Source organism: Liolophura sinensis, chromosome 8 (genome assembly GCF_032854445.1).
Source record: "Liolophura sinensis isolate JHLJ2023 chromosome 8, CUHK_Ljap_v2, whole genome shotgun sequence".
NCBI classification, from domain to species: Eukaryota; Metazoa; Mollusca; class Polyplacophora; order Chitonida; family Chitonidae; genus Liolophura; species Liolophura sinensis.
Window position 1 is genome coordinate 28,415,701 of NC_088302.1, and position 64,597 is coordinate 28,480,297.

The 64,597-nt window shown below is 39.4% G+C and overlaps 4 protein-coding genes and 2 long non-coding RNA genes across 6 annotated transcripts; 3 read left to right on the top strand and 3 right to left on the bottom strand.

The window, feature by feature from the left end:
* Window positions 1-6,049: 6,049 nt before the first annotated feature.
* Window positions 6,050-9,199, top strand: LOC135472930 (uncharacterized). The gene is made up of 3 exons (XR_010444565.1): window positions 6,050-6,136; window positions 6,316-6,368; window positions 8,756-9,199. It is a non-coding gene; the product is annotated as an uncharacterized LOC135472930 (long non-coding RNA).
* Window positions 9,200-9,591: 392 nt separating this feature from the next.
* Window positions 9,592-16,838, top strand: LOC135473386 (putative polypeptide N-acetylgalactosaminyltransferase 10; the record flags this gene model as incomplete). Its single annotated transcript, XM_064753237.1, has 11 exons — window positions 9,592-9,664; window positions 10,381-10,513; window positions 11,202-11,368; window positions 11,776-11,964; window positions 12,295-12,472; window positions 13,100-13,217; window positions 13,476-13,577; window positions 14,017-14,235; window positions 14,869-14,979; window positions 15,368-15,511; window positions 16,115-16,838. Coding segments are annotated over 11 exons (1,623 nt in total), but the record flags the coding sequence as incomplete, so codon positions are not given.
* A 1,130-nt stretch (window positions 16,839-17,968) lies between these two features.
* Window positions 17,969-25,231, bottom strand: LOC135473992 (N-acetylgalactosaminyltransferase 4-like). The gene is made up of 8 exons (XM_064753969.1): window positions 24,968-25,231; window positions 24,354-24,531; window positions 23,186-23,300; window positions 21,966-22,064; window positions 21,647-21,865; window positions 20,573-20,674; window positions 19,051-19,191; window positions 17,969-18,341 (listed from the first exon to the last, which is right to left on the bottom strand). Exons 1-8 carry the CDS (start codon window positions 25,056-25,058, stop codon window positions 18,120-18,122), a joined length of 1,167 nt encoding a protein of 388 aa, XP_064610039.1. The 5' UTR covers window positions 25,059-25,231; the 3' UTR covers window positions 17,969-18,119.
* Window positions 25,232-27,013: 1,782 nt separating this feature from the next.
* LOC135474079 (uncharacterized) lies at window positions 27,014-29,084 on the bottom strand. Its single transcript, XR_010444624.1, has 3 exons — window positions 28,956-29,084; window positions 28,151-28,229; window positions 27,014-27,180 (listed from the first exon to the last, which is right to left on the bottom strand). It is a non-coding gene; the product is annotated as an uncharacterized LOC135474079 (long non-coding RNA).
* Window positions 29,085-37,910: 8,826 nt separating this feature from the next.
* LOC135472563 (mitochondrial import inner membrane translocase subunit Tim9-like) lies at window positions 37,911-42,278 on the bottom strand. The gene is made up of 3 exons (XM_064752118.1): window positions 42,103-42,278; window positions 39,563-39,658; window positions 37,911-38,310 (listed from the first exon to the last, which is right to left on the bottom strand). Exons 1-3 carry the CDS (start codon window positions 42,133-42,135, stop codon window positions 38,128-38,130), a joined length of 312 nt encoding a protein of 103 aa, XP_064608188.1. The 5' UTR covers window positions 42,136-42,278; the 3' UTR covers window positions 37,911-38,127.
* Window positions 42,279-42,328: 50 nt separating this feature from the next.
* Window positions 42,329-55,608, top strand: LOC135472562 (arfaptin-2-like). Its single transcript, XM_064752117.1, has 6 exons — window positions 42,329-42,383; window positions 46,243-46,481; window positions 47,495-47,899; window positions 49,287-49,380; window positions 50,232-50,406; window positions 51,221-55,608. The coding sequence occupies exons 2-6, from the start codon at window positions 46,250-46,252 to the stop codon at window positions 51,371-51,373; spliced, it is 1,059 nt and encodes a 352-aa protein (XP_064608187.1). The 5' UTR covers window positions 42,329-42,383; window positions 46,243-46,249; the 3' UTR covers window positions 51,374-55,608.
* Window positions 55,609-64,597: the final 8,989 nt, after the last annotated feature.

Consider the following 64,597-nt stretch of genomic DNA (forward strand, 5'->3'; position numbering starts at 1 on the left):
AGAGCATAAAATTAGTTCATGGTTGAAAACCGTCCAATGACAAACTGCTCAGCTTCATTACCTATACCTGTATAGGATTGCTTTCGTGGTTTTAACACAGTTGCTAGGGCAATGACAAGGCCTTATTGGTGCAGGTGCAGAATGTTGTACATGCCAAATTTAATATTGATCTGGTTTTCATTGTCAGTTTTAATGGCAGTGCAAAAAATTGTATCTATTGTGACTTCTCACACCACATGTCAAATTTCATAGTGAATTAAGGCTTCTTTGATACTATTTTATATCCTCATATATTTCTGTGCTGGGCACAATCATAATGTTCTCAATTTTGTATGTTATCGTTCTGAACTATCCCTGTATAGTTCATTTTTATGTTAATCACTGCGATATTTTACATGAAATCTGTACATTCTAAAAGATAAGAGCATTTTCTGAGCACATTTGTGGTACATTCGTTTTAAGATACTTGCCAAATTGAATTAGAGGGGGGCCTCCGTGGCTAAGTTGGTTAGCGCGCTAGTGCAGCACAATGACCCTGGAGTCTCTCACCAATGCGATCGCTGTGAGTTCAAGTCCAGCTCATGCTGGCTTCCTCTCCGGCCGCATGTGGGAAGGTCTGACAGCAACCTGCGGGTGTTCGTGGGTTACCCCCCGGCTCTGCCCGGTTTCCTCCAACCATAATTCTGGCCGCCATGGTATAAGTAAGATATTCTTGAGTACGGCATAAAACACCAATCAAATAAATAAATAAATTGAATTAGAGGGAGTCTATATCCTTTACAGACCCCATGCACATTGTGCTCTTCTGTGATTTCCAATTTTTATTGGCAAATTAAGGTAAAGGTATATAGTGTTTTATTCACATGCTTGTTGTAACGTTGATCACCTTTAGAGTAGATAGTGTAGTTAATACGTTGTTGAATTCTTTGTTGTTGTAAACTTTTCCTTGTTGTGTATACTTACCACATTACAACAAACTGGTGCGGTTATTTTCTGACCTGCGCTCTTATATATTCATCTCTATATCTGTATCATGTTCGTTCACGAGGATTTTGTGTCATTTATCTTCGCTTTAATGTTGTGATTTATTAACAGTCTTAGATTTATACGATTCTGTTGCAGTCGGATAGCAAGTGATTACATCGCCTTAATTTGTTTTGTTTTTTTTAAATTACTTGTACTTATCCCCTTACTGTGTTTTTCTGCTTCTCAAGCTCTAACTTTTCCTCCTGTTTCTACCCATCTTCCTATAAGCAGGCCATCAGTAGCTAATGTCATCTGTGCTCTATCGTGTCTGACAGTGTGAGCCAATGATAGACAGCGTCATCTTCAGTATTCAGTGTATCAGTGTCTTATTTCTGGTTCAAGTCCACATGTGTGTGTCTTTAGACAAGAAATCAGGAATATTTTGATGCCATGCCAAACAATGTACAGAAAAACATCAACCTAATTGGTTTTGGCAGAACCCTGGCCATAGTTGCTTAAAACTGACCGTAAAGATTTGGGATCATGTTAGCAATATTTCTAGGTACATGGGAATCATTGTTTTAATTCTTGAGGTCTTTATAAATCAAACTGATTTAGTTTTTAGAACTCTTTGACTAATGATATAGAGTTGCAGATGTGACGATTGGCACTGTTTGTTACCTGTTCATATTTGAAACTTTGATGTTGGAAGGTTACATGTATCTTGGTTAAAAAGATGATCAAAGCCAGTTCTAAAGCTTTTGATATAGACTTTAAAATCTGTATTGTAGCAATATCAATGCTTTTATGCACTTTTTCGTTATTTTCCACTATCAGAAATTCCAAATTGTTCTGATTGTGACCATTGTCTGTCTTTGACATTACCATCCAACATTCCATTGTTATTCAGTAAAGGAACATACAACTCCTATCCACCAGGAAGAGTAATGTTTTTTTCAGTGCCATGCAGTGTGGCACAGATTTATTTTCATGACGCATTGATTGTGACTTTTTAGTGAATTTTATGAACAAATTCTACTTTATACATTTGTTTTACAAGTATGATTATATTAAGCATTCCATAATTGATGTATTTTTCTACTAATTGTACATTTCAATATTCTTGAATGTTTTGAATCCTAGTTACATATCAGCAGAAGCATGGGATACACGAATTATGATAATGTGTGGTTTGAAGACCATACCAGGTACGGTGAGAGTTGACTGGTATGCCATTATGACCCTGAAGTAAGCATCAATAAATGATCCAGTTACGTATGGTATCTGGCCAGTTAACATTGTCTTGGTGTTGAATGTGTGCGTCAAAACAGGCAAACAATAACAAGGTTGGAACAGTGACTGCGCGTTCAGAGTTGTACGTGTTACACTTATAAGGTCATATTTGACATTTCCTGTGGTGTAGTAACAAGGTTAGAACAGTAAATGCCTGTTCAGAGTGTTTCATATAAGGTCGCATGTGACACTCCCTGTACTGTGGTGCTGTATGTAGCACACAAGTTCATTCTCCCAATCTTTTGAGTTTTATGTGCAACACCTGTGTTGAAATACGCAGGTTGCGAGCCTTACATAAAAATTAGAAATTCTGAAAGGGGTACAGATCCCTCTGTGTTAAAACACTGAGCCGTCAGTATCGATCAGTGAAATGCCTGACGTCATCAGTGTATGCATAGTTTAGTCTACTCAGTCTTAGTGGGGCTGGGTTGATGTATTTTATTGGAGATTAACATTGATGTAATTTTCACTTCTGCTTCGGCGGTCAATTTTATGGGCGGAGGAAAACGGAAAGCTAACAATTAATCACCGCTCTTGGCCATTTATATCTAACATTCTTCCTGACTTAAAGCTGTAGCCATGTTACATGATAATTTTTTGTATACAAATAAAGGTGCAAAGTGAGGAAAAGGATATCGTTATCTGTCGAACACACACCGGTCGATTGTGTTCCAACAATTCGTTTGACATGCTCAGACTTGTGATGCATTGTTGATTGCGTGACATACAATCACTCTTGGCATTTATATTCTTGCACACAGTTCAGATACAGCGTCCTCCTGCAGTACATGTGAAATCTTCCGCTGAAACAGTTAATGCCGATAAGGATCAAGTCAATAGCTCTTCTTAAAGTTTTGGTTGTTTAAAACTCCGCAAGAATGTACCTAGAAAAAAAGTGTTATTAAATAATACGTATTCAAACATGTACGTAATGAAAAGCAGATTGACATTCTCAAAACAAAATAAGCGAGACGCCCGATGTAGTTTACTTTGTGCGGCTGCATGGGTGGTTGCAAGCAGTTCACGGGTCGCCTTGACTGTGCATGATGGATGAGTGTGTATTTTCATCACGGACGGCTAGCTGTCGTGGATTTGTGAAGTCAGTTACAGCTTGTTTGATTGCCAAATGCCAACGTCAGCATGTTTTCTCTGCACGATAAATTACGTTAAACATCTGTCGTGTTTCCAGTTGAAGACTTCGCTTTACTGCCGACTCAAGTAGGTCACATTCAAAGTGCGTGCAGAGGATATGTCAGAGCAAGGCTCTGTTCCGTACATCTACATTTTCTCGATTAACAGATGGCACGGCAGTCCTACACACGACAACCGTTCCATCGATTAGCGTATGACATTGTGGAACTATTTACGTACAAGGATGTAGAAGTGTACTTCAATATTGTGGTTATTAAGTTTTAAATATATAGCAGAACGGGTCAACAACTATTCATCGGTGTGCTAAATGCATGTAACAGTGCCAGTGGGATCTCAGCTATAGCAGCACTATAGTATAGGCTCTCAATCGTTCCAGAACCAAATCGGCTTAACTTTCTGTTGTGTGTATACTAGTATATGGTATTGAAACAACTAAAACATCTAAAACATCCCAAGGTGAAACTGTTTGGAAGGTAAGTGTGACACTTTATCACCAGTGAATTGAGCAATTAAATATGGCGAATCAGCAAATGAGTGTCAAAACTCATAATTTTTAATAATCATTCCAAGGATGTCCGTTTTCTTGTTGACTGAAATAACAACCTGACTTTCCTGGAACGAATGTGCATGAACTGTATATAAAAACATGAAAGAGTTGTCACCCTTGAACCAGTGACTTAGACGGCAATGGTGTGTTGAATAAAACTGGATTCTAAGTATTCCCCGAAACAGACTTCGGCGAAGGTATGTTGGTATATTACTGCCCAGATGAAGACGCCGATATACCTATATGTGTTTTTTGTTTGTTTTTTTTCCCCATTGAGTTCATTGATTTAAAGAATAAGTGAGCTCCGAACATGTTCTTTTTAGAGTTGTTTTCAAGAAGGATTCAACAAAGGACGGCAGCTATAAGTATCATGATATGGAACTATACCACGTGGTTTGGTGTGGTTGTTTCTGTATAAATGTACCCATGATCTTTATGTGTCTCAGAAAATGTAAAACTAAAATTTGACGCAGCCATCTCCAAAGATCTGGAATCATTGAAACATATATACATATATGTCTGAAAATAACTCGTATGCGTAATTTTTATACATATTTTTTAGACATATTCAGTAACATAACTGAAAGATTTTTCTTTGTGGATGGGCCAAACCAGTTTATATAAATGTATATTTATCTATAACTTACTGCCTGAAAATAAAAGATTCATGAGAGAAGGCATTGCCCAACGCATTCAGCGAAAAAAAAATATGTGGGTGACTTTTTGTTATTAATGTTTTTATTGTACACATGTCAGAGTAGTTCGTCGTATGCAGAAGTAAATATTACACGGGAATACGATTAGTCAACACGACCGTGGCTCTGATATAAATATTTATGAAGAAAACAACACCCATGTCTCTTGGCCCTTAAGTACTAGGCTATATCTAATCGACCAGAAAGACCAACGTTCCTTAATATACAGTCCTGACAAAAACAGTTGACTTTCAGCTTTACAGTTTTGTCTTAATTGAGCTGAGGGCGTTAATTGGCTAGGCCGAGTGATTTTATTTTTTTATTCTGTGACTTTTTTTTGCGAATTACGCATTAAAGAGCAAAGTTTCACACAGAATTATGAAAATGACTTAATGATTTATTTATTTATTTGATTGGTTTTACGCCGTACTCAAGAATATTTCACTTATACGACGGCGGCCAGCATTATGGTGGGTGGAAACCGGGCAGAGCCCGGGGGAAACCCACGACCATCCGCAGGTTGCTGACAGGCCTTCCCACCTACGGCCGGGGAGGAAGCCAGCATGAGCTGGACTTGAACTCACAGCGACCGCATTGGTGAGAGGCTCCTGGGTCATTACGCTGCGCTAGCGCGCTAACCGACTGAGCCACGGAGGCCCCTAAAATGACTTAATGACGATAATGTTGATATAAAAGAGGTATTCAGGTTGTATCAAAATGTATCAAGTACTAATATATATTTATTGAGTTATTTATTTGATTATTTATGCCGTACTCACTTACATACGATGGCGGCTAGCATTATATGGGGAGGAAATCGGGCTGAGCCCGAGGGTAACCCACACCATCCGCAGGTTGCTGGCAGATCTTCCCACGGCCGGCCGGAGAGGAAGCCAGCATCAGCTGGACTTGAGCTCACATGGAACGCATCTGTCAATGTGGCGCTCTTTCACGCTGTAACCACCTCGGCTACGGAGGCGCCTTGGTACAACTAATCTTCACATTTTTGATGTGTGTGTGTGGGGGGGGGGGTTCCTTTTTTCCCGTGCCATTCTCTCGCGAACTAGTCCATACTTGCATTGTAAAAATATTTATTTATTTATTTGATTGCTGTTTTACGCCGTACTCAAGTATATTTCACTTATACGACGTAACCATAATAGATACAGGGTATTGATTACACGTGTAAACTCTGCAACAGATCCGCAGGATCCGTCAGCTGTCTGAACAGGCGCAGTTTAAACTCTCACTTTTGTTAGCACGCATACAGGATTAGTTTAGTTCTCAAACGTACTTTTTTTGTGCTCCCTGTCGGCTTGTTGGGCGGCCTTTTGTTATGCTCACGGCAGTCGGTGGGCTCGATCACTTCTACAAATATTTCTACCCGACGAAGAGAGTCGTGTTTATCTGTCCGTTTTTGTTTGTGTGTGTGGAGGCGTACTCGGCTGTTAGGCCTTAAGCAGGTTGAAGTTAAAACCCCATTGTGCGTATAACGGTATATTTATAACATATGAGTGTGTATTTTTTATTTATATACCGGCATATGTACATGTATATGTTTTCAAAGTTTTTATATCTCAGTCATATCTGCTAATGGTTGTACACGTGTCAAGGGCTGTAACTGGCCAACCGTATCCACCAAGCCTGTCTGCTTTGTTTCAGAAGGACGTGTCGGGCTTTTAACAGAACAACTATACAGGCCAAGTCCAGTTTAGGTGAGTACATGTGATGATATAACTGCACCACGCATCATCGCCAGGATGTAACTAACCCTTACGGCTTTACCTCGATCCGAATTAAACCTATACGTGTATTTCTAGAGAGTTTCGTTCAGCTGACACAAAGCTATACATACAACAAGTTTGTAAGTTATCAGCCCTTCGCCATCATGGCTTACAGTACACGCTACCGGTACTTTCTTCTGCAAGACTGTAGCGTTTTCACATATTGGGGTCAGCATCAGCGAAGTTAAGGTCTTTTTTCTGTTTTGGTCGCATGGCAGACGCAGCAGCGAGGAGTGCAGGCTTGGGTGGGAAGGCCTGGCTCCATATGATATACATACCACCAGAGGTCTGAAAGATACGTGTATTTGAAATGTTGACAGGCACTTCCGTCGTCAGCTGTTTTCAGTCACCCCCATGAGGTAGGCCGAGCAGGGAGAATAAGCAACGTTTACTCACGCTTAAATTTATAAGCTCGCGGTCATGCACGGTTGATTCTTATATACAGGCTGTGCGTGTAACTTGAATCTGGCATTGTTGGACTCCTGTCATGAGGCATCGAGAAAACGTCACCCTGACTGCTCCAGGTGGTGGGGTGTATATATATGCACATGTATGTATTAATAATTTCGATATCATAACTAACATTCACACTGCAGGCAAGGGTGTGAGGATTATAAGTAGGATATGCCAGAAATGCTTCATATCTTCAGTCAATGGTATTTACGTATGAGGGAGCGCCTGAAATAGTTTATATTAGAGGCGTTGGACATAGCCGCTCCTTAGTTACATGTAAAATAGGCCTACAGGCAGTTCAGGTCAGACAGACATTAGATTGACAGAACGAAAGCTGTAGTGTCGCTACATGGACTCCGACGAGGAATCAATATGATTAAACCTAACCGTCGCTTCTGAAATTGAATATGTTTGATATCAAAATATCGATAACAATTACGCCTATTGTAGGTCTATATTGGCTATGTCCTGAAGTGACTGTACCAGATACTCAGAACTTAAGCGCATCAACAGATGGTCAACATACGCACGGCATATAGCACATATGTTCATACCATCTGATGCAGTAGCAGATATAAACATACGAAGCTGGTAGAATGTTGATTTCCCCAGAAGACTGACAGTCGAGTGACACGGGCTTGTCTAATTGGTTCCACCGCTTGTAAGTGTGAAGATAATAAATTTGGTTAATAATCGCAAAACCAATTTCCAAAACAACGTTCTACTCAAACCACCAGAGATCTAAGAAAATATGTGACATATGTGTTGCCAATGGACATTCAACTGCATCCGAACCGGCCCGGATAGCACAGTTGGTAGAGCGTCGGCTTCGGGAGCGGTAGATCAAGGATCAATCATGGGTCGGGTCACACCTAAGACTTTAAAAGAGGAAGTTGTAACTTCCTCGCTGTTCAGCATGAAGGGGATAGTGCAACGACTGGTTGACCCGTATCAGTATAATGGCTCGTGCGGGGCAGCTTACTTGCCTTCGCTCATCTCAGTGAGCAGCACTAGATAAAAGAGCGGTGGAAATCCGTCCTGCAGCAAGGAGGTACATTACATACACTCTAAGGATTCCTTCGTCGTCATACGACTGAAAAATTGTTGAGCACGAAGTTAAACCCAGTGCACTCACTCACTCACTCACTCACTCGCTCGACTGCATCCGAGCCATAGCCATTGAGTACACATACTCTTGGAAATTCTTGAAACTGCCTTAAAAGTTGATTTCCTTCCAAGTCACACCGGATTTTAAAATTCTTCAGTTCTTGGTAAACCGAGAGCATCCATTGTGTGTTCGAGTTTGGTAAGACTGGAGTTTAACTGTGGCACTGAGTTTTTGTCTATTCTGTCAAACTGCCCCGGTTTGTCCAGTTAGGCAGTTTTATCCAGTTAACCACCCGCTTTGAAAAGCTTCTGTAGGTATCAAGTCGGCTTTTTTTACCATTCTGTTAATCATCCGTTTTGAAACAGTCCGCTTCAGTGCCACCGTTTGGGTATCAGGTTTGCTTTTTCACCCGCCTTTGGGCATCGTTTGGGTATCAGATCGACATTTTGTCTCGTCATTCAGCCAGTTGGATTTCTTCGTTTGACTGGGTATTAGGTTTGCCCTTCTTCCTTTTGTCAACCGCAGATCGGGTTTGTCATAGTCTGTTAACCATTCGCTTAGACACCAAGCGAGCTTCTTTGTCATTCTGTCAAGTATGCTCTTTGAATCCCTTGTTTCTATATCCATCCGGCGTTTTACCAATCTGGCGGTCACCCGTTAGGACACCCTCGTCTTGGGCATCAGGTGTGTATCCTGCACTGTCTGTCAACCACTTCGGCCTTTTCATAAACGTACGTCGTTAATCTGTCTGTTTCAGATTCGTACTATGGTGACCAGACTGACCTCACCCTCATCCAACGCAGTTATGGGTCCCTGATTGAACTGTGATTTGATCTTAAAGCTACATGTGAACTGAAGCAAGATGTCCCTCTTGTACGAGATATACAGCGTGAAGCATGTCCTCAAAAGGAAGATGAAGCGAAACAAGACAACCATCCTTCGCTATAGTATCTATCTGTTGGTGATTGGCGCTATACTGCTCTTCTGGCCATGGCCCATGGGCACAGGACGAAGATCCGAACTGGGTCGGAAAGCAGATCTTTATGGTGGGGATTACCATCTCCAGCAGGAAGCAGGAGAAATGCTGCAGGGTCAACCCCACGCTCCCGCCCGTGACCAACCCGAACAACCAGTGCTAGAGCAGAGAGAGCAGGCCGTGGTCAAGCGAGGCGGGGCACTTCGCTTCCAGAAGCGGTTAGAAGAAAAGGTAATTACTTGTTTATGTAGCCTATACTCGATTATAGTGTTTTGTGCTGTGATAAGGCCATGGATCAGAGGTATCATTATCAGGTGTGTGGAGAAACCCCATGGTATGCAGGTCGGAGCTATAGGGTTACATTCTTCCTCTCGCCCCACCATTCTGTAGGTTACCATCAACTCCTTATTCACTTGGTCACCTGTTGTTCGATGTGAAACTGTAAAAAAAAAAAAAGAGAAAACAAACAAAAATTGACCAAAAATATGGTTGCCGTGAGCTACTTTATGACTATATTATACCTATGCTGTATAAGAAATACACAAATCTGCACATGATTGTTGTCTATGACTTTAAGTTAATTGTAAATTTTCTTTCGCTTTTGTACAATTTGTCTCTGTCAGCTCGGAGATGAAGAGCTGGTTGACTGGCAGGACCACACGTTTATCAGGCTTGACAAACAGAAAAAAGGTGAGTTTTATGTCTCTATCATTGTACGAATTATTAAACTTAATGTGATGGTTTATTAAATGTATGATTACAGGATATACTCTTGAATGGTATATCTACAAGTTTATTTTACCGGCATTTCTTTGGCAAAAAGTGTCTGTGTCAAAGTCTGTGTAAAATTGCCATATTAGTACAGAGAATAAATGAGAATAAACGAGTATACGGATGTATTGACTTGCAGTTATGCAAGGCACGAGATTCAACAAGGTTACTCTGTATACCATGAACTGAAAAGTTCATTTCAATATAAAGGTCAGTATAGGTAGGATAAGTGTAGCAAATCAATGACACAAATCTGTTTCAACAGATGCAGTATTTACTTGTACAGAATCAAATATTTATATGGGTCTAAAATTTGTGAAAGTCACAAGTACAGACAAACACGACCTTGCTGCAACAATGCTAAGTTCAACACAAGCTGTTTAACGGCGTTAATACTTGATTCTATAAAAATACATGATTGCATGAAACAGCGCTAAAGCTTATAGTTTTTGCCTAAGGCTCAAGAATGTTTCATTTATTCGATGGTGGTAAGTATTTTGGGTGCATATAGAGAAAACAGGAGGAAATAGAAGTGAACAGACAGATATGGATTATTTTCATCACACGATTGTGTTTGTTAACTTTCTGCTGTTAATAATGAGTCTAGCTCTCCCTGGATTTACATTGTGTTACAGGGCCAGGGGAGAGGGGTGCACCCCTGACTGACGCCGATCGCAGCCCATCCTGTTACACAGGCTACGGTTACAACTACTGCGCTAGTGACCGCATCTCCGTAACACGTTCTGTCAACGACATTCGTCACCCAGAGTAAGTGCGTTAAAACTGCTTCGTCCAGATGGACTAAAAGTAGGACTGAAATACGTCAGCCAGAGTATGCATACGGTAAACCTCCTTAGACAGTTAGGGATAAATGTGGGACGTGCTTGTCAAACATGTACTGGAAGTGAAGTCAGGCTGAAATCTTTATACCAGTCTCATTCTGTTAGGCCTATAATATGCACAACAAATGGAATGACTAATCCAGACTAAAACTAATACCATTTGTACGCCTTTTTGAAATATACGCTGGGCCCAACATTGAAATGCGTCTGGCAGAGTAAATATGAAGCGGATATCCGCCACAGTCAAGATGAAAGGGAAATTCACAGCTATTTACGCACTGCATTTCACTTTACATCAAAACCATTTAATGACAAGGTTACATTGAATTTTGATTGTGAGCAAAACGTATAGATATCTGAGGTCATGGCCAAAACACAGGAAGACAAGTTGTGCCCAGTGTATGGAACAACCTATATATCTTCTTTATGACTGGTCACAGATGTGGTTTTAATTGACATGATCTGCTCTCTTAAGTTGAAAACATTCGGATTTCATGCATTTCTCGTCACAGACAACAATGTATAGAATGTGGAGGATCAAGGAAATGTTTGCCTTTCGAACATATAGATACGCAGTTAGCGATATATACAAATTCTGATGTGTTTCCCTGCAGGTGTGCCACGGAGAAATACTTACGAAAACTACCGACGGTCTCCGTGATTTTTCCGTTCTATAACGAGCATTTACAGACTCTTCTACGATCCGTCCATAGTATCGTTAACAGATCTCCCAAAGAGCTGCTCAAAGAAGTACTGTTGGTTGATGACACTAGTCAATATCGTAAGTCGAAAAACAAATTTAAGCTGTGTAGAAAGGAATGTCCTTTCTGGTGAATTCTTCATGTACATTCTGTCAAATTAAATCTGCCAGAATCATTATTGATAGAACATGTATGGTTAAACGAATAGGGAGAGATATTAATTGAACTATTGGTACAGATATTGAATAAGAGAAACAGATGTTTGAAAACTTTTGCACAGATGATATTTTTGTTGAAGACATCATGACGTATTGCATCAGTAGTCATCACTGAATTTCTCGCCTGCTGAATGAAGATTTTCTACAACATCCTTTTGTGTAAAACTATTGACCGCATACTGCTGTCATGAAGACTCTCCTCCTGCTAAGAAAAGGTCTGTTCCTCAGTTGTTTATAGTGGTTTGTTGTTTTTTTATTCATTTTGCCAGCCAATTTGCATGGCCCGTTAGATGAGTACATACAAAAGGAGTTCACCAAGGTGCGCGTGATTCGTGCGCAGAAGAGAGAAGGGTTAATCCGGGCCAGACTACTGGGGGCCAGGGAGGCTAAAGGGGAGGTGCTCATCTTCCTGGATTCCCATATTGAGGCCAACTACAACTGGTTACCTCCCCTGCTAGGTATGCCTCCAAAAGCATTAACAACTTTACCAAAACGTTTTTCAAATGAAGCAATGAGATATCTCATAAAACTGGACCGTTATATGTGTATTGTTTAATACTTTGTTAAAATTAAAATTTGTTGGATCAAATTATCTTCATGGGAGTGTATTAGTAAAACTGAATTATACATTATTTTAAGCTTAAAACTCCTTAAAGAGCTTAAAATTTACGTATAATAATATACATCTCGTTTGGTGTTCTTCATAATGCTGCACCGCCTGTCATTGTGCGTTGTCTTGTATATTATGCTTTTTTCCAAGTGACAGCTGATATCATCTCTCACCACAGATCCCATCGCACGTGACTGGAAGACGGTCACATGTCCAATGATCGATGTGGTCGACACCGACCATTTCGGTTACCGTCAGCAGGATTTGGGGGCGAGAGGCGCTTTCGATTGGGCATTTAATTATAAACGGTTACCAAGGTTACGGTCGGATCAGAAGACGCCCACGAAACCGTTCGAGTAAGCCTCTACTTTTATACAGAGGAAGCGTTACAACCCAAAAAATATTTGTATGAAATGAATGCGATGTTAACTATTCCAGCCTTAGGCGTGTCAGTTATCGCTAGTGGTCTGTAACGTTACAACATGTACACAATGATAATATCAAACAGGGTTAAAACATTGCTATCTGTGGATTGTCAACGACAGGTAACAATTACAACATTGCTTATCAAAATGTATGAAGATGAATTTAATAGTTTAAACTTGTCATTTTTCATTTTTTGGATTTCAACTTTCTGTATCTCATTATTCATGGTAACGGCAGTTAAGCCGGTTCGAGGGGCTCTCTAACCCAATAATTAATTTTTTCCTGTATAATAACAGACAGAACCTTTATAACGTTACCAACAACACCAAGCCTGGAACAATCTTTTTGGCCATTAATAACAACGATGGCACAGTAGGGTGGGACCGTACCATCAACCATGTCCACTTCATCATTTCACTTCATCGTAATCTTTGCTCACTACTGCGTCGTTGTCACCATATCTTCACCTTCACCATCACTTTAAACATGCTCCACCGCCCTATATTTCACTCTTGATAACCATTGCTGAAACATTGACCTATACGTTCACTCCACAGGAACCCCGTGATGGCAGGAGGTCTGTTTGCCATTCATAAAGAATGGTTCTGGAAGTTAGGTGGTTATGACCCCGGCCTGGAAGTTTGGGGAGGGGAACAGTACGAGATCTCTTTCAAGGTACTACCCTAGTTCGTACTCCACCTTGGCCCATGTCTCAGATCACGATGTGATATCCCCACAGATGGCGAGTCTGTCTCAGTCTTCTTTGTCATGTTACGGTCTCAGCAGATTTTTAATATTTCCTAGACAATAAATGTTGTACCACATTCTTTGTAAAACACCAGACATGCTTTAATATTGTAAGGAAATAGCATTAAAATCATTTCGCTCTGTAGAATATGTTTCACGTACGCATATGTTGCAATTGTCTTGCAGATCTGGCAGTGTGGCGGACGAATATTGGATGCTCCATGTTCACGAGTCGGTCACGTCTTCAAAAAGTTTAACAGTGCAGGAGGGGCCTTTAACCTGCTTAAAGTAAGTCAAGTTCATGGGTAGAGGAAATCGGAACACCGCACTAAACCACTGCATTTCGTCAGGTACCTACCGAATTTCCTGACCAAGCCATAGCTAGATTCGAACAATTCACCTCATAAAGTCTCAGCGCCAAGAGTAACGAGTGGTATGCATATTTGTGTCGTGATTTTGCAAAGTGTAATTGTTAAAATTGACTTTCTTTCTTTGTATTTATAAAGTGTATGTTTCTTTTAGAGTATCCTTGTTGACTCTGGAGAATCCTGTAATTGAAAGCTTTGCTTTAGCTTAAGCCATTGACGAAGTATAGCGTGTTCGAATCTGGCTCTCGCTGGCTTTTACCATGGCACTGAACTTTGTCTCGACACATTCCTGTTTCCTGTGTTGTCCAGGGCATCCATATTTATCTTATGATAAATGCACGAATTAATGTCTTTCACAGAATTACAAGCGAGTGGCGGAGGTGTGGATGGATGAATACAAGCCGTTCTTATACAAGGGTTTGGGTGCTGGGGGTCTAGATGTTGGGGATCTGACAGAGCAACATGCCCTCAGAGAACAGCTTCAGTGTAAACCCTTTAAGTGGTTCTTAAAGAATGTGGCCTTTGACCTGGAGAAGTACTACCCCTCAGTACCGCCACAGTCATTCGCTAAAGGACCGGTATGTACAAACACTAATTAAAGAGTTGTATAATGTGAAATCTCTCCAGGTGAATTTCCTTAAAGATAATAGGCTTAATAACTTGCAAATTTCGCAAAAGCGTGATTTCAGCGTACATGAATTCTACGCTCTCAGCACCGCCTAAACCATTCGCTGAAAGACTGGTTGGTATCGCCACAGCTATTCACTCAAAGCTGTGTCGACCCACGTGAAGAGCCTTCACCCACCCGTGAAGGGCCTTATATCCGGACGTCTCATGCCCAGGATATACTCAGCATAGTGCAGGTTTTCTCTGCACCTTGTCTGAGTTTCCTCTGGTCCTCACCTGGTTTCCTCTTCTTCTAATCTGGTTTCCTTTGATCCTCTGTTTCCTCTGATACTCGGTCTCCTCTAGTCCTCGGTTTCCTCTGGTCCGTACTTGATTTCTTTTGGTCCTCACGTGGTGTTCTCTTGTGTTCCCTTGGTTTCCTCTGGTTCAAATAGCTAAGACAAGACAACAATTTTTTTTTGGGTGGGGTGGGGGGGGGGGAGGCGGTAACAAAAAAATCCATTTTAGATTACACCTTTAGCAGGTGAATAATAACAGACTAGTTTTGAGTACAGACTAAGTACTTCGTATAATCTCCATTTCAGATCACCAGTTTAGGATGTGATAAATGTCTACAAGGTGAGAAATTCAGTATGCATCCTCAGATCCGACCATCATTAGTCAGGTGTCAGACCAACCCTGTACCGGGAAGTCAGGTAAGTGTCCGCAAATATTCGTGTGGTGTTTATTTTTGGTTACTTTGATGGTCGGTCAGTGTGTTATATAGATAATGATGGCCAACCACGCAAACTAGCTATCTGGAGTGATATTTTATTGGTTACTTGATTGATGTTTAATGCTGCTCTCAAGAATATTTCACCAATACGAAGGCCTTCAGTTTCATGGGTGGAGAAAGGCGGACTGTCTGTAATAAACCATCAGCCTATGGTCAGTAACTGAGGGAGTTTCCCACCGGAGTAATTTAGCTGTGTGTGTATGATGGATTACTAACTAAACCATCTTTAATGTACTTTTGTCTCAGCAATGTAATTTGGGTACCAAAGTGTTACCAGTTAACAATTGGTTTTGGTTTCGGTTTTGTAGCAAATGCACTTGGGCTGGAAACGTGAGATTCGGATAGCTAATGAGGATTGGGGTTGCCTTGATCTGGCAGGGCACGTGGGTGCCTCTGTGTTACTGTATGGTTGTCACAGTGCGGGGTCCACACAGCAATGGAAGTACGATCTGGTACGTAAACCTTGTTTTGGTTTATTTGACATTCAAAAGAAGAGAAAGCATGTTTTATGCATATTGGACAAAAGAAATGGCGTCGGATTTGTTATGGAATGATGGCTTAATGGAATTGAACCATATTGAATTCTATATAGTTTTGTACAATGAATTATCATTATGCAAATGAGGACTGAAAGCAAGGTTAGAAGCTAGCTGTGCCAATCTTTATTAGGTGGCTTTAATCATTCGTTATATAAATGTATAGTTCAAACAGGTATTGGCTGACGTTTAAGGCACCGATGGCCACAGCCGTGATTGTTTTTGAGTTATTTGTAATAGAAGGCATTGAACCATACGTTTACATAGTAGAATTTCAAAGAATTTGTTGCCCAAGACTGGTGATGGTGTTTCACACGCGAGCAAGAACTTGCTTTAACGGGTGATCTTGCCAATGTGCTCATCTGCATGTGATCGCCACGGTATGGCTGAAATATTGCCAGTGTGGCGTTAAGCCATAATTATTCATAATAAGGGAAGTCAGCCTCATGTCCCACACATCGTTTTCTTGTCACGTCTCTAAGTGAGATGTATGTGATGCGTTTATTTTTGGCATTGCAGGACAAAAAGCAGATTGTTCATCACGACACGCGAGCGTGTCTGGAGGTGAACTCTGACTGTCAGTTGGTACGCACCGCGCGTTGTGACGACACTTCCGCTTTTCAGCAATGGGACTTTGCCTGGAAGAATGAAACTGCCATTCGGAAGCTGTGGAATTACAGTGGATCCATCTTTGACGTCATTAGTTGACGACTTTCTCGATGTATATATTTATATATGCTTTTCAGTTTTTGTTCAAATGTAAATAAAGGGAGATTTATTCGTTGATTTCTGACACATGTAAATCCTGTGTGCAATTGTCCCTGTTGGGTTCTGATGGTCACAGTGATATGACCCTGAGGTAGCTGGACATCACAGATTGTATACACATATGTCTCTAAGTTGACAGGATCTTACAGTATATGGAGCTTGTGTTGGCGGTTTCTTTTGACAAATTTAGTTCTTCATTTTGCATTTGTTGATAACAATGCATCTATTGGTAATCAAAAGCGGAGTTTCATATGATAAATTAATAGCCATTTTCAAAGATCAGAAATGGGTAACAATTACCGTCAGTCCATCACTTTGAATTCATACGTCAGATATTCTGACTTTGCTGTTTTCATGACTCATTATACACGTCATCATGTTTGCGTCACACGCCTGCTAAGGGTACGCCTGTATACAACAGTCATCCTGGATTTTTCATGCAAGACACTGTAAATATAGATCGAAATAAATTGATTTGTTCAATAAACAGCTGTTGTTCATATCTTCATAATTCTCATATTGACTCTCAAATCAGTGGCTCATGACAGCTTTAATATTTATTTATGTATTTGATGTTTTACGCGGTACTCAAGGATATTTCACTTACACAACGGCGGCCAGCATTATGGTGGGAGGAAATCAGAGTGGCCAGGGGAATACCCACGACCACTGGCAGACCTTCCCACGTACGGCCGAGGAAGCCAGCATGTGCTGACTTGAACTCACAGCGACCGCATTGGTGAGAGGCTTCGGGGTCATTGTGCTTCGATGGCATGCTAACCACCTCGGCCACGGTGGACCCCCATGGCAAATAAAGTGTAATGCTATTGTATGGTGACGGAACTAGTCGGTATTTTTATCTCACAAAACCAAAATTTCAAATGACCTATCTGAAGCAAGACCCTCGTTGGTTCAGTTCTTAAGGCGTTGGTCTCAATGTTCAGTTTCAATTTTGACATTGTAAATTATCCTTACTTGGACAGCAATATACCGAAGTGTCATTTATATGGCGTGTTCTTATCTACCCTTGTAGCATTTGTTAGATGCTCTGTGTTGTGTGACGATTTCAATCAACGTCTCAAGTTATTACTGCGAAACCTTGTGCGTAAAGGTTATTCCATTCCAAAAGTCTTCACTCTAAGTTTTACAGTGAGTATAGTTCTCTTGTAAGTAAATATGGGCAGAGCATCCAGAATCTCTGGGACTCTGCTTCATGATTGTGTCTAATTCTGCTTAACCCAGGGCTAGGGGCAATATATTCGTGGTGTTGAACTGGACCGCCACTGATCATTTTGCCAGCCGTCAGATTATCGTGGTTTTAATGAACAGAGATTTCCAGCAGTTTTTGGCAGCACTCTAAACATAAATGCTTTTGGACGAAAATAGAATAAGCTCACATAATATTATTTTTTTAGATCGAAATCTGGTCAAAGCGAAGTCGAAGGCAAACAAATAAATGTTACCTATAGAAAAAACCCCAAATTACAAACGCATCATCTCCAGTCTTCAATCCTGGTCTCCTTATAGGCAAAGTAAATACGAATACCCCTTCAATTGTTAAGTTATCCCGTAGAAATACTGTAAGATAAAGACCTTCATACCATTCCCAACTTTATTTTGGTACAAAACAGATGGCACAGAACAACCTCGATAACCCCTCAATCTGACAATATATTACAGCAAACCCGTGCCTATGTGCATAAATATTGTAGCGTCTTTTGCCGGCTTTTATTTTAAGAATGTTTGTGACTCATTTTTAGGCCAAATGAATCTGTCTCTTCCGTTTCTGTTTCATCTCGTCGATCTCCGTTTTGTTCAGTTCAGGTTTCAACTGACTCTGGTCCTTGGCTATAAGCCACGTTCTGGACTTTTTAGGTTTGGGACGTACTTGGTTACAACTGGGAAAGTAAGCACGATCACAGCGAACTGTCGCTTCGAGGCATCTCTCGGTGTGTTCGTTCATTAATGTCTGTGTATCCTGCCCAACAGAGGAGTTAAGAATTAATACATAAATTATATAAATATACATTTCATCCGCATTTGATGCTACAGACATTCAAGGCTCGCTCAAGATTCGGAATTATCGTTATTATCACCGAAAGCTTGTCTATTATAGATGTTGACTCTTGGGCACTTGCTGCCTTATTAGTTTAAAACATTGCTCTCGTGCTGGCCGATGACCGGCCCCAGATTCATGGGATAATAGTATACAGGCCCGAATTAAGTCCTGGCACGCTCAACTGCATGCATCTTGACGCCTAGAAATGAATTTTTCATTACGTCGTTAAACACCAGTCAAATAGATCAATAAATAACGATGTGTGATAATAATATGTTGGGCTACCTGTTTCAAAGTTGACGCTAAGCCAACACATTAAGTGTTTAGTTTGTAAACACATTTGTGCGTTATAAAAGACTTAAAGAGACGTGTTTATTATAGTAAGCATATTATCGACATTTTTGACTGGAATATTTGGTTATTGAAATATCCACAACATTATTATATAAACATTTCATATAATTTTTTCACTGACCCTAAACTATACATATATATCTAAGTATTAACCAAAGTGTTTGTGAATACACGCCAGGACGTGTTTATAAGTGCAACAGAAATGTGTTTCTTTTTCCATTTACATAATAAAAACCTATTTCAGCGATTACATTATACTTAAACATTCGCTCACAGAGTTATACAGCCAGATCTGTTGCCTTTCCAGATCGGAACATGGAGAGTACACGACGCCGCCAAAGTCAGTCAACGACAGGCACTGTTTCCCGTCACTAAGCCGGATGTGGCCGTCGTTCAGCAAATGGACGTGATAATTCTTCGAACAGAAACACACAAAAACATAACTTCTCAACCATCCACTCCCGTTCATTAAAAGGAAAACAACAAATGACTCAGCCTGAGTCGCTTATTAAGTGGGATCAAAAGAAACCAAAATGGTCACGGACATTTTTTCTGACGTTCTTGGTAAGTCTATAAATTAACTCCTGAAAAGGAATTCTCACGAGGTCATGAGGTGTGCCATGTTAGAGCAACCGGAAACACGATGTCGTGTCACTGGTACCCCAGGCAAACAGGGTTCAGGTGACGTATAAGCGAGAGTACAAGCATCCTCGGGTTATAGAAATAAATCACGCCCGATTGGATTAAACTTGTCTCAATGTGCTTGATTTGTTTACTTTGAACGGCGATATTTCGGTTGTGCAACATTGCACAAATAGAAAGCTATACTTCTTAAACTTCCTGTGGGATATTTCATCGATGCATATATACATTTGCTCTAGTGTTGTCTTTTCTTTTAACCGATCCATTTTGCAGTTTCACTTGCAATAGGCAAACTGCTGAAAAACTCTTGTATATGGGTAGTTCATAATCGGTTCATGAATTTAGTACAATGAACATTAACATATACTGAAGTATTTTAAGCCGGGATTTCCTTTCCTTGTTAATTTTTCCTTTTTTATAGCTGAAAAACAACGCTGGTTTGCCGAAATCTTCATAACAGAACAATTGAGCTAAGTTGTATGATGTGTTCATCAAGGCCAGCTTACAAGTCAACCTTCAGAATTAATAAAGGTCGTACTGATTTCGTCAATCAGAAAACGTGTATGGTGTTGCTAATTTGAAGGAGAAGCTGAGATAAAACATGACACATCATAAGAAAGTTCACGGACAACTCTTTCTCAGTGTAAAACTATATTAGGCTTTTATTATTATCGAGAAAGGTGCGGTTAAACGTTCAAATTGTTCAAAAGATGAGGGTGTTATTTTATATTCTGTTATTATACACAGCGGACAGTGAAAAAAAACTGCAAAAATTCTTAAACCAACATATGCCCGATAAAGCTGTGTATATTATCAGATTACCTCTTTTATAGCTTTAGTTACATATACTTGTTGCTATTAAGTTTCACAAAAATGCAGTTTGGGGGACAAATTCCTTTATATCATTATTTACCAAAATGTGTCTCCTAAAGTGAACACGAATCTTAAACAAGTGAATCTTAAAATTTAATTGCACTTTTCTCAGTAAAGAAAAGTTTTATAATTCAGTACAGATGCAGTCTTACTGGAGTTGCCCGGTGACACTTCATTTTAACCTGTGGTCTAGATGTGTACGAGTATAGATATTTTTATAATAAAAAAACAACAACAACAACTGCAAAGTGACTTAGCCTGACGATAGAACATGAACTCACCAATGCGGTCTCAGAGTTTTTACACGATTGCAGCATGACAAGTGTAGTGTCCTGGTGAGCGAACGGCACCGAGACGCACTTCCGGCACACGTTGTTCTGTATCTGCAGTACAATCATTCATTTCGAGATTTACTTTTTATCGCCGTTTAACGAATCAAGAATTTTCCATTTATATGACGGTGTTTAGCTTTAAGCGTGGAGGAAATTGAAGTACCAGGTGTAAACCACCGACCCCCAACCGGTATCTGGAAACCTGCTCAATTAAAGTCGCAGCCGAACAAGCGAGAAATAGATTCGAACATGCGACCTAACTAGTCAAGTTAAGTTCTCGTTTTATCGGCATTACACTACCTGTGTGCTGCCTTATGTGATTCAGGAAGTGTGCAAGATCTGTGTGCGGCTGTGCGACCAAATTTGAAAGTGGGGAAAAGAAGGTGCTGTGAGACGAAATCGGAAAGTGAAAGATTGACTAAAAGTGTGCAGACGACGCAGCTGTGAGATTAAATCTGAAAAGAAACTATATAGTATACCGAAATTAATTGAACGCAGTCACTGTGATCCTCAAAGAGAACATGGGGAAAATGGAGGTATAGCAAAATGTGCCCCCTAGGACGCATATATACAGCGCGTGTATCAACAAGTGTTTTCCTTGGTTTTATGATGACGACCTACTGTTTAAAGGTATATGAACGTCAATATGAAGTGTTGATGCTGTCCAACAGTTAGTTGTCAATCCAGCTGCCTCTCCTACTTAATTGTTTAATATCGGTGGAGTTTCGAGTTCGAACTCTTTTACTGCTAAAAGTAAGAAAGTCCTATTGGACCATTTGACTTGTCAAAAATGTCTGTTTAAGAAAAAAAGTTTTATAGGGTGAACGAACGGTGGAGCCATTTGAGGAGCTGTATGTTTGTGAACATCTCTGAATCTCCGGAACCTAGTGAAACAGGCGATCGGTAAATATATGTAAAAAGTTGCCTAAGATTTTTGACAATTAGATACAAGGTATAGTTGGGCTTTTTAGTACCTTTAGCAACAAAAGATTTAAAACCTGAAACTCCCTAGTGTGCACTTACCACGCCGAGTTTGGGGGCAGGAATGTAAGGCGGAAACTGCTTCAGTAATTCAGGCATGACTTTCTCCAAGAACCACCGGAAGGGTTTACATGTCAGACTCTCCCATATGTCTAACATACTGTCCTCCGTCTCCGGCGATAGGGTTTCACCTCTGCCAATCTCGGAGAGGACAAACTTGCCATAGTCTTCGAACCACTGATGAGCAATGATTCTGTAATTCTAAAGGATAATAACTGTTTAAATGTAAAAGTAAACAATATGCATGTACATATATGGAACAAGGAAACCCGATCTGCCTTAATCCGTCTTGAGCACCCACCTGAGCGTCATGGTCAGTTACGCTGCCTCTTGGAGGTTTAGAGAAAGAGCCTATCCGTGAGCATGGAACGTTCAGAATTTTACCGCCACAAAGCCATGTCTGCAGTCAAAGAAAAACAAAATATATAAAGCTGTGATCAAATGATAATGGTTATTATATAACTATAAATGTGGTTCAATGGAATCAGTCAGATCGTACCACGTGACCGTCCTGGAGCGATATTGGATCCCGGAGAGCCGTATTTTTTTCATATTGTACGGTAGCAAAGGGACTTATCTTTATATATGAAAATCATTGGGCGGGAATGGGGAGGGGGGATAAGTCGTTGGAGTGTACTGTTGTGTTTATCGTTTGCTCTCCGCGTTTTTGTAAACACTGATGAGGAAATGTGAACGGGGGAATAAATTTCATTGTTTGTTGATATCCAAATTCCGCAAAATACTAATGCAAAGATCAAAAGCGAATTAGGAATATATCGTTTTCGCGTTATTCACACTTTTGTATCAATGCAAAAAAAAACGCAAAGTTCTGAACACGAGATCGATTGGATCGTGTGAATCAAACTGAATTTAAATTCGGTAAGGAATCTACTGATGTTGAAGACTAGTATGTTCCGCAGTACTTTTTTTTTCTATGACAGGCGTAACTTCTTCTGCTCTTGTGCTCAAAGTGACAAATACCACGAAAAACCATGAGGCGATGCTACAAGCGCTGGATACAGAGTGCATTGCCGGCAGAGAACAAGGAGGTCGAAAAGACTTCCTTTCTACTCGTCCATGTTATGTCCTAAATCCGCACTGGACTCGAAGGCGTTCACGTCCAATACGGATTTTCAACACAACACTGACTCGTGCATACCACTCCATAATGCACAAAACACTTCACAATAACCTAATATTAAATGATGACATTGTCATATGCTGGCAATTTAAATGTAGGCTAATGACAAAGCAAACACGTGCCCTGTTGTGGGATTTCAATTCCACATTCAAGTGTAAAACCAGATATGTAATTGATTAACTCTGAAAAACGTACGAGAATAAGATTCTGAAATGATTAAATTGACTGTTATAGTAATTTTAGTAACTTAATCTTATCCCGCCTATATATTATACATCTACGATTTGCATAATTTACTTGCAAGACATTAACAGTACAAGGGTCCTGTTAAGAATAAACTTAAAACTACAGCAGACGTGAGGTTTATTGGGAAAAATCACCTTCAATGACAACTCAATATCAACCCCTCTCCATTGTGGAGATAAAATCGAGGCTTCAATTTCCAGATAGTGGGTTTTGTGAATAGCAAAGGCTTTTTCTTCCAAGAGGGGTGACCTGCAAAAAAGATATATAAAAACCAATTTGGGATATTTATGTCATTTTGACGTGTTATTAATGAACTAATGGCCAGATATGTTCCAACGACATATTTTTATATCTACACTTTCCTGTTATCATAGAATTTACTTTGCCTTAAAATAAATTCTAGTTTAAAAAAGTAACTAGAAATTTTATGGAAATAATATATTGTCACGAACAGTTCTCAAACTTTAGCTCAGGGTAAGTTGAATCTTCATTAAATCAACCAATGAGGTCGGCTTTAAGAAGGACATGGTCAGGTACAATTACAACACAAAAAGGCTCAGTTTTACAGCAACGTAGGTAAGTACCTCAAATGCAAAACCATTGGTTTACCAGCACATACAAAACAATAGAATAGCACAGTTTATATCAAATATATAACACACTTATTTGTAAATATATTTATAGATAAATATATAAATATACAGTCCGCAAGGAATCAACGTCATCGACTACACAAGACTGACGGAATGTGACTTGGAACCTTTTAGTACTATACATTTTAAATGTCAAATCTTCATGAAGAGCAGTTCTTGGACATCGTCACACAGTCAAAAGGCCTGATAGATTACGAAACGTCACACCTAGCCCGTGTCACGGCGGCAAACATCAAAGCACCTACCGTCACGTTTAGACCAATTGCTGAGGTCACAGGCTTGTTGGCTAGATCACGCTTACTAGGTCAAATCAACATTACTGGTTAATACTAAATGCCACTTATAAAAATCTCATTGAACTGATGTGACCAAAAAAAAACCCCGGCTAACCCAGAGGTGGCATTCGAGTGTTATGTTTAGCACAATACGTGATCATACATATACAGGAAATGATTACTTAAATCGGGTGGTTTTTACAAAATTTTCCTATACTTGTTCAGATTCATTCTAACATGTTTTTACCCTTTATTAGTCATTATATTCAGAATATTTTCTTGGATCACAAGTTCCCACAAATAATAGCAATGACTTCGGAACCCGACATGTTTGTTTGGTGTTTATGCTCCACGTGCACATGTAAAGTACATACGTGTATGGCAGCTCCAAGACTGATTTGTCAGCCTGACTCCGCCCGAAATTTACCGGTTGGAAGCGCCAGTTAAAACCTTTCCTCTCTCCGTTCTGAATCTTTGCGGCCTGGCGAGTTTTAGTTCCAATACTGTCAATCAATGGACACGTCACGGCGTCTTTGTCCTCCACAAGAGGATCTGGAAAAGTCAGAATGAATAAGAGCCAATTCTTAAAAGAAGAAAAAGTAAGCTTCTCACACAACGAGAAACACATACATTGTGTGATAACTTCTGTGCTCTGGATCTCGTGAAAAGTCTCAAATGGAAGCCATTCACCCAATATATATACACATATTCAAGAATATTTCACTTATACGACGGAGACCAGGGGAAACCCACGACCATCCGCAGGTTGCTGACAGACCTTCCCACGTACGGCCGGAGAGGAATATATATATATATATATATATATATATATATATATATATATATATATATATATATATATATATATACATACACATATATACACGGATACATATACACCAAAGTACTATTTTTATGTAAGCTACAGTAAGCTGAATTATAATACAATTCAATTTCGAATGAGACATTATGACATTCAACTACTTACCTAGCAATGGCGGTAACCAGTTCACGTTGACTTCAAATGGCATCTGAAGAAAGACGATGACATCACCTTGAGCGTTCTGAACTCCCTTCATCCGGGCACCACGTAGTCCTTCATCTGGATCTGATCTCAGGAATATCACCTCGGGGTATTGTGACTTTATAGAGCCTTCTACACCCCTCAGACTGTCATCTGTATAGCAAGGAGAAAAGCATAACTGCGTCTCCCATGACACAACAGGGTCCAGTTTCACAAAGCGGAGTACGACATTTCTTATCCAGCATTTGTCGTATAATATTTTGTATGTCACTTTTACCCTACCATTGTACTATATGCGCGATTATCGTACATGTAAGACATCTTTGTGAAACAGGGTCCTGATTCGCAAAACGTCATCGGAGAGGAGGAGTATGAAAGAGACATGAAATCAAAGATGCTGAATGCCGCTAAAAAAACGTTCACAAAGAGGCCTGTCATCATTCATGAAACGCCATCAAACTGATTGACTATTACCACCAAAAAGTCATCAAACAGGCTGACCATCACAGGAAATGCTACCGAAGATGTTGGGCGTCACCACCGAAACGTCATCAAACAGGCTGACCATCACAGGAAATGCTACCGAAGAAAAAACGTCCTCGAAAAAGGACGTCCTCGAAAAAGTAATTATCACAGAATAGCGCCATCTAAGAAGTTGACAGTGACGGAAGAACGTCAGAAATGATGTTGATTATTACAGAAAAACGTCACCAAAAAGATGACCATCACCGAATGACCCCCAAATTGCACATACTGAGTCTGATCTGAGTGAGTGAGTGAGTGAGTGAGTGCTTTAACGTCGTAAACAATTGTGCAGTCATATGACGACGAAGGAATCCTTAGAGTGCATGTAATGTAACTCCTTGTTGCAGGACGGATTTCCACCGGTCTTTTATGTAGTGCTGCCTCACTGAGACGCCTTACCAAGGCAAGTAAGCCGCCCCGCCAGAGTCATTATACTGATACGGGTCCACCGGTCATTGCACTATCCCCTTCATGCTGAACGCCAAGCGAGGAAGTTACAACTTCCTCTTTTAAGGTTTTGACTCGACCCAGGATTGACCCTGGATCGACCGCTCCAGTCTGATTGGAAGGCTTTACAAGTATTGGACTACGTGGGCCGAATATTCTTCGTCTTGGGAGAAACACGATGGTTGCTTTCCGTTCGCCAACATTTCGACAGGTGTTTTGGCACTTTTAATCACAACTTTCATGCAAGACTCTAAACTTATACTGGTACAATGCTTTCGATTCATAAGTGTAAAAAAGTGATGAAAAAGCTGAAAGTACAAAAACTGACGCGCGTATTTCCTTGGGTGCGCTGTCTGTAAGAGTGATGTCCCTGTAAAACGCACATATTGTCGCCGTCAAGAAAAGCAGATTGGGGCAAAGCAATTTCGCAATCTGGAAAACATTTTCAATTGTAGTAAGACCACCAACTGTACTGCTTCAACTGGAATCTCAATATAATAAAATAATAAATGACCCCCATTTGCCCATTGGCTGAAAATAGTGCCCCGCATTCCTGGTCAGTTAGGAAGCCCACCGTACAGCAGCTCTGATCATTATTTTCAGCCAAGGATACCTTAGGGAGACAATTAACAGTGTAGTGAAGAACATCAAATTTCAAACAACATTTCGAATGAAATACAATTAAGAAATCATATATTTCAAAGTCAAAGTTTTATTCAAAGACAAAACCCAGTCGATTCAAATGATTAATCTGTGACTGCAATAGGTAAAAAGGTAAGGCCATTATTGGAAATAATACTGTGTGAAAGACAGTATTAAAATGGAACAAATGAGTGAAAGTGTGGATGGGTGGCATTTGAACAGAAAGTTAGTTTTCATCTTTACAGGATTTAGCGTTAACATTATGAACACGGCTGCAAGTTTTGAACTGAGAACTGAGCCAAAATGTAATGTTTGAGAAACCCAATGGAATCGAACTGGAGCCTTACACCATTCGATGTTTGTTTTTTTTTTTTTTTTGTAATGACTTACCAGTCTGTGAAGGACTAGGCATGTGTACCAGTATGGTGTCAGCTACCAGAATTCCAGGTGTTCCCTGCTGAAGACTGTGGAGACTCCAGAGGAGGGTCGAGATGTTCTCAGAGGTGAATGTCATCACGAGACTAACCCTCGGTAGATCACGTAAATACGTCATGTTCCCACAACTGCGCAGAGACGAGAAGATCGACAATAGCTTATTCACTTATTGGTGTTTGTACTAGGGAATCGGTACACAAATAAGCAAAGGTATAGCAGAAAGAAAATGACATTGGCTCACACAAAGTATAATTTTATAAAATAATTATAATTTGATATAGGCCAACGTGTGCATCAATTTATTTATTTATCTGACTGTTGTTAAAGTCCATAATACCAAGAAGTATGGGTCGAGGAAATCACAGTGCCCCTTGAAAGTGGTGAATACACAAATCCCATGTCAATGGTTAGGTTTAAATCCGTACCTCATGCTTGCAGAGCCAAAGATTATCAGGTATGCGTTGATCAAGGTCAATATACATTAAAATCCATAATCTGACTTTTGATCCCATAAGTGAAAGACAAGTGACATCAGCAAGAGCATTTCTTAATCAAAGGAGTATATGTGACAACTTGACCTAAAGATTTCTTGTATTCTTTGCAATTACTGGCACAAAAGAGCGTTCGCTCTTTGCCAACGAAGAGAACTGGTCTTGGCTCTTCTGGCGTTCACAGCTAAACACTGTTAAGAGCAGCAAGTTATACAGAAAGCCATGGTTCCGTGTACATTTGGATACATGTTGTAAACAGAGTAATACCTCAGCTGGCCAGAGGTACTAAGTTTGGTTAAAGAGAGCACAAAAACTGAAACAGCCAGTAATTTATTTATTTGTTTATTTGATTTGTGTTTTGCGCCATAGGCTAGAATATTTAATTTTTGACTTATTCGACGGCGGCCAGCATCATGGTGGGAGGAAAACGGGCAGAGCCCGGGGGAAAGAATCAGTAGTGTGCTTTATGAAGTAAATAATTATCGATGTTTCAAATAATGCAACGTACATGCACCATTATGTAAAACCTTTAAAATTATGGAGAAATACATATCGACCATGCTTAAATGGGCTAAAGGTGAAGTAGTAAAACATAGAGTATATTCACCGTTTGGGTCTGGTGTCACCAACATGTCTGCCCGTGCGGTGAACGTCTGTCCTTGGACGCGTCACCTGCTTCGGCTTACCTGTAAGAGATATAATTTATGTCATCATGCATTTAATGTATCTGTACCAAGGTTCTATTAAATTGTTTTTTTTTATTTTTGACAGAATTACAGCATTGTATTTATGACTGAAAGCATCTGGTGCGTACCTTTGTATATGTCGTGTATGTTGGCCTATATACATATAGAGATGCCAAAGTTTTTTTTTGTAAAAGAAAAGAAGGGCCTACTCGTATAGATATAGACGTTTATGTATATGGCACAAAGCATTAATGTTTCTGATTATATCAAAATGGATGTACAGCTAAAAGCACTTTACTGAGAGCCGTATTTCCGCATAACAGTTAAAAATCAATCATGGAATCTCTCGTATATGAAAAATGTTCAAAGGGTTTTTCTTATATTGCAACATATGCCTAAACATTCGGGTAGACCACTAAGCTCTCATTTAGTTACTGTACAGAACGTACATACACACACGTGTATGTCTACAGTAAATATCATAAATTAGTGTCTCATACTGGGTATGAGATTCTTCCAACAGATTGCCTTCATCGAAGCGGTAATTGGGGCCATCGTTTATTTGAAGTGGATCAAATCTCGTATTCCGTGCAATGCAGTATAAATTTATATCTGCCGTCGCATAAAAGCGGTGAAATATTCTTGAGTACGGCGTAAATATCTAATCATTTAAAAATAAACAAAAAATAAATATAAATTTATACAGGCGGGTATAAAGTAATTTACCTGAACGGTTGGAAGGCTGCACGTCAAAGCCGTGACTGTGCCAGTCTATGCGGACGGCCATCATCCAGGACTCGGTGAATATCACACCTGCCATCAACTATATTATACCATAATCCACCACTCCATAAATACATGTACTCTCTTATAAATACATATCTTCGTATAAATATCCTTTTGGGTTAAAACGTATCTTGCTCTTACACTCATCGCTTGGTTTTACAGACGAAACTGCACATTGGCTTCTCAGCATTATGGATACAGTTTCAGCGACAATATCAGTTTCACCCTCAAATATCTGCAATATTAACCAAATTCTCGCTGTGTCCCATTTAAAAATCATATGATGTTAATAAAATTTTCAGGACATTACTATTTTCACTGTTTTGACGCAATTCGGTGGTTGATGCTAGACACTCCGCTTCCTTCCACCCATGAAACTGACATGCAGCCATCGTCTACGAGGAAAATTCTCGAGTATGGCGCTAAACCACAAAAATCAATGAATCAAATATTTTCACTGAAATGAGATAGTTTTATAGATGATAAGAGAAATTCAGGTGCAGAATGACGATGTTGTATGCTCGACTAGATAAATGTTCTATTGCAACTAGCAAAATCAACATCACAACGCTCAGTGTAAGACAAAATGGAGAATTAACAACACGAGGTTTACAATTTGTTTCTTCGACGGTTCCTTTTACCATACGAACAGATGAGACGTTTGTATTGTAATCGGGACGGCCTAAAAGACGGCCTATCCTGGCGACTGACAGCCAAATGACGGTCTGTCAACTTTGTAATCTGACTGATCAACACACATGACGGTGGCGTCGTCATACTCCAGGCATATGTGTTTAGATATGTATTATCAAGCTATACATAAATAGGGCCTATAATGGATGCACTGAAACTGGAAATATTCAGGCAGACATTCAGCTGTATGACTTTTACTCTCCTCCCCCCCCCCCCCACCCCTCCATATTCCGTTGTGGTGTGTGGGTGCAGGTCTAATTTTACTATATACAGGCGGCCTACAATGTTAGATTCTAAGATTCATTCCTGAAAAGGAGAGTAATAGTGGAAAAGTCTGCAAATGACAAGCATCTCTTCCTATAAGGGCATTTCATTTAAGATAAAGTATTTACGCTAATTTACCAACAGTTATATAACACGTTATAAACCCTCCACCAACCTGAATAAACGTAGGCTTACTTCTTCATCTGCAGAGGGGCGAGGTAGATCTATGATTGGCTTTGGGGTGGAGATGATACCCACTGTGTCCCCAACAGAGCAGTAGTCCTTGAACATCCACTGGACAACCAGACTGACCAGGCACAGGTAAGTGACGAGCGCCAGTAGCCAGCACAATTTACCGTTGGGTCTACACCGCTTCCTCATGGCTCCGCCAACTCGTTCAGTTCCGTTATTGTGTCAGGGCCCATCATACACGGGGGTATGCCACACGCTATTCAACGTAGAAGCCTAGCTGTCAACAGATGTAAAGATGCTATCAGCAACTCACGTGCCATAGGCAACTTAACACACGCAATAAATGGTCGGGAGATATTTAAATCACAGGCCACTAGACCCACGGGGAAATTTTTTAATGACCAAGTGAATCATCAAACTCATATATGGTTCATATGCATTATACCCGAGCCATAGGGAAGCTATAACGGATGTTTCGATCATTATTTCAAAAGAGAGACTAACCAACAAACAATTATGCGGCGTATTAAACAGGGTTAAATGCTCAGCTCATACCTGACATATATTATTAGTCAAGCCACAATCATTCAGTTTATTAGTTAAATTAAAAGACCTCGTTATGGACGGCTTCTTCTAGTCTGGTCGCCGACAGAATAGATGCAAAATTACAATGCCGTTATAATTATACGCATAATATACATAATATAGGTGACACTGCCTGTGTGGTAATTCCGTCTTACAAAACATAATTCTGTCTTATGTAACAGCCATATCAGCGCGTGTTTGCCACGTTCGCTTTTGAATTTGAGTATAAGATCCAGTATTGGATATTTTATTTACTGTCAATAAATCAGACAGATTGGAAGTTTGATTGAAATTAAAGTACATCAGGTTTAGCTTGTTTGTTGCATCCTATAATAACTGGTCATAAGTACACCTACACATTGTCATTCGATTATGATAAGCATGGTGAAACTACTATAAAAGATCAACAAAACCTAAAGATGATCCTGTAAATTTAGCTTTTCCAACAAAAGTCATCATGAATGCGAGCGAAGCAGTGAGTGTATCAATGATGGACAGTTACATGTGGATGGCTCATGGAGTTGAGGTACGATGACTATGTAGTGAAGTGAAGAATTCTGGATGTAATGCCATGGCAACAGAAGCCAAAACAATTTAGGAATATCGCTGAACAACTTTATAGTGCTACAGTGGCAATGGTAAAAGAAAAGAGCCTTAGATGGTGCTTAGATGAAACTTTCACACTGATGTTTTCCGATCTAAATTTCTATAGCAGATGAATGCCCAGTTGAACCAACTTGCTATTGTCATGATCTCAGCTTAGTCGTCCATGATACAGCAAAATATTGCAAGCTTAATTATACTCGACCCTATGTACAAAAGTCATGAAATCTATAAAGTAAGCAAGTTTTCAATGAAGTAGGAAGGAATCCTCCTCGACCTGAAAAATGAGTATCAATTAGTCCGAAATGCCCAAGGCCGCTTGTACAAAGCGAATGTATTATGATTTGATTGTAACTACCATGGTGACACATGTTATAAACATTAATTGCCTTTATCTAAAATAAACTAATCTCTCCAATTGTAGGCCTCCAAAGAGCTTATACCCAAAGTAGGGGCACCTGTGAAGTTGACGTTACAGTGAAACTCTGCAACTACCAATGTCACCTATGAAAGATTCTTTTCAGTTCCACACTTGATTAAAATCGTTCTTCGCTGGTTCAAAGCCGATTCTGTTCAGCAGCTGTCGGTCGTGTCTGTTCATACGGAAGGCACCGATGCCCTCGATCTATCTCGTCGAGGTAACAGATTAGTTTGTTTTCCTAAAAGAGAACAGGGGCTTTGGAAACATCTTGCGGCATCTCAAAAAAAAAGAAGACTTTGAGGCACGCTCAAATCCTTTTTTGGTAAACTAATACAGATGGTTATAACATTTAAATGCCAATCACCTTCTGGAGATCAAAAAGTCACTTTAGAATTCATTGAAACCCTCACTCGCCGTTCAAAAATGGCTGAAAACTTATCCCTAGCTATCTTGGGCATAAAGCCCCGTCCAAACATCAAAATTGAAACGTGTTGAATAGTTTGGACGGGTTCCTCAACTTCGTTCAGCAACACTCCACACTATCCAACACGGTTGAATCGGAAATGTGCATGTGTATTTTTTGTCAACAAGTTGAGTGAAGTTGAGTGAAAGTAGCCAATCAGCGGGTGTGTGGAAATAACGTGACCGTCGTAAAGCACATAACCTGCGCAAATTGGCGAGAAAAGAGAGAAACTGGTCTCATGATAAGACGTCTTCTACGCCGAACAGCCATGACAAAAAGTGCAACCGATAAGCCCTGCAACACGATTCTTCCGGCTGCTCGCCATTGTGTCTCATGCATTGGAGAGAAAATATGTAGATTTCCCTCCAATTTATCGAAAAAAAAACACAGCTCAACACCGTTCAACTCACGTCAACTGTGTTGGACAAAGTTTAGCCATCTGATGTGCAGCGTGAACGGGACACTCTACTTATCTCAACAGCAATCAAGTTGCTGTTGACCTTTGTTGAGTCAACAAAAGTTGAGTGATGTTGGACAGTCTGGACGGGGCTTAACAGAGTTTCTAGAGCCTATCATCTCAGCTCACCTTATATATTAGCATAGGCAGCCCCTGATTTTCAAACCTCTGCCGTGGTCCCTGTACTTAATGCACATCGTCACATAAAGTTAAGCGTATTCATCACTGTGCTAATGCACTGTCAAAAGCAAGTGACTCGCGGCCTCAGCATAACGATCCTCTAACTATTTATGATTTTCGTGCAACAGCTTTAATTCTTGAGTCAGCTGTAGCGGCTCCCAGATATGCTCTATGAGACGGGGGATAAATCGGTATGGTGTTTAAGCACGCACTTCACAATATTGCTGCTGTTTCACATTTATTAATGCGCCATTTACGCATAACATGGTACATATACGCTACATGGTAAAAAAAAATCCCTGGTACAGATATTTATACATAATATATCAGTATACCTGGGGAGATTAACTCCAGCGTATGTACGCACTGGGCCGGTAATTCTTTACACCGCGTTTGTCGCTCAAGTGTTTAAAAGCTATCTGATGGTGATTAGTATCATGGACATGATGCTGCAGTGAGGAATCGATGTTAATATGACGAAATCTGAAAACAATACACGCATACATAGTTGACAAGTGTGATAGACAGATCAACGTACAGGAGTCTTCCTCCAAGAGTTGAACTGTTGGAATAAGGCAGTGTACCCCAATTCTTCTAAAATTTGGGAGAGATATTAGTGCTGAAAGTAGAGAATATTACATTTCTTTACCAGCCTTTTGGAAAAATAAAGACACGATTATGTTGTTCAATAGATGGTCTAACCATGTGAGAAAAAAACAAAATCAATATTCCTGCTAGAATTACATATATATTGGCTGAAATGAGCAGACCAGGTGTCCCAAATTTTAGAAGAAACAGGGTAGGCTGCATCGATTGCATTCATACTTGCGTGTGAAGCTGCGAATAGTGTGGGAAAACCGTCATCTACTCTCTTTATATGCGGTTACACATATATTCGTCCTCCACAAGTTGCATATTAATATGCTAACGTTTCAACGCCTTTTGTACTCGGGGTAACTGATGTGGCTGACAAGTTTCAACTCTTCTGTCATGTTAATCTATGGGTTTTTTTACCTTCATAATCGCATTACCTCGGTAGAGTACAGTCACCTTGAATTTTCAGACGGTGCCCCACTCTGGAAATTCGTGTAGGTTGTCAGAGACTGTAAACACGAGCAAGAGACTGTTCTCGGTCTTGAGATCCCCTTGCCCACAGCGAGTAAACACTACAGCAAATGTCAAACGATCACCCAGCTTAGCTGAACAGATGCATAGAAAGATGTAGATCTGGCTTGTTGGCGACTGCCTTCGTTGAAAATGTTTGTCTGAACTTTAGCGGTGAACATTTCTTGATATATTTAGTTGACACAAAAGCGCAAAACTGAGCATTTGACATGAATGTAAATTGGAAATTTCGACAGAAAATGTCAGAAATATAGGCGCTCTACAATAATACAGTATGCCGGCTTAGAAAACAGAAAAAAAGCTCACCATTAGTGTAACAGAGGTATTTCGGTACAACAAATTAGCAGGTCTGTTTCAAAATACAATAAATTTTCCTTCTCTGTTTAAATAATGTTCATATTTTGCAAATACTTCAGAAAAAAAGAAAGATAATACACACGGATATAGGGCCTATTACGGACCTACGTTCTCCGACCTACGATTACCAGAAAACACTATGAACAGCTAGAAGTCTAGTATCCGGTACGCGTTTAAATACCTGCCACACGATTAGTATTTGGAAGGTGTAGTATAGAATATCTACGAGTATTTACCCCCGCCTCTTGAACAAACTTGTGCATATATGGATAACCTGCGTAACATAGACCTGCAAACTGTTTAGATCCTTTTGTAAGATTGATTTACTTCAACTTGATAGTTAATTGGCTTTCAAGACACGCTATCGTACTCAAGCCGTTATACGTGGCCCATGTATTACTCTTTCGATGTGGCTAATGACTTTGCAAACCTCACATATATAATCCTCATCTGGAGATATATCAATACGCCCCATCTCTGCACAATACATAAACGTCACTTATGCACACCTTACATACATAAACGTTATCTGTGCACAATACATAAACGTCACTTGTGCACACCTAACATACATAAACGTCATTTGTGCACAATACATAAACGTCACTTGTGCACATCTTACATACATAAACGTCATCTGTGCACACGTCATACATAAACGTCACCTGTGCACACCTCGCATACATAAACGTCACCTGTGCACACCTCGCATACATACAGTACTTACCTTATAAAGCCACCTGTACCCATCCTACATAGGTCACCTCGCCTGTACTCACCTTATAAAAGTCACCTGTTCACATTTCACGTCACCTAACCAGTACCTTCCTTACAAGTCACATGTAGCCTACACATTTCACATAAGTCACCTGTACACATTTCACATAGGTCACTTCGTCTGTACTCGCCTTATAAAAGTCACCTGTACACATTTCACATAGGTCACTTCGTCTGTACTCACCTTATAAAAGTCATCTGTATACAAGTCTCCTCACCGGACATGTTGCACCAGCACATGCACATGGGCTTATGCCACACTCCGCTCACCCAAGCCTATTGTAAAGTAACACACAGACTGTAATATTCTTTGGATGCATCTCTCTCAAGTTTTGTGTTCACCACTTATGCAAAAACGTTAATATCAGTTTTTCAATGCTTAAAAAGTAATGGGCGAATCTTGGTGAAGTGAAAGATGTGTGTGGAGATAAACAAATAAGCTGCAGGCGTTATATTCTAACTTTAGCTACGGTACACAGACATAGTGCACCAAGAACTCAGCAGCCTAAGCTAGCAGGCACGCCGTTACCATCGTATCGCACATGAAGCGGAACAATTCGTCAGGCTTCGCTGCATATAGTATGTGGCAAAGCAAAATATTTCTTAAAATTTCATAGATATGTCATCTTACTCTTTCACTCTTCTGTAGCATCCCTGAAACATATATGGCTGCAGGCTTCTAGTCAACCGTACGCAAAACATCGATTAGCGCCGGTGAAATTTGCTTTTATTTTAAAATAGCCAAGTAAATTACCTTTCACAAAATATTAGCCACGTAATAAAGTTCTCGATATATATAACTTTTTACACTGTTTTCAAGTTTAACACTATATAAACATTATAAAAAATACTACACAAAAAGTACAGGTACGAGTCTAATATTAACCGATAGGTAATAATTTTAGGCATTGTTGTTAAATACACAAAATTTGAATTGATCAGCAAATATGGATATTTTTGCCACAAAATCTTCGGCATAGCCTCTTTAAATCCATCCAGTTATATTTTCGTAAGTATTTTTGATAATTGTATATGTCTGTGGAGACATAAATTGTGTCTAGTTATTCTCTAGTATGCATGGTCGCTTTCTTCCTTAACAGATGCAAATGTCGATTTAAATTACCTTTCGATTTAAATATCACAAGCTGTAAAACCTGCATGTAAAACTAAATAGGGCTGCAATATGCATAATCTTACATAATGGCCTCACATTTTTACGTTTTCCACACGTTTTTATTTAATTCACCAATACTTCCTGCCTGAAAGCCATAACGAAATGCATAACACTTGGATTCGAGCCTGAAACAAGGTACATGTATTTCATTTGACGCGTCAAAGGCCGAAAGTCTGCTTGGCGGCTGGCAAGACAAATATTTAGGGGGCCTTCGTGGCTCAGTCGCTTAGCGCACTAGCGCAGCGCTAATGACCCAGGAGTCTCTCCTGAGACCAATGCGGTCACTGTGAGTTCAAATCCAGCTCATGCTGGCTTCCTCTCCAGCCGTACGTGGGAAGGTCTGTCAGCAACGTGCGGATGGTCGTGGGTTTCCCCCGGGATCTGCCCGATTTCCTCCCACCAAAATGCTGGCCGCCGTCGTATGAGTCAAATATTCTTGAGTAGGGCATAAAACACCAATCAAATAAATAAATAAATAAATCAAGGACCAATTGACTATGGCAAGCGGAATGAGCAAGACAAAGAAATAAAACGTCAAAGTGGCTGACGGTTTTCACTTTGCCGATAAACAACTATTTCCCTGTTGATACACTGTATGACCTCGATCGAATTGTACAAATACGCATGATGTGGAAACCCTGGGCTAGTCCATATTCTTCTGTTTCCACTTGATTTGGTATGCTGTGAAATACTGTACCTTGAAAACAAGTGACAATAACTATACCCTCCAAATCTCATTTACTTCAGCCACCCACCTATATTGCAAGTCGGAGTTATCCCTCCTAGTCCCACTCTTGGATATCAAAGTACCTCGCCCTCAGAAAACAATAAATGCACATGTGGTTGGGGGATTTCTCTCGGCAATTTCTAAACTTTATATTTTCCTCTTCATGTTTTATAATGGTACTGGGAGGAGCTGTCAGTTAAAGTATTAAATCTGGAAAAATCTACATATACTTTGAATGTGTGTTTGGTAAGTACAGATGACTTACCAAGAGGGAAATGCACCAGTACATATAAAATCATGCATGTATAATTATATACATTTATAAATATTATTAAAAATTCAGGTGATGCATAGCTTTTGCTATAACTCTTTTGTGTATGATGAAGAAAGCAGAAGATGGAGTTTATTCAACAAAACAACATGTGACAGAACTATTTCCCACAAACTTTCATAACCTGGTGTGTACCGCCACATATACACCAACTCTTTCAAACTTTCTTTCACTCAAACACACGTAACTGTCAGGAGCCCAGATGAAACTCAAAGATAAATTAATTTGGTTTTCCAGCAACAAAAAAAAAACCCCCACAGAAATGAAGATTTGCATTGAACACAAAATCCGAAAAAACATGTCCTGTTTTATATAAAGGCTAATTGTTTATGTGGTATCATCATGCTACATAATCTACATGCAAGTCTCCTTATAACAGTAGGCATAAGGATATAAACATATTGAAAATCCAGTTTGAATGAAAATCCAGTTTGACATAAAATATAAAGTAGTCATGACACCACATAAGCACGCAAACCATTCTGGTGAATATTTCAGTGAATTTTCTACCCTTATTCAGGTCTTCACCTTGGTTGAAAATGAAGTGAGTCTCACGATATTGTTACATTTCACATATCTGTCTTTTCTATTCACTGATATCATACACACTTCTTCTATCAATACAAATATCAAATGTACCTGCTTTTCACACACTAGTCCAAGCTGAAACTATGAGATCATTTCAACAAACGTAAAATCCCTTAACAGATTCTCCCACAGGGATCATCTCAACTGAATAATGTCAAAGAGTTCACATCTCTGCTCATTTTTCTGCAGAATCAGTCATTGCTGTTGGAGATGCTTGGGTTATCTTCCCTTGACCTGCTAATTTCTCAGCCTCTTTTATCATGGCTTCTTGTCTGCTGGTTTGCTGTTCCATGAAAACCCGCATTAACCGCTGGTTAAACGACACATATCTGTCTGTACACAGATTAATACACCGCATCTGCAAATAGATCCAGCAGAAAAATTGGCCCCAGGTACACAAACAAATTAGTTTAGAGTAGCCTAAATAATGATCTATCACAAAATATCACTCTAGTCTGTGCATATGTTACCATTCAAAATAGGTAATAAAATTCCTAAAATTTATACAGCAAACAGCAATATAACTTTAGTATTATTTTAACACTACACATCGCACAAAACAAGTCTATATTTCATAAAAGGCAATAATTTGAGCTATTCTTTATAAATTCAGAAAATTTGATTAGATAAAACCTATTTAAGTGTTGCCCTGAAATCTGTGGTACAGTTTCTTTAATCATTCTTACTACCACGCAAAGCTCCTGATTTAATTTGATTAATATTTGTATTTGCCCTATAAGTTAAAAATCAGCTTATAAAATATTACTTTTGTGTTGAAACCTCAAGATTTTCCTTTTCTAGTAGGATATCATTCTTAAAACCAAACCTTATACATTTTTTCTAAGATAAATGGAGCTCTTAGAATCAGGCAAACTTAATGGCTAAGCCATGGTTGAAGTTTCATATGTATTTATGCTTAAGTCTTAACATAGTATTTAACTTCTTATCCAGTCATAACAAAATTTTAGGTAAAATACAGTACTTCAATTTATTCACCACAAAAAACTTGTTTTACCAGAAAATATGCTTTTTTGTGGAAACACACTGACAGAATAAAGTTCTAAACTTGTGTATCAGACTCAGACAGGGGCATGAATTCAACATATACAGGCAACGAAGGCCAATACATTTTCTAAATAAACACAAAATGTACGTGAAACAATACATGTCAATCTATACATATTCACAGATATATATATCATAATATATTCATATATCAATTATTATCTACTTAATCACAGAAATTGGATACATAAGATCGGATATTCTAAATTTGCCGAAATTGTATATATCTGTATTATTAAGTTAATTAATGAAATGGCTCTCTACAATGTATTATTAAGGATACTTTTTTTTTTAGATGATACTAGACTACCATTCTTCATTAAAACTAAACGGAGAGATACAATGATTTTTTTTCCCTAAAAAATAAACGGTTATAAAATTAGACGATTCTGGACAAAAACCATTATCTTCTGTATAAAAATTTCAACATATAAACTGTCGCCATCGTCAATAAAAATGGCAAATTACAGAGTGAGACAATGTCTGATACATGTAAACATGTCACATTTACATCTCAAAATGACTGATGTATCATCTACACTTACCTCATCTGCTGATATTTTTCGTTGGTTGAAGTTTGAGATACAGTTCATGAAGCATTGCTCTGTCAGCACATTATACAACTGAAGGAAGTCTTTGAGCTGTAAACAGTCACAACAATAAGCTTGTTCAGAAAGTGTGTATATTATAATCAAAATGAAAAGAGCTGAAAGCCCACCTCGTATTCTTACAGGCAGGTAGTATACACGTTTAAATGTCATTCCTCAAAAGGGACAGCAGCTCAAATGAGAAACAATTTTCATTCCCACTTATGCAATATGTACACTGTATTCAGTATATAAAACATTATGTTAAAAATGGAATTTACTGATGGTTGATGAATACATGTTAATGTTTAGTGTTTGGTGTTTAAAATTAGGCTATTTTCCACAGTGTGCTGTTTTGAAATTCTGACATTCTTCTTAAGGTGAGGCACAGAGTTGTCACCTAAATGTATCAATTCCCTTGCACACTGGGACCTGAAAGCTATCCCCTGATCTTGTGCCATTTCTGAATTATATGTCGATTTTTTTTTTTATCTGATTGGTGTTTTACGTCGTACTCAAGGGTATTTCACTTCTACAGTGGCGGCCAGCATTATGGTGTGAGGAAACTGTAAATTTCAGAAAAAAGCCATGGATTGATTTTCTTGTCCTTGGATCAAATATCATTAAATTAAATGAAGATGGTGCTGTAATCTGGATCTGTAACTATTTTTCAATATTGTGAAACAGGATGCAAATATAAACTATCCTCCCTTTATCTGTAATGAAGAAGATGGGTATGAAGTAAGATGATGCCTCCAAAGTGACAAAAAATTATGTTTGCTTTGCTAAACTTCATCCCCCTTGTTACCTCATGTTCCAGTCTGAGGACAGTCCAATGACCTCATACAGCTATGTGCAACACTATTGAAAAAAGTGGAATTTAACAGACAAAGCCATCACCATGCAAGTGTCAAGGGCTTTCACTGAGAAGATCTACTTAAAGTGAAAGACAGCATCTGACTAATGTTTATGTCCATGAAAAGAATATCATTCAAAGTGTCTTAAACTGGTATTAAATATTTTTTTTTAGATTTTGTTTAACCCAGTAAAGGTTTGGTGAAACTTTGACACAGCTTTATCAAGTCTCCAGCTGGGTGACATCATGTTTATTCTAGCTCTCTAACGCCGATATTTTTTAACATAGGTATTTTCAGTATTATAGTCAAAGCAGTAGCCTAGGACAGATAAAGTTGTTGATTTCGGTCATGAAGGTCCAAGTGATAAATAGATTTCTTGGAAATTGGACAAATTGGAAGGATATTTCTTCCACTGTTTGAACTGTTAATACAGTAAGCCTGCTATAGATGCATGGCTGAGGTATTCCTGGTTCAGGTCCTAGCCTCTGGAGGGGTTGTGCTGGTGATTTTGACCTCAGTTAAATGTTTATAAAATTACAATAGGATTATTTTTGTACAACTAGATTCATGCTCAATTCTGAAACAAATGGAAATAAACCTAAGCACCACTGAGGTTGATCTATGCATTGGACTATCATTCAATTTTATGCTTCAGTTTTGATGTGGTGGCTTCAAAGATGAGAGCAGCTCTGACCTAGTTATAGCCGGCGTCAGAGAAAGAACCTTGGCTTGAACACGGCGTTTCAATAACTTTACAGTATTTTATGGAAGAAAACAGCAAAAAAAAATCATCCCTTGTATGCGAGAAAGACAAAGAAACAAAATATAAATTCTTCAATTATAGTAAATTTAGAGAATAAAAAATCATATCATGAGAATTACACATAATTAATTTCAAGCATAGTCCAGTGAGATGCCGTCTTCTCATTCCCATAACCCTTCGGCATCCCTAATAATTTTTCACTGCCTCTGACATTTGTTACTTAGCAACTGCATGCTGACTAAACGCTAACATGAACAACAAAAAATGTATTTGTATAATTTGAACAACACATCTAAGTAGGCCTGGATCTACTGGGGAGATGACCTCTTTTAATAATATGTAGGATACTTTTTTGAAAAGCTTGAGAATCCTGTTTTCCACTGAAATATGTTTTAGCCTGGTGCTGTCTTGTCCTTTAACCATAAAGATGGGGCAGCAGTTTGCATTCCAGAAATGTTTCTCTTTTATTTATTTTTTCATATGTGGCATTCACAGGATGCTCACCAACCACCCAGCCTAAACTGAAAGGTGTTGGGAAGAACTACCAGCTCTTTCAACGATGGTACATACGTTAGTTCAGTAACTGTTGGAGCAGTTGTAGATAGCCTATTAGACTTTAGAACAGTATTTGGGTAAGCTTGCTGCCACACACAAAGTATATAGGCTAAGACCTTAGTAATAGAAGCTCATGTTGGTTTTTCTTTTTTTAAATTTTGAATAATCCAGCAGTAGCCCACGGCACACAGTCTGCATTTGGCTAAGTCACAGGTAAATCTTTTGAACATGTTAGACTGATACTAATGTGTGACTGATTCAATGATTGTCTTCAGACGGAGGGTGTGTAGCTTAGGCCAAAGTCTCGTACGCGCCGCACTTACATTCCTCGCATGTACATCGTCTGCAGTTTTCATATCCCCGCCGTCTGCGACTACTTCTGTGGTCAAATAACTAGCAGCGGCTATTATACCATTTCCCAAACGTCTTTCAACGTTTTGTAATTTCACGTTTGAATCCAGTCCACATGTTTTCACAGCAGACCACAATTTCCTGTCTCGTGATTTCTCGCGAGATTACGTCATATTCCTACAAGTTGTTGTCGACGCACAGACATTTGCATTGTGGACGTGTAAACGTGTTGGCGGCTACCTATCAATGTGCAGTAAGTAGAGCCACTTGTTTGGCCGTTCTGTCTCCATTCATTTTCTACTGTCGCAGATTTAGCATTTGCATGATATGTAATAGGCTTTCATGCATTGTTCATGATTCTTTTTTATAAGCGAGATGATTCAGATTTTGACAGGGGCGGACACGTCACTTGGGACTGTCCCAGCGACGACAACAGAGCGCTGTCAAGATTTGCTTACCTTTATGCTGGATTGACTTGTAGAAACATTGCCTTGACCTTTAACAAGACTGTGTTTTAGTATGTTTTCTTATAAAATGATGGTCACTCTATTCCTTGACCTTTTGCCGAGACCCTTGTCGTTTTACAGTTAGAGTATCTTCACGCAGAAGAAATAAAAGATGACCGGCAGTCACAATCTGTAACCCTGTCTGCTGTTCTAAGAGGATAGGTAGCACAGGATGGCGAGAAAGGCAGTTGCACTGTTTGAATGCTGCAAGAATACAAGTAGATCAATTAAATTTAGCCAAAGATCTCGACTGTGAACTTTTTATATGGGGTTAAACATAGATCACAGCCGAGGAGTCTTCCAGGTGATGATATTGGTATTTTAGAACAGCTATTTGAGAATCTCCACGCAACAAAAATCCGTCAAAGTGAACCAATGCATGCACTTCAAATCAAACTCCAATAAAGTATGTTCACCAAGGCAATCTCTGTTCCTCTGCCATTTATTTTCCACGTTCTGTAGCCTTTATGACCTGTAATCCAAGATAATTCACAGTTGTGACTTATCACATGCCGTTGACATCATGGCCTAATAAATAGGGTTGTTCCTTCCAGCACGTGTGGTTGACCTTTCATGACGTCACTATGTTATGATCAGCTGGTTGTTAGTTTTGGCAGACAGAAAGCCATGTGACTGGAGAGACGCGAATTTGCAAACATTGTAGTGCATTGTGACCTGCTAAATATGATCCTAATTTCGACTTCGGCTAAAATTTACAGGAGAATGGTCATGTAAAGGCAAATAGCGATTGTGACAAAATGCGTGTAAATATTTCAGCTTTCAGAATTACCGTGCTATATTTGTAGTCGGAACGAGTCTAATGTGCACGCATCAGAGTTGAATGAGGAAGGGGTCTGGAATCGGGGTCCTCCTGCCTTGCGTGATAAGGGTGGCCAGCAGTCCCAGATATAAGTGACCGTTAGGCCGAGGTCTCGGGCTAAACTAAATAAACCTTGAAGTCTGTTCTCAACAATATTTGATATTTACCTGCTTAAAGTTTAATCCTTGAACTAAAAAATCTGATCAGTCCATTCTGCTAAGCACTTACTGAAATGCAGTAGGCTTCTAAATCCGCTCTTTAATGGCAGCACATTCCTCTTTCTGGTGTGAATTGAAGAGAAGAGCACCTTTATTACAATTCTTGCAAATATAAATGCTTTCCGTGTTCTAAATTGTGTTGAAATCCAAAGAAATATTTCCGTCTCTCTCGTCAAAATCACTGGTTGATGGTTGCGGAGTGATGTAACTCTTAAATCAAGCATCAGGAAGTGAGATTTATGGTTGAATCCAGCCCCAAATGTGCCTTAAAGATGGTAAGGAGCTTTTACCGCATCTTCACACGCACATTAAAACTTCACTAGCTACAGGTTAGTTGATTATGTTGACCACTCATTTGACGTTGATTTACACTAGGGAAATTTTAATGCATGTGTAAAGATGTGGTAACTTTTTCTTACGGTTACTCTGACACATTTGGGGCTCTATTCCACCATAACTCTCACATCGCTTTGTGTCGCTCGATTTAAAGGGATACAGAGTGGATTTCTGATAGGTGGATGTGACAGATAGGCAAGTCTTGGCTAAGCTGAATTTTAGGTTTGGTACATTTATTCAAGCGTGACCAAGGCTGCAAGATTTTACCCAGGAATCCCTGTCTCCACGTTCAACCAATCAGCATCGATTTTGTATCCCTTTCAGGGGTACACCACTCCACAGTTAAGTGAAATCACGGCGAGTCAGGTATGCTAAAATATCAGAATCACTCGCTAAAAAATATGGAAATTGAACTGACAAGTCAGCTGCGAGGATCATGCAGCCAGTCTTAAATGATGTGTTTGGTGATGGTTTGATGCCAAAAAGGAGGTAGAATATGGAGGAAGGACTTTAGATACACTTGCTGCACCGTGACTGCACACAGCGATTTACAAGAGAGTCAGAGTGTAAAAGTCAGCACTTATTTTGATTCTCTGATGAGTCAGATTTGTGTGTGAGTGATTGAAAAGATCCTTTTCTCTCAGTACATATGATATGAGAAATTGAAAAGTGGGAAACCCTGCATCCAGGTTTAAATATGTTCTCACCATGATATGGCTGAAATATTGCCTACATGGCAGTAAGCAACAACCCTTCATGCGTTCAACGTCGAAACAGAATCAGGATTGTTTTGGATGGCTACAGTGAAATCAGCAAGCATACAGATTGGCTACCTAGACTTGGTCTACTTTGCTGCAAGTCAGACTGAAAGTGTCTGAAAAAAAAAAAAAAATCCAGGGTGTTTAAGCATACTTCTAACAGTGCCACTCTCTACATTCGCTTGACATCACTGACACTGCTAGACAAGCTTGCCCTTTGGAGCCTGTGCTACACATGTTGCTTTGTGCAAGGTTAGCTCCACTTCATGTGTCCTCACACAAAACCACTTTAATTTAATAAGCTTTCAAGAATACAGTTGCTTAAGATGTGGGTTAGAATAATGTTTTGCATACTTTTGAGAAAGAGAATACTGGAGTATAAAGTATTATTAAAAACAAAGGTTGAGAGTTGTGTTTTCTGCCATCACTTCCTTTTTCATCACCGGAAATCCAATGACCTCGGTGTTGTTCACGATTGCGTAAAAAAAAAAAATTGCTGGTTGTGGCAGTAATGTTAAACGAATGAAGAGAGTGGTTCATGCGCTGTAAGCAGTATGGGTGTGAATTGATAACTGGAACCTTGCATCTACATGGAGACTTTGGTATGGAAATTTCCTACACAATCGTAAGCTTTCTACGTTTCGTTTACCACGAAGAGCTGAGATTTGGAAATTATTAACATGACACAGCATGTGAACATGATCAGTTCAATGCCATGTATGTGTACTTGTATGGGAGTTGACTCCTTGTTGTTGGAACTGTCATGCGTTGTACTGATATAACAGATATCCCATAGCAGACACAAAAGGACATTTGCATGTTTACTTGTGCTTTTATTGCCTGGTCAGTGACCACACTGACAAGGCTCTAGGCACATAAGCACATGCACGTACTCATGTAGTTGTTCAATAGACAACCCTTTGCCTATTGAACTGGGGAGAGGGCAGTAGGGACACAGCTGTTACCTTTCTGACTATCGCATTGCTTTACTGTCTTCCTACTTTTAGGAAGTAACACCTACATTGAAAGGTTGTTTTAAAACGTTGCACATGATTTGCTGGTAAATTCTGACACTCATGTTATCTGAAATATGCATCTACCAATCTTTGACTGTATTCAGATGTTAGAAAAATGATGTAAAATGCACATGTGTGTGCCCAAACTGGTAGAGGAGTGGACCAATTATTTTACTCCTCAGAGGAAAGCTGAGGTTAATCCCACAGCTGTTGTGGTTGTTCTACCATATGTCAGTTTGTGAATTATGTTAGTCATGTATTGTAGGGCTTGTGGAAGTCACATTTGTGAACTACAACCTGGTTACATATACAAGCCCACACGACCTAATCAGTGGAGGGCTGTGACTGGTTGATTACGATATGCCAGGACATGCAGGCTTGTGTAAAGTACATGTGAACTGAACAGTGCCTTTCCATGATATTGTTACATCTTTGTGGTTGATTTCCATTTCTGATAGGGACACAATGGCAGATGTCAGCAATGGTCCTACAGAACCCCTAGACGATGCCACGTTTGAGAGGGACTTGAAGGAGATATTGGAGGATGCACCCAATCTCAACGATCTCAGCTCCAATGTTCAAAGCGGCAGTCCTCAGAAGATGAACAACTCTGACTTTGGAGGCTTCAACTATGGCAGTCCAGATGACCCAGAATCATCTGGAGGCCGACTAACCCACTCCTATACTGTCCCTCCAGGTATGCCCCAGTAGAATGTGCCAGCCTGTATTCATAATGCAGACTGCTTGTACATATATACGCTGTATATTGACATCTTGTCTCAAGATATAGGTAGTAACAAGGTTAAATACCTTGTTCAGGTATATGTACTTCCTTATTCTGGCTTATTCCTTATTAAAGCCTGCATGAGCTGTGAGGCATGATATTGACTTTCAATTTATATCATTTGTCAGAACTGGTAGTTTTTCTCCTGAATAACTGACGTACAAGACAAAATAGTTTAAGCTTTGTATACATGCAAACTGGATGTGTTCCCCGCCAGTTTCATAAAGGTTACTCAGTGCACATTGAGAAATTACACTAGTGAATCAATAATTTCTTTGTCAACATTCAACTTAAAAATCAATACTCCATGCGAACAGTGATCGTGTAGAGACACACCATGGCATTTCATCTATATCCATGCTTCAAGAAAGAAATGTGATGAGGTGTTACAAAGCTGTAGGGAAGGTATTTTATCAGTGGGTTATCTCCTATCGATCAGAACTTAGTATTACCTGAATGTACTGTAGATGGCAAGATACAGAAGACTGTCTTTGGGAAGATCAAAAGAGAAAAATTCTTGATTAACACCAGTCAAGTAGATACATTTTTACTTAGAGCCAGACCGGCCCGGATAGCACAGTTGAGTCATGCCTAAGACTTTAAAAGAGGAAGTTGTAACTAAGTAGAGGAATAGTGCAACGACTGGTTGACCCGTATCAGTATAATGGCTCGTGCGGGGCGGCTTACTTGCCTTCGGTAAGTCGTCTCAGTGAAGCAGCACTAAATAAAAGAGCGATGGAAATCCCTCCTGCAACAAGGAGGCACATTACACGTACATGCACCCTAAGGACTCCTTCGTCGTCATATGACTGAAAAATTGTTGAGTACGACGTTAAACCCCAAGCACTCACTCACTCACTTAGAGCCATATACAGTAGTTTTTTTTTTTCAAAAATTTATACATGTGTTTTGTTCTTTGTTTTCAGCAACGAGTAACGTGCCCCTTTCCAACAACCATCAGAATGGTGATTTTGTGCCAAAAGTTACCCACCCCAACTCCTCAAAGCTAGAGACTATAAAAGCATGGAGTATCAACACATACAAGTGCACCAGGCAGTACATCGCAGAGCGGTTCGGTAAAGGCTCGAAAACTGTGGACTTGGAGCTTGAAGCACAAATCGAGGTGCTGAGAGACACACAACGAAAGTATGCTAATATTCTGAGATTGGCACGGGCTCTTACTAGTCACTTCTACCACGTGGTTCAGACTCAACGTCAACTGAGTGAAGCTTTTATGGACCTGTCCCAGAAAGCGCCTGATCTGCAGGAAGATTTCACATATAATTCTGAAACTCAGAGGGTACTTGTAAAGAACGGAGAGACTTTATTAGGTATTGTACAGCTGTTAAATAAATAAATAAATACATAAATATCAGCGTTTTCCCACTTGTGGTATTTATCCACCTTCAGAATGTAAGAAGTTTACCCAGTTTCCATCGTTCTCAGAATCAAAAGGCAATAAATGTCTTCTGCTATTCTTTCGTGTAGTTTTACATGACGATGGAACACCTCTTACCTTCCATGAATATGCCGTATGTTACATGTAAAATTTGGCAATGTTTAAATTTGGTGGTTACTTAGTGCGCTTCTGTTTCCTCCACCCATAATATACTGGCCTAAATTTTCGTACCTCCTATTATGTTCATTATGGTGAAAAAAATATTTCAGTTAAATCAGTTCTATTATCTTAGTTATTTACATGTTGGTATATGTCATATGTTGATACATGGAGTTTGTTTTAAAATAATGTAATAAGGCCGAGTTTTGGTGTGGCACATGTAATTATGTCATTTGCTATTAATATCATTATCAGTGATATCTTAAAGAGCTACTGGTACATGGGAAGGTCTGCCTACAACTTGCGGATGGTCGTGGGTTTCCCCTGGGCTTTGCCCGGTTTCCTTCCACCATAATGCTGGCCGTCGTCATATAAGTGAAATATTCTTGAGTTCAGCGTAAAACACCAATCAAATAAATAAATAAATTGAAGAGCTACTCCATTTCCAAACCCTTGGTGAGAAAAACAGAGGGTTAAGGATAAATATCAAGACGACCTAGATAGTTTTGTAAATATCAATACCACTTCTGTAAGTTTTGAAGGATCAAGTGAAAAAGTCAACTCCATCGATAACTTCCACTTTTGCCTGATTTTACGTCAAGCAAAAACGTGTAGTTTAAACAGATACTATTCTCTCAAACATTTTTGAAATTTCAGCCTTACAGGACTGATGACATGTACATTGAATTTGTTCATTTCACATCACATTATGTTTTTGAGGACACTTCAGGTACGCCAATAATGGCCTCTATGTATCCTAAACCGGTTTTGAACCATGCCGTCAGTTTTTGCTCAGTAAGACTTCCTTCATACACTGCTAAAACCTTAATCTAGTTTCTCTTGGAGGTCAGTTAGCTCTTAATTATTTACTTGCCATCAAGTTAATATTTAAACGAATTCATAATGTGTTAGGGTAAGGGTGGTAAGGAATTATGGTGAAATTTTACAATTACTATTTTTTATGAGGTACTTGTATATATGTAAAATACATAACACATGTAATTTTGACAAGTTAATTATTTGGTACACTATCTTATCTTAGTATTGTTTATACTTGAGTATGCATTTGATTGTTACTTTATGTTGCCATATTTTGTCCTGCTTCAATATACAATATATTTTACTTCTAATATGCATGATATGAACTGTTTGCATGGCAGGAGCTCTGAACTTCTTCACCTCTTCTGTGAACACACTGGTCCATAAGACGATGGAGGATACTGTGGTGACAATCAGGAACTATGAAACTGCCAGGTAAGAGCAGAGACGAGAGGAAGGGCATCTATGAGCATTTGTGTTCAGATTATCTGTTGGTTGCTGTGCAGCAACATGACTAACAGTACATCTGCGATGTTTTTCTCCAGTGTTTTTCTACCCTAGTTTAAAAGAACTGTATCTAGAGAGGAAATGTATTTGCATCTGGGGGCCTCCGTGGCTCAGTTGGTTAGCGCGCTAGCGCAGCGTAATGACCAGGAGTCTTTCACCAATGGGGTCGTTGTGAGTTCAAGTCCAGCTCATGCTGGCTTCCTCTCCGGCTGTACGTGAGAAGGTCTGTTGGCAACCTGCGGGTGGTTGTGAGTTTCCACCCACAATAATGCTAGCCGCCGACATATAAGTCACCATAAAACACCAATCAAATAAATATTTGCATCTGGCATGGCGGAGATGGGGGGTGGTGGGGGGTCGAAGAGCAAACTTAATGATTCTTCTGTGTACATGAGAGGTGTGCCGTAATTTATTTATTTATTTATTTCATTGGTGTTTGAAGCCATACTCAAGAAGATTCACTTCACAAGATAGGACCTCGTGCCTACCAAGGTTTTTCATTTAGAAGTGGAGGTGGAGGTCAGAGTTCAGAAGTAAGGGGCTGAATTGAAAGTGATGTCACAGTTACTATTGATTTGAACAGTAAGGATATTCGAAGTAGGCGGCTACAGGAACATCAGTACATCAGTAGACAGCTGCCTGCTGCTTGCCCTTTTTGAACACCCTGCTCTCGTGTAGAACAATGGGTCCATTGTTGCGAGATCAACATTGGCAATTTGCGTGATATGAACTGTTTTTTTTTTTTTCATGTAAGTGAAAGTATTGTTTTGCTGCTGTAGATTGGAGTATGATGCGTACAGAAATGACGTAGACTCCTTACAGCTGGGACCACAGGATTCCTTCACAGCCTCCAAACTCGATGATGCCAGGAGCAGGTTTGAGGAGCACAAAACTAAATTTGATCGCCTCAGATCGGACGTTGCCGTAAAGCTCAAATTTCTGGATGAAAACAAGGTGTGTACCAGTACCAGTTTGATTGAATCACCGAATGAATCAAGAACTCATTTTCTTTCTGACGATGACAGTAACGGTATTGTTCATCATAAGGCAACTTTGGTCTGCTGTTAAGATACAGTTGGACCTCAGTGGTTCCTTTCATTGGACCCATTCACGTTCACAAAGTTTGTAAATAAAATGTTTTCTCGTTATTTATTTCATTAATCACATTGCTTGGTGGTAAAATGGTAATGGTTTTACTTTGGTGAAATTATTGATTGGTGTGGGACATGCTAGCTACTCATGTTATTCGTCTTGAATTTCTTGGATTAGGATGTGAGCTGTGGCCGAGTGGCTAAGGTGCTCGCTATTTAGTCTCTTAGACATGAAGTGCAAGTTTAAACCTGGTCTTGTCACAGAATTTGTGAATGCCCCCAATCTTCTGTTTGTGGGACCACTTTTGTGTGCTGGTTTTTACAGTTCAACATTCTTTGAAGCACTCTTGTTTTCCATCAACATGTTGTGCAAGCATGTATTGGTTTGTCACTCTTGAAGAAGTTCATCAGTAACTAGTAATTTACGCTGAGCAATTTGCTTTCCTCCTCCTGTAAAACGTACCACAATTGTATAAATGAAAAAAATTCTTCAATATGGTGTTACACAACATTCAAATAACTTATTCAGTTTCTTGGAGTGTGCCATTCTATAAATGGAATTAACGTTGAATACAAAGCAAAATATCAATTACATACACAGAACAAACATTTTCTTGTTAGTAAATAAGAAAATTCAAGTGTGCTGTTTCTAAACATTCTACTGTTGTTGTTTTCAGGTTAAGGTGATGCACAAACAGCTTCTGTTGTTCCACAATGCAGTGTCTGCCTACTTCACTGGCAATGAGTCTGCCCTGGACTCCACACTCAAGCAGTTTAATATCAAATTGAAAGCCCCTAATGCTGAGAAGCCCTCCTGGTTGGAACAGTAGAGCCTGTCCAGATCCAGTTCCTGGTGCACAGTGTGTAGTCCTCCTCAGTCCCTGCTCAGTCAGGCCTCTGGCGAGTCTAGTCCACACCCGAAGTGGTTCCTAATGTGCCCTTAGTGGCACAGGTACAAATATAACCAAGGATTCATGTTGTCCTGCCCATACCTGACACACTACTTCAGCATTGTGAAAGGAGCATGAGCCATAGAATTGAAGAGATCTGTTAATGTAATATGCTTCTGGCCTGAACAGATATATATGTACACAAGCATGACCACAAACCCTCTTCAGATGTATTTATTGTTCTAAGAGACTTCAGCTTCCTTCAAAAGCTGTAAAATTTATATACTGGTGGTCTACTGCAGTCAGTTAAATGTAAACCTTGTAGCTTGATGTATAGTGGTGCACTTGACTGAAATCCTTCTTTGCTGGTGCATTGTATGTATGACCAGTGTGTAACTTATGAGGGCATATAGGGATGAGACCTGTTATAGATGGAAATAGGTTGCTGAAAATCTGTCAGGATGGTTATATCAGCTAAAAGTATGCTTTCTGCAGAGATTGAGATCTGGAGCTACTTTCCTCGCCTCATACCTTATTGTCACAGATATAACTATAATTCCTTGAGTGTGTTATTTAATACACATGGAGATACGTACATGTATGTGTATATACGTCACCGACATTGTCCATGGATTCTATTAAAGATATATATGTACATGTGTATACATTATAATATATCGCACCAATACTTTGATCGATCTTTATCTCATTCTATGAAAATAATACAATGCGGCAATTTTATGTTCAGCGATGATTCTATTTTATTTCAAGAAACCAATTTTTTCTCTTAAAAATATTCTTGTTTTACATGTGTATTATTGTAAAAGGGAAATGCAATCTTAGTACATTTATTGTTATGTTACAATATTATTTTAAAGTGTTCAAGTTTTTCTTAAGTTTTAATGCATGTTTATTTTTCTGCATTTGTGACACCCACTGTGATCTGTCTTCATTAGCCATAGTATTCACAATACAATAACAATGTAACTTCAGTATACATGTAGATATATGCTATGAAGTTAGCGGTATGTATATTCTTGAGTTTGGAGTAAAACACCAGTCAAATAAGTCAGCTGTATGAATATCCTAAGTCTTTTAATTTTTGGGACAGATATTAATCGCACTGAAAGCAGAATATTATATTTCTTTCCCAGCTTTTTTGGAAAAGTAAAGATATGAGTATGTTGTTCATTAGATGGACGATGTGAGAAAAGAAGAAACTAAATATTCCTGCTACAATTATATGTATGCTGGCTAAAAAGAGTGCCCCCAAAATTAGAAGAAATAGGGTAAAATGAACACAATGTCGGTTTACTGGTTTGCGTTGACAGGGTATTTTATACCCCAGTGTGAAGACAAGTTCAGCCTGCAGATGGTCGTGGGTTTCCCCCGGGCTCTAACTGGTTTCCTCCTGCCTTAATGCTGGCCGCAGTCATATAAGTGAAATATTCTTGAGTACGGCATAAAACATCAATCAAATAAATAAATAAATAAAGACAAGTTTTGTCTACTTGTTCCTGGAAATCTGATTGCTTTGTATTAGTTATCATTTACTGCTTTAAGTAGTATCAAAATGGTTTAAAATGTTTTTCTGATTTCACACTCCCAGAAATCAAGAAATTTCTGACCCACCTATTGTCTTTTAGATCTTTATGAACATAAGAAGATGTGCCACTTTTCCCTAAGTGTTCTTTAATAAGAAGAACACCAGGGTCATGAACCAAGCTTGGGGATACATCGGAAGCTTAGCGTTCTTTGAATTTCATCATATTTATGTGTGATTTTCGTTTCAGTGCAGAGAATGGCATTGTCCTACTGGAAAGGGATGACTTGCAATCTAAAAGTACAATTCTAAAAATTCAAAAAAATGACTTGGAATCTAAAAGTACAATTCTAAAAGTTCAGATAATATTACAGGGTCTTTATCTCTGAATCAGATGCTCATTCTTAGAAAGCGGGTTGTGGATACATGCAAGGGTTTTACTTAAGGTGCACACCTGTGGAAACTGCATGGCGTTACATTGTTTCGTCTATTCAAGAACCTGTCATTTTGAGCCATCTACAGTATGATGTTAAACATTGTTTTGCTTCATGATGTTTCCCGCTTTTGTACCACGTTTTGTAAATTCTGTGTAGTCAGTAAAGGTATTTTAAAAGTAAACAGTTATTGTATGCAACAATAGGATGAAAATTTGTGTATAATGTAAAATGCGTATGTAACTTTTAAAGCAAGGCTTTGCTTACTCTGAAATCCACCCACAAACCTTATTGTACATGTGCATTTCTTGTGCATTCCACACTAAAATCTTGTGCGTCCTATCTTACTATCCCTTGTGATCACCACACAGTATATCATTGAATCGTTTGTTTGTGTGTATTTTTTTCCCGTTATATATGTATTTTGTTTTTTTAAAAGTAGTTGTGACCCACAATTAGAGATACAGATTCTGTCTGGATCACGCATGCATGATTCGTTTTACGCAGATCCGTCCTTTGGATATGTGTATGGAAAGATACATGTACTGTTATGAAGACTCTTTCAGTCCGACTGGTATTGGGTTTTTATCAGTTATGTTGTGGATGTTTTTTGGCTCCCCTCAAGGTTTCCCCGTCAAACGGGCACCATATACCCAAGCTTGACTTTTGCTATTATGTAAATACTTGTATTTGGAATTTCAACACCAGGCCTACTAAATGTCTAGCTTTTGTGTGTCTCCTGGATATGAATAACCATTACCTTGTCTTTTGATGTTTAGTATAGTCCTTAAGAATTTAAACAATGCATAATTGTAGCTTACAAGAGATCAGGTTAATCACAGCCTCTTCATATTGTTGTATCTATTATGTATTATCTATTCTGTTTCTAATCTTTGCTTAGCAAAGTGATCAAATGTTGAAAGATTTTCTTACTGTTTTATGAAGTGTAATATTAATGGAGGATAAATAATGGTGCATTAGAGATACATTTAACTTGGTTTCAGTAACGATTTATATGTGGAAATCAAAGGTTAGTAAGATAGAACTGTTTCCTGGGGCACAGGCATATTTGCTCTCATTTCTATTGAAATTATTCATGTTGTACACTTCACTTAGGGATTTGTCTTGCAACACAGATGTATAGTTGCTTAAACAAAAAAAATATCTTGACCGATGCCAGCAGCAGTGGCTGCTTTGCCATGGAAGTTGGCTATGGTTAAATATGTTATAAGCACTTTGTAATTTGGTGAAATGGACCCTGTTAGTAGAGAGTATGGGTCTGTTCACACTCACAATATTGGTTCATGCAACATGGTACTAGTATGAAACTCTCAAATGTAGAAGGAAAATAGTATAGATTGGTGTGCCCAGTTGGCAAGGCTGTGATTTAGCAAGGCAGGGTGACAAAGGTTAAAGCCCAAGCCAAAAATTGGTGGTATCTAAACATTGGGTAAAATACTTGTATAGATTTGCCCGACGGTTGTTAACTTTCTGACCTGCTGATGTAGGAGTTGTCAGAAAGCTTTCTATGTCAGCTATAGTCAAAAAAAAAAAATTAAAAATCAATAAGATATGATTCCTTACATTAGGAGGGAATGTAGATCATTGTTTGGCGTGAACATGAAGATAGTTAGCCGTAATGTGCGAGGAGCAAAGTAAACGAAAGGGAATGTTGATAAAGTCCATTTATTACTTTACTTTTTAATCAGAAATTCACCATGTAATTTATAGGAACACTTTTGATCTAGCAATTCGCAAAAACATTTTTTAAGTTAAACCATTTCCTCTCCACATGATGTAAATGTAGTGACTTGTAGAGCTGGGCAATATAAAATAATTGTACACCTGCCATACCATTCTGTGATTTTTATGCAGCTTTCATCAATGTCTTCTTGTGCCAGTGCATTTTATGATGTACCGAAATTAATTAATGAAATAATAAAATGGGGTTTTGGAACTCACAATCCTGAAGTCATTCGTTTTTAAACATTTCATCAAGTCTCAACTTTCAGTTGCATGCTCAATATTTATACCGCAATAGTATTCTCCTAACTCCTCCAGGCTGTACCTGGCCCACTGTAATGCCACCTGCCATCGAACAAATGAAATACTCTTGAGTATGATGTAAAGCACCAATCGGATAAAAATATATATTCCTGACTTGAAGGTGAACGTCAGTTTCCTGTACTTGTCAATCCCACTACCATCATGCCAGTGAAAAAACCTTATGCACCATTGTGGTGTAGCATTAAATAGGCAGTGGGTAATTCATTCGGTGAGCAGTAGTATTTTAAATGCAGAGTGTACACTATCATTTGTGAGAGATTACCCTCCACTGGGAGAAGAAATTACGAACTCATTGGATTATTAAAACAGCTTGTTAAAATTGAGTTTCTTATCATGTGAACACAGCATTCACACTGTGTGCACCTGGCATGATTGGGTTATATGACGGAACGTGTGCTTCAGAAAAATGAAGACTTCATCTTAGTTTACAAAGTTACCTACACAATCATTCTTAACTCCTTGTATATTCCTTGCTCTGTTGCATTTGATTGCTTTAAACAAAGCCGATTTATTAATCCTCTACCTTACATCAGAATACAGTTACTCCTGACCACATGACATGTTGTAACATAATTAGTGATATGTCCTAAACACCCCCACCAATGGATGACCAGCATTAGCCCCTTTTACTCAGATCATGATGTGGGAGCCAAGTTCTTGGTTCAGCTGAAAAAGAAAAACTCCTTGTGACCTTGACTCTACTTGAGAATATTAGGGGAGGTACATCTAACTTTCTTCACAACAAACACTAAAATGCATATATAATGATGTAAATTGATATACGTATCAAAATTTATATGATGTAATTTTGACCAAGGTCACACAAATAAAAGAGCTGATGCAATGCATATACAGACACTACAACACTATACGGTCTGGCTATTTCTGTTGTCAACTTCATATGTACAGGTGTCTGAACTTTTCCTGAACACACTACTGTGTCCCATCCACCTGACATGAACTACAATATACAGTACTGTATGTCTGTCTACAGTTACTGGGAAGTCACAAGGGGTATGCTTTTTGGTAAACACACGAATACAAGTGATACTAGAATGGATCTGCGAATAGCAGATCCTAGGCCGGGATCCCGGATCTGATCGATGACGTTTTCCCCTTCATGTTCTGAGTTCGAAGGACACATGTTCCACATACACGGCTTTCAAAGTTTCCATGCGACCTTACACCGTTTGTCACTGAGGCAGTCGGCCGGTCATTTCCATTCCCTGGAATAGATCGCCGACCTTGATGATGCTACGCTATGCCCAGTGAAAAACGGTCGTTCTTTGGCAGACTTAGCCCGCTAATTGTAAGAAATAAGGCAAAAACACGACCAGTGTAACAGCAAGTTTGTACATTCACATCTCAATTCACGACCTGCCATGCACACTCACTGCTCCCACTGATAGCTCGGCCATCGTTAGAAAGTCAGCACTTGGACCAGGGCATATGTCCTTATATGTCAATCACACTGGCCTGTTTAACGTATAGTAAAGAGGACAAGGTCTGCGCAAAACAAAGCTAACTTTTACAGGTCCATGTCATTTGCTGTTGTAGTTAGATCTCTTCGCCATCTAATAGAGTACTGGAGTTAGATGGGAACTGGAATCAATGTCATCCTATAACGTATTCGAGAGATCACGGACAGTGTAGCCGAAAGAATCAGGTCAAATACTACAAACGCAGTCCAGTCCCCATCTAACTCCATGTTAAACCAATGGGATTCCCACCTTTTTCTAAACAAAAAACGGTGTTGTCATTTAAACGCTTGTAGCGAAAAAACTATTGATCGGAGCTCAAATCCATTGACGAATGCTCGAAAGAGCATGTCTTGGGCTACAATTTCGTGCAGGTTGCTCACCTCTAGCTGTTATAGTTCTCGAGTTACAGGTCATTGAAATTACGTAAGTTTTTTGAGTTTTTTGCCAATATCTCAAAAAGTTTTGCAGATACCAAAAAAATACAAGCAGATTCAGAATGAGCAGCTCAAGATACATCAGAATACGTTCAGAACGAATGAACTTTAAGAACTTTTTGTGACGTCACAAATTCGACCAATAGCGAGCTTCCAGAATTTTGACCGGAAGTGAACTATTTTCGCAAACTTTAAAGAACTCGTAACTTACTAGCTGCATGTCAAATTTGAAACCGATCGGTTCAGTGGTTCTTGAGAAGAAGATTTTTAAAAGTTTTACACAAAATCCAATATGGCGGCCGAACCACGTGACATAGCAAAAAAGTGGAGAATTTGTCCCGAGATATTCACCGCCAGAATATGTGTGCAAAATTTCAGACCTGTATGTGGAACGGTAAAAAAGTTTCCATGCGAACAAAGTCGGTGAAAAAAAAATAATAATAACTAGAATGGATCTGCGAACAGCAGATCCTAGGCCGGGATCCCGGATCGGATCGATGACGTTTTCCCCTTCATGTTCTGAGTTCGAAGGATACATGCGCAACATACACGGCTTTCAAAGTTTCCATGCGACCTTACACCGTTTGTCACTGAGGCAGTCGGCCAGTCATTTGCATTCCCTCGAATAGATCGGCGACCTTGATGATGCTACGCTATGCCCAGTGAAAAACGGTCGTTCCTTGGCAGACTTAGCCCGCTAATTGTAAGAAATAACGCAAAAACACGACCAGTGTAACAGCAAGTTTGAAGATTCACATCTCAATCCACGACCTGCCATGCACAGACTCACTGCTCCACTGATAGCTCGGCCATCGTTAGAAAGTCAGCACTTGGACCAGGGCATATGTCTTTATATGTCAATCACACTGGCCTGTTTAACGTATAGTAAAGAGCACGAGGTCTGCGCAAAACAAAACTAACTTTTACAGGTCCACGTCGTTTGCTGTTGTAGTTAGATCTCTACGCCATCTAAAAGAGTGCTGGAGTTAGATGGGAACTGGAATCAATGTCATCGTACAACCGTTTCGGGAGATCACGGACAGTGTAGCCAAAAGCATCAGGTCAAATACTACAAACCCAGTCCAGTCCCCATCTAACTCCATGTTAAAGCAGTAGGATTCCCACCTTTTTCTAAACAAAAAACGGTGTTGTCATTTAAACGCTTGTAGCGAAAAAACTATTGATCGGAGCTCAAATCCGTTGACGAATGCTCGAAAGAGCATGTATTGGGCTACAATTTTGTACAGGTTGCACATTTCTAGCTGTCATAGTTCTCGAGTTACAGGTCATTGAAGTTACGTAACTTTATTGATTTTTTGGCTGATATCTCAAAAAGTTACACAGATATTGAAAAAATACAAGCAGATTCGGAATCAACAGCTCAAGATACATCAGAATACGTTCAGAACGTATGAACTTTGAGAACTTTTTGTGACGTCACAAATTCGACCAATAGCGAGCTTCCAGAGTTTTGACCGGAAGTAAACCATTTTCGCAAACTTTAAAGAACTCCTGACCTACTAGTAGCATGTCAAATTTGAGAACGATCGGTTCAGTGGTTCTGGAGAAGAAGATTTTTAAAGATTTAACTCAAAATCCAATATGGCGGCCGAACCACGTGACATAGCCAAAAATAACAAAAATATACCCCTAGAAAATTTCCTCTAGATTGTGTGTGCAAAATTTTAAACTTCTATGTTGAACGGTGTTGGAGATCTGCTGCTAACAAAATCGAAAAAAAAAAATAATAATAATAATAATAACTAGAATGGATCTGCGAATAGCAGATCCTAGGCCGGGATCCCGGATCGGATCGATGACGTTTTCATCTTCACGTTCTGTGTTCGAAGGACACATGTTCCACATGCACGGCTTTCAAAGATTCCATGCAACCTTACACCGTTTGTCATTGAGGGAGTCGGCCGGTCATTTGCATTCCCTCGAATAGATCGGCGACCTTGATGATGCTACGCTATGCCCAGTGAAAAACAGTCGTCCCTTGGCAGGCTTAACCCGGTATTAGTAAGAAATAATGCAAAAACACGACCAGTGTAACAGCAAGTTTGTACATTCACATCTCAATCCACGACCTGCCATGCACAGACTCACTGCTCCACTGATAGCTCGGCCATCGTTAGAAAGTCAGCACTTGGAGCAGGGCACATTTCCATATCTGTCAATCACCCTGGCCTGTTTAACGTATAGTAAAGAGGACGAGGTCTGCGCGAAACAAAGCTAACTTTTACAGGTCCACGTCGTTTGCTGTTGTAGTTAGATCTCTACGCCATCTAATAGAGTACTGGAGTTAGATGGGAACTGGAATCAATGTCATCCCACAACCGTTTCGGGAGATCACGGACAGTGTGGCCGAAAGCATTAGGTCAAATACTACAAACCCAGACCAGTCCTCATCTAACTCCATGTTAAAGCAATGGGATTCCCATCTTTTTCTAAACAAAAAACGGTTTGGGGATTTAAGCGCTTGTAGCGAAAAAACTGTTGATCGGAGCTCAAATCTGTTGACGAATGATCGAAAGAGCATGTCTTCGGCTACAATTTCGTGCAGGTTGCACGTTTCTAGCTGTCATAGTTCTCGAGTTACAGGTCATTGAAGTTACGTCACTTTTTTGAGTTTTTTGCTTATATCTCAAAAAGTTACACAGATATGCAAAAAATACAACCAGATTCAGAATCAGCAGTTCAAGATACATCAGAATGCGTTGAGAACATTTGAACTTTAAGAACTTTTTGTGACGTCACAAATTCGACCAATGGCGAGCTTCTAGAGTTTTAACCGGAAGTGAACTATTTTCTCAAACTTTAAAGAACTCGTAACTTACTAGCTGCATGATAAATTTGAAACCGATCGGTTCAGTGGTTCTGGAGAAGAAGATTTTTAAATGTTTTACACAAAATCCAATATGGCGGCTGAACCACGTGACATAAGAAAAAAAAGAAAAATATACCCCTGGAAAATCTCCGCCAGATTATGTGTACAAAATTTGAGACCTCTATGTTGAACGGTGTTAAAGTTCTGCTGCTAACAAGGTCGGTGAAAAAAAAATAATAATAATAATAAGAAACTAGAATGGATCTGCGAATAGCAGATCCTAGGCCGGGATCCCGGATCGGATCGATGACGTTTTTCCCTTTATGATCTTTGTTCGAAGGATACATGTTCCACAAACACGGCTTTCAAAGTTACCTTGCGACCTTACACCGTTTGTCACTGATGCAGTCGGCCGGTCATTTGCATTCCCTCATATAGATCGGCGACCTTAATGATGCTACGCTATGCCCAGTGAAAAACAGTCGTTCCTTGGCAGATTTAGCCCGCTAATTGTAAGAAATCAGGCAAAAACACGACCAGTGTAACAGCCTGTTTGTACATTCACATCTCAATCCACGACATGCCATGCACAGACTCACTGCTCCACTGATAGCTCGGCCATCGTTGGAAAGTCAGCACTTGGACCAGTTCACATGTCCATATCTGTTAATCACCCTGGACTGTTTAACGTATAGTAAAGAGGGCGAAGTCTGCGCAAAACAAAGTTAACTTTTACAGGTCCATGTCATTTGCTGTTGTAGTTAGATCTCTACGCCTTTTAATAGAGTACTGGAGATAGATGGGAACTGGAATCAATGTCATCCTACAACTGTTTCGGGAGATCACGGACAGTGTGGCCGAAAGCATCAGGTCAAATACTATAAACCCAGTCCAGTCCCCATCTAACTGCATGTTAAAGCAATAGGATTCCCACCTTTTTCTAAACAAAAAACGGTGTTGTCATTTAAACGCTTGTAGCGAAAAAACTATTGATCGGAGCTGAAATCCGTTGACGAATGCTCGAAAGAGCATGTCTTGGGCTACAATTTCGTGCAGGTTGCACGTTTCTAGCTGTCCTAGTTCTCGAATTACAGGTCATTGAAATTACGTAACTTTATTGATTTTTTGGCTGATATCTCAAAAAGTTATACAGATATGCAAAAAATACAACCAGATTCGGAATCAGCAGCTCAAGATACACCAGAATACGTTCAGAACATATGAACTTTGAGAACTTTTTGTGACGTCACAAATTCGACCAATGGCGAGCTTCCAGAGTTTTGACCGGAAGTAAACCATTTTCGCAAACTTTGAAGAACTCCTGACCTACTAGTTGCATGTCAAATTTGAGAACGATCGGTTCAGTGGTTCTGGAGAAGAAGATTTTTAAAGATTTTACTCAAAATCCAATATGGCGGCCGAACCACGTGACATAGCAAAAAAAAAAAAAATATACCCCTAGAAAATTTCCTCTAGATTGTGTGTGCAAAATTTTAAACTTCTATGTTGAACGGTGTTTGAGTTCTGCTGCTAACAAAATCGAAAAAAAAAAATAATAATAATAATAATAACTAGAATGGATCTGCGAATAGCAGATCCTAGGCCGGGATCCCGGATCGGATCGATGACGATGTTTTCATCTTCATGTTCTGTGTTCAAAGGACACATGTTCCACATACACGGCTTTCAAAGTTACCTTGCGACCTTACACCGTTTGTCACTGAGGCAGTCGGCCGGTCATTTCCATTCCCTCGAATAGATCGGCGACCTTGATGATGCTACGCTACGCCCATTGAAAATCGGTCGTTCCTTGGCAGACTTAGCCCGCTTTTTCTAAGAAATAAGACAAAAACACGACCAGTGTAACAGCAAGTTTGTACATTCACATCTCAATCCACGACCTGCCATGCACAGATTCACAGCTCCACTAATAGCTCGGACATCGTTAGAAAGTCAGCACTCTGACCAGGGCACATGTCCATATCTGTCAATCACACTGGCCTGTTTAACGTATAGTAAAGAGAACGAGGTCTGTGCAAAACAAAGCTAACTTTTACAGGTCCACGTCGTTTGCTGTTGTAGTTAGATCAGTAATCTAATAGATTACTGGAGTTAGATGGGAACTGGAATCAGTGTCATCGTACAACCGTTTCGGGAGATCACGGACAGTGTAGGCGAAAGCATCAGGTTAAATACTACAAATCCAGACCAGTTCCCTTCTAACTCCATGTTAAAGCAATAGGATTCCCATCTTTTTCTACACAAAAAACGGTGTTCTGATTTAAACGCTTCTAACGAGAAAACTATTGATCGGAGCTGAAATCTGTTGACGAATGCTCGAAAGAGCATTTTTTGTTCTACAATTTCGTGCAGGTTGCACATTTCTAGCTGTCATAGTTCTCGAGTTAGAGGTCATTGAAGTTACGTCACTTTTTTGAGTTTTTTGTTTATATCTCAAAAAGTTACACAGATATGCAAAAAATACAACCAGATTCGGAATCAGCAGCTCAAGATACATCAGAATATGTTCAGACCAATTGAACTTTGAGAACTTTTTGTGACGTCACAAATTCGACCAATGGCGTGCTTCCAGAGTTTTGACCGGAAGTGAACCATTTTCGCAAACTTTAAAGAACTCGTGACCTACTAGCTGCATGTCAAATTTGAAAACGATCGGTTCAGTGGTTCTGGAGAAGAAGATTTTTAAAGATTTTACACATAATCCAATATGGCGGCCGAACCACGTGACATAAGAAAAAAACAAAAAATATACCCCTGGAAAATCTCCGCCAGATTGTGTGTACAAAATTTGAGACCTCTATGTTGAACGGTGTTAACGTTCTGCTGCTCACAATGTCGGTGAAAAAAAAATAATAATAATAATAATAATAAGAAAAAACAGAACAATAACAAAAGGGATCCCGTTCGGGAGAACGGGATCCCTAATAATAATAAGAAAAAACAGAACAATAACAATAGGGATCCCGTTCGGGAAGAACGGGATCCCTAAAAACCGAACAATAACAATAGGGATCCCGTTCGGGAAGAACGGGATCCCTAATAATAATAATAATAATAAGAAAAAACAGAACAATAACAATAGGGATCCCGTTCGGGAAGAACGGGATCCCTAACTAGAATGGATCTGCGAATAGCAGATCCTAGGCCGGGATCCCGGATCGGATCGATGACGTTTTCCCCTTCATGTTCTGTGTTCGAAGGACACATGTTCCACATACACGGCTTTCAAAGTTTCCATGCGACCTTACACCGTTTGTCACTGAGGCAGTCGGCCGGTCATTTGCATTCCCGTGAATAGATCGGCGAACTTAATGAAGTTAGGCTATGCCTAGTGAAAAACGGTCGTTCCTTGGCAGACTTAGCCCGCTATTTGTAAGAAATAACGCAAAAACACGACCAGTGTAACAGCAAGTTTGTACATTCACATCTCAATCCACGACACGCCATGCACAGACTCACGGCTCTCATGATAGCTCGGCCATCAATAGAAAGCCCGCACTTGGGCCACGGCACATGTCCATATCTGTCAATTACCCTGGCCTTTTTAACGTGTAGTAAAGAGGACGAGGTCTACGCAAAACAAAGCTAACTTTCACAGTTGCATGCCGTTTACTGTTGTAGTTAGATCTCTACGCCATCTAATATAGTACTGTATAGCTGAATGTCATCCTACAACGGTTTTGGGAGATCACGGACAGTGTAGCCGAAAGCATCAGGTCAAATACTACAAATCCAGTCCAGTCCCCATCTAACTCCATGTTAAAGCAATAGGATTCCCATCTTTTTCTAAACAAAAACGGTGTTGTTTTTTAAACGCTTCTAGCGAGAAAACTTTTAATCGGAGCTCAAATCCGTTTACGATTGATCAAAAGAGCGTGTCTTGAACTACATTTTCATGCAATTTGCACATTTCTAGCTGCCATAGTTCTCGATTAAAACGCCATTGAATTTACGTAATTTTTTTAGTTTTTTGCTCATATCTCAAAAAGTTACACAGATATGCAAAAAATACAACCAGATTCGGAATCAGCAGCTCAAGATACATCAGAATACGTTCAGAACATATGAACTTTGAGAACTTTTTGTGACGTCACAAATTCGACCAATGGCGAGCTTCCAGAGTTTTGACCGGAAGTGAACCATTTTCGTAAACTTTAAAGAACTCGTGACCTACTAGCTGCATGTCGAATTTGAAAACCATCGGTTCAGTGGTTCTGGAGAAGAAGATTTTAAAATGTTTTGAACAAAATCCAATATGGCGGATGAATCACGTTACATGAGAAAAAAAAAATAATAATGTCTAGAAAATCTCCGCCAGATTGTGTGTACAAAATTTGAGTTCTCTATATGGAAT

Excerpts from the sequence above, each read along its gene's own strand:
- LOC135472562 (XM_064752117.1), top strand. The coding sequence starts at position 46,250 with ATGGCAGATGTCAGCAATGGTCCTACAGAACCCCTAGACGATGCCACG. Across the intron at positions 47,900-49,286 it reads GAACGGAGAGACTTTATTAG|GAGCTCTGAACTTCTTCACC; the intron begins GTATTGTACAGC and ends TTTGCATGGCAG. Across the intron at positions 49,381-50,231 it reads AGGAACTATGAAACTGCCAG|ATTGGAGTATGATGCGTACA; the intron begins GTAAGAGCAGAG and ends TTGCTGCTGTAG.
- LOC135472563 (XM_064752118.1), bottom strand. The coding sequence starts at position 42,135 with ATGAAAACTGCAGACGATGTACATGCGAGGAAT. Across the intron at positions 39,659-42,102 it reads ACGATGTACATGCGAGGAAT|CTCAAAGACTTCCTTCAGTT; the intron begins GTAAGTGCGGCG and ends GACTGTTTACAG. Across the intron at positions 38,311-39,562 it reads GAAAAATATCAGCAGATGAG|ATGCGGTGTATTAATCTGTG; the intron begins GTAAGTGTAGAT and ends ATCTATTTGCAG.
- LOC135473992 (XM_064753969.1), bottom strand. The coding sequence starts at position 25,058 with ATGAAGGGAGTTCAGAACGCTCAAGGTGATGTCATCGTCTTTCTTCAG. Across the intron at positions 24,532-24,967 it reads CTGGTTACCGCCATTGCTAG|ATCCTCTTGTGGAGGACAAA; the intron begins GTAAGTAGTTGA and ends TGACTTTTCCAG. Across the intron at positions 18,342-19,050 it reads AGATCTGGCTGTATAACTCT|GATACACAGACATTAATGAA; the intron begins GTGAGCGAATGT and ends TCTGTTGGGCAG.